Raw genomic sequence first — 65,626 nt, 5'->3', positions numbered from 1 at the left:
CTGAGGTGGACGTGTCCAGGTATGGGCAGCTCTGGGGGGCTCCAGAAACTGGGGGAGACTGGGCATGGCTTCTGGAGCCTTCAGAGAGGGTCTAATTCAGGTGAAATATTCAGAAGGATGGCACAGAATGACTTCAGAACTAGGGTTAGAAATCGACTTTACTTGGCCTGTCCAAATCTGCTGTCCCCTAGCCCCTACCCTGAACCCTTGGCCCAGGAATACAGGCCCCAAAGGAACAGCCAGAGCTCAGAGCTCAGCCTGTGGTTTCCAGCAGGTGTCCTGTTTGTGAGGGGCTGGACCAGAGATGCCTGCTCACCTCAGTCTCCTCTGACTTTCTCCGGATAACAGAAACCCACCCTGCGGGAAGCAGAGGCCTGCTTCCCAGGGGAGGGGAGACCAGCCCCTGGGCCAGGTCTAGGTGTGGCTGGTTAGAAGATAGCCTAGGGGTGGCTATAATTATTCACATGTGTGCATACCTGTAGCGTTTGCCAAGCACTTTCCCACCTGTTGTCTCATTCAAGGAGCTCCACAATAAACCTGTGAAGCAGGAAACAGCGTGCCCCTCCAACCTGTGATGCATTGGTTCAAATCCAGGTTCTGTTACTCCCTGGCTGTGAAGGCTTGGAGCAATCACTTCACCTCTCTGAACCTCATTAACCTCACAGGGGGTGAATAGCTGCCCTGGCAGTTTTGCTGTGAGGCTTAAATGAAATCATGGATATAAAGAGCTCAACAGGGACTTCCCTGGTGGCACAGTGGTTAAGAATCCACCTGCCAACGCAGGAGACACGGGTTCGATCCCTGGTCCGGGAAGATCTCACATGCCTCAGAGCAACTAAACCCGTGCGCCACAACTACTGAGCCCATGCGCCACAACTACTGAAGCTCGCGCGCCTAGAGCCCATGCTCTGCAACAAGAGAAGCTACTGCAATGAGAAGCCTGCGCACCACAAGGAAGAGTAGCCCCCGCTCGCCGCAACTACAGAAAGCCCCCGCGCAGCAACAAAGACCCAACGCAGCCAAAAATAAATAAATAAAGAGCTCAACAGTGCCTGGCACGTGGTCAGCAAATCTGTAAGCCGCTCCCTCGAATTCCTCATTTTACAGAAGAGGAAAATGAGGCCCAGTGAGCTGTCAACTCTTAGTCTTCTAAATATTAAAAAAAAAAAAAAATTATTCTACAAATGCGTAGTGAGCCCCTGTGAAAGTTGTACTTCGCTCATTCATGAGGAGACTCTCAGGATGACAAAGCTGGTTCAGAGGACTCATTGATAATAGTCAGCAAAGCACAGAGAAGGCTGAAATAAGACTGCTAGTCAGATTCCCAACTGGCAAATGCCCCATAGTGCATGCCTGTAATCTTCAGGGTGATCTCTACTGGTCAGAAATCATTTGTATCACTATTGGACAAAAATCCTTTGTATCTTATCTGTTTTCTACAAGTTAGCATCTTCGTTCTCAGGCTTATAAAATACCTGGATCCTAATACATAGGGAGTCACATGACCCCCAGGGGCTTGCCAAAAGATGCCCCAATGGACAGACGAAGGTCAAGCAGTTGCCCCATTGCCTCACTTCCAAGTTCGTATACTTTTCCTTAACAAAGTCAAGTCTTGACAGGATGGGAAAGGGAAGGATTGACCTGCAACCTATATCAGGATTACTTCTGAGTAAGAATTCCAGACCTTTTTGCTCTGGAAAGCCTAGTCCTGCTACCATGTTAGGTTGAGAGTGAGAAATGGAAGGCCCAGAAAAAAGGATGTGACTTGTCCAAGGTCACAAGCTGTGCCTGGGGGAGAAGCAGAGGCCAGACCTGCTTTCCCCAACTCCCCTCCCCGGGTCCCCTGGGCTGCTCCTCTGGCCCTCCCCCAGGTGCGGTCCAGGTGTGAGTTGGCGCTGTGGGCAGACAACTGCATCCTGCATCTGTCCGCTCTGCATGCTGGTGGTGCCTAGAGGGGCAGACTCACTTTAGCTGGAGCTGGACCGATATTGCAGGGCCCTGTGGGGATTCACCACAGTTTGGGGTTATCTGTGCTCCAGCAAGTGAGAGCTGAAACCCCAGAGTCTCCCGCAGCCTCCAGCCCCCACTCTTGCTAATTCTGTAGTGAGACACCCAGATGGCTCAGAGAGGGAGGAAAAAACAGCAGCAGATAAGACGAAGCAGATGGGTTTCCATGGTGATTGCGTCCTGGAGCTCCGAGTGTGTTCTTTCTTCCAGAACAGAGATGGGGATGCAGCAGGAAGAACACAGGCACAGCAAGGAAAACCCAAGTCCTGGTCCCAATCTACCCAGATGGACAGCTTGATGCCCCTTGTGCAAGTCATCTCACTGCCCTGGGGCCTGAGGGGGGAGAAAGGACATCATTTGTTAGGTGTCTGAGGGTCAGGCATGGTGTTTTTTGTTTGTTAGTGTGTTTTTTAATTTATCTTATTTATTTTTGGCTGCACTGGGTCTTCGTTGCTGTGCACAGGCTTTCTCTAGTTGCAGCGTGCGGGGGCTACTCTTCGTTGAGGTGCACAGGCTTCTCATTGCGGTGGCTTCTCTTGTTGCAGAGCACGGGCTCTAGGCACGCGGGCTTCAGTAGTTGTGGCTCGCGGGCTCTAGGCACGCCGGCTCAGTAGCTGTGACAAAGGGGCTTAGTTGCTCCGCGGCATGTGGGATCTTCCCGGACCAGGGCTCGAACCCATGTCCCCTGCATTGGCAGGTGGATTCTCAACCACTGCGCCACCAGGGAAGTCACCCAGGCATGGTGTTTTGAATGCCAAACATTCACCATCTCACGTAATCCTCTTCCCAGCGAGCCTTTGAGGAAGGAGCTATTACCACCATTTACAGATGAAGAAGCAGAAGCACAGAGAGGTAAAGTCGCTTGCACGGGAACACAAGCTTGCTAAGTGCTCCTAACCACAGCACTATACAGGGCTCCAGGCCCCTTCCTCCTGGGAGACTAGATATAGTCCTTCTGGAGACTTCAGGCCCAGCCCAGAGGAGGAAGGCCAGGAGGGAGGCAGACTCAGGGTGCAAAGAGGGAACACTTCAGATCAAACAGTGATGCTAGCGCCCATTTTCTACCTGGGCACCTTGGCCTGCATGACACCTGGCACTTCAGGCAGGAAGAAACCCCACGCTCAGGCAGCCCCCAGGCAGCGTGACGCCACCATGGCAATGAAACAAACACCGTAGTGCTCAGAGCTCCGGGATGCAGTCCAGAGCACCTCCTTATCCTCAAATCCACATAAAGGCCTTCTTCAACCTTGCCCTGCAGGAAGCAAGGCTTCTGCCTCATCCCAGAAGCCTCTGAACCCGGCGCCAGGCCTTCTCTTCCTCCTCCTCCTATTCACGGCTGTCCTCTCCTTCCTGCCCTTCCCGCTCCCCTCTCCCCAAAGTGTTGGCTTCTGTCCCATTGATCAGAGCCCAAGTATGGGACGGGAACTCCTGGAGGCTTTGATGAGCCCTAAAGAGCCCGATGGAGGCCTTGGAGCCCTTGGCAGAGCCCAGAGATGTACTTTTAGGATGAGCCCAGTGCAGTCCTGCCTGCCAGGATGCCCTGCCTCCTATTCCTCCATCCAAGGCCCAGGGCAACTCTGTGACTCACTTTTGGACAAGCCTAGGCCCCGGCTGGCCCCCTGCAGACATGAAAGTAGGAGAGGCCTTGTGTAGAGATGCAAGTGTGGGTGTGCGCACGAGCCAGCCAGAGTGTTCAGGGCCGGCGGTGGGAGAGCTGGAACAGTACCAGGGTCCCCGCAAGCCCCTCACCAGCTGGTCTTAGCCTCCTACCCTCCCAACTTTGTCCATCATCCATTTATTCACTCATTCAACAAGCATTTCTTGGCCATTTATTATATGAATGCTGGAATTAAAAGTATGAATGGGGGCTTCCCTGGTGGCACAGTGGTTAAGAATCCGCCTGCCAATGCAGGGGACACGGGTTCAAGCCCTGGTCCGTGAAGATCCCACATGCCGCGGAGCAACTAAGCCCGTGCGCCACAACAACTGAGCCCGCGCTCTAGAGCCCGTGAGCCACATCTACTGAAGCCTGCGTGCCGAGAGCCTGTGCTCCACAACAAGAAGCCACCACAGTGAGAAGCCGCGCACCGCAGCAGAGTAACCCCTGCTCGCCGCAGCTAGAGAAAGCCCGTGTGCAGCAACGAAGACCCAATGCAGCCAAAAATTAATTAATTAATTAATTAATTTTAAAAAAGGAAAAGATGAATGGAACACAACTCCTAGCCTAGAACCGAAGTCCTGACCTTCCTCCCCAAATTGGCTCCCCGCTCAGTTCATCTCAGTTGACGGGAGCTCCATCTTGCCTGTGGCTCACGCCCAACCTCACATCCAACCCGTCAGCAAATCTGTTGTTTTTCCCTGGCTCAAAATATATGCAGAAAATAATTATTTCTCACCCCTTTCACCCATGGTCCAAACCACCATCAGGGCTCACCTGCATGACTCACCTGGTCCAATGGGGCTCTCTGCTTCCGTCTCTGCTGCTGTATCAGCCTCTCAGCTGGAGTCCGAGCGGTGCTATGGAAACAAGGTTAGATCAGGCTTTGCGCAGGGCAGGCAGACTCCCCACCCAGAGCCTGTGCCCTGGCGGAATGACCTTCCCCTAGAAACATCCTCCGCTCACTCCCTCACCTCAAAGGTCAACTTTTCAGGGAGGCCTGCCTCTAACAGTTAACATTGCATTTAACATTGCAGGCCCTCCCCTCCTCCAGAGCATCATTGCCAAATATCAAGTGAGATATTTTACTTATCTGTTACGTTCATTGCTGATTTTCTCTCTCAGGAAAGGAAGTGCCACCAGATCACTCCCTGAGGACCCGGCTGGCCCACAGCAGTGGCACATTAAGTAGCTGTGGAATGAGTGAAAGAGTGACTTGTGGGGTGACCCGTAGGAAAAGCTGACCCTGCCTCCACTTCTGCCATTTCCTGTCTGTCCCCACACAGGCAGCTGCAGTGATGTCATTGCCTCAGACGCCTTTTATGGCCCCCTGGGTTAGCCAGCCCCTCTGAGCACTCCCACAGTCCCCCTTCCCTCGTCCTGTAATTGCTTGGTTACTGGTCTCTCTTTCCCTGGGACAGTGAGCCTGGGAGGGTGGGACTGTGCTTCTAGCTCAGGAGGTGGAATGGCGCAGAAGTTAAAGGAACGGATGGCCTGGGTCTAAATCCAGGCTGAGGTGTGGGGGGAATGAATCAAGTTACCTAAGCTCCCTGGGCCTCCATTTCCTCATCTGGAAAATGGGGATAATAATAGTATCTCCCTCAAAGCCCTCACAAGAGAGGATTGAATAAGCTAATGCACTGGCACTCAGAGCCATGCGTGGCACATACTAAGTATAACATGAATGTTAGCTATTATTGTTCTTCAATACTGCATCCGCAGTGCCTGGCACAAAACCTGACCCACATTTAGTGCTCATTAAGTATTTGCTGGATAAATGAATGCATGAGTACAGGCACAGAGGATGAAGAAATGGCATGAGAACCTAGAGAAGCTCCGTAACACAGCCGGAGGATAGTTAGGGAAACTTCCTACAGGAAGGGAGCCCTGGCTGATCCCCGTAGGGTGAGGAGGAGTTAGCAGAGGAAGGTGAAAGGCAGGAGCAGCACATGCAACGGCCCCTCTTCACGGGAGAGAACCCGATGTGCGCAGGAAAGTCGGCTCCTCACCTAGTGACTGACCCTGTAGAGCAAGGAGGTCAGATTCCCCCTCTGTTGGCCATTCTGAGGACTTTCTTGGGTGTATGAACTGTGCCCCACCCCAGACTGGCTGCCCACTGAGAGGATAACATTCCCATGGTAGCTCCCTCATCAGATCAGCGGCCCTCTGAGATCAGAGGAAGGCAAGAAGGCAGGAGGCTGCCACTTGTTGAGGGACACCCACAGGGTAGGCCTAGCTTTGACCAGGCTACTGTCTCATGGCAGATATTATTATTGCCTTCCTGGAGAGGAGGGGGCAGAGGCCCAACATCATCCAGCCAGTAAGAGGTGGAAGCAGAGTCCACTCCGGGTCTGCCGGGCTCCCTGTGGCTGCCTTCGTCAGACTGGGGCTTCCGGCAGGCAGAGTCTCTCTCTCTCATCATTTCAGCGATTCCTCAGTGGGTGACATCACCCATTCCTGACTTCCCTCATAGAGCACAGACCCAAGAACTGAGCAGGGGGGGAAACCCTCAGTGGGGTGTGGACTAATGGAGAGTCCGTTCACCCTCAGAAGGAACTCCCCATATGAACTGGAGTAAGCATCCGGTCCTACAGACCCTTCCCACAGAGCTCCAGGCAAGGGCTGACCTGTGCGCCTGAGTGTAAGGTGCCACGAACGGGCCTGAAAAAGCTGGAGCTGGAGCTGGATAGGACTGGTGGAGGGTGAGGGCGGGGCAGCTGAAGGAAGAGGGACCAATCCTGGGAATAGCTGGGAGCACCTTGCCCAGTACCAGCCCCCCAGCCCCTTGACACCTCACTTATCTCATCTGTTGATGGAAGGGGTTAAGTGGAGAGCCTGCCTACCAGCCAGGAGCGAATCCCGCATCTGTGGTGACCAGTGGCAAGCTCTAAGGACTCAGGTCAGGAGTTCCGGGTTCAAATCCCCACCCTGCCACTCCTTAGCTGGGTCACCTTATGAGATACCATCCCCTCTCTGAGCTTCACTTTCCTCATCCATAGGAAACACAACAGTGATAAACTTTGGCCTTGGAAGGTTGATGTGAGAATTCAGAGACAGAGGTTGTGAGAGCTCAAGGCCAACTGTGAGGTGTGGGCCCTGGGGGTTATTATTAATAGCAATCCAGAAAACGGGTTTGGAAGGGGTTAAGTGGAGACCTTGCCTCCCAGCCAGGAGCGAATCAGGGCTGGCAGGGGAGGAGCCAGGCTGCCGCTAGGAAAGAGATCTAGACTGGCCAGATGCTGCCCTGAGAGGGGACGCAAGACACCAGCGGGGCTTGGGGACCATGGGGCAGGGGCTTGGCACGGGGTCCCTGGCCTCTGCACCCTGATAGCTCCAAGCCAGAGGGTGCAGGACCAGCTACTAGCGTTGGAGGGAGGAGGGGCCGAGCCGCCTGAGCCAGGACAGTGGGAGGGTGGGAGAGGACCAGGACCCAGAGCCCTCCCAGTCCCCCAGGTAGGGGCCACTGGCTGCACTCAGGCCTTGACCTCAGCTGACTCTGAGAGCCCACATGGGATGCAGGGTCTAATTTAAGCACCAGCTGCAGGGCCTACAGCCCAGGAGTGCCTGCCAGTGGGCACAGGTGTGGCCAGGCTGCTCTGGGGCTGCTCAGGCAGGGGGAGGATAGGGGAGACCAGCCCTGCTTCCACCCAGCCCTGCACCCCAGCCAAGCCGCCTCCTGTGGGAACCCTCATGGGTCCCCCATGGCCTGGCAGACGGCCCTCCTCTCCGTTGAGGCCAAGGTCAGGGGGTGCAGCCAGGAGGGCAGAAGGACACTGCCTTGCAGTCTGGACAGGGGTTGCATCAGCCTGAGCAGCGCCAGGGGAAGGGGGCCCTGCTGGGAGGGCAAAGGCTGGCTTGGTTGTCCAAAGGCCGAGGAAGCAGAGTCCTGACCGCAGGAAGGCAGGGCCAGAGAGCTGGGTCCTACCTGGCCTCCCGGTGCCTGGCCTGTGACTTGCTGTTTGATCTTACACAGGCAGCCTGCCCTCGATGGGCCTCAGTCTTCCCATCTGTATGATGAGGGTGCTGACCTAGAAGGTGGATCCCAGTCCCAGAGGCCTACACTCAGGCCCCCGCTCCTCCTGCTTCCTGCAGCCCTGGCTGTGGGTGGCCACATGCAGTCGTGGAGACGGAAGTCCCTCTGGCTGGCACTGTTGGCCTCCTGGCTCCTCGTCCTGCTGGGACTCTTCCCCCTTCTCCGCCTGGCAGTGCCCACCAGCCCCCGGGCAGGAGCCCCCCGAGGCTGGCCCCGCTGGCTGGACGCAGAGCTCCTGCAGAGTTTCGCCAAGCCTGGGGAGCTCCTGGAAGATGGCCCTCGACCTCCTCAAGCCCTCCGTGGCGGCAGCTGCAACTGGGGAGCTTGCTTTGACACCTCGAAATGCAGAGGCGGTGGCCTCAAGGTATTCGTGTACCCAGCGGCTGGACCCGTCTCTGAGACTCGCCGCAGGATCCTGGCTTCCGTCGAGGGCTCCCGCTACCACACGCTCAGCGCTGCTGAGGCCTGCCTCCTCCTCCTCCTCAGCCCGGACACCTCCACTGGAGAGTGCGACCCGGTGCCCCCGCAGTGGGATGGGGGCAGGAACCACCTGGTCCTCAGTCTCCACCCAGCCCCTTGCCCCCGGACCTTCCAGCTGGGACAGGCGATGGTGGCCGAGGCCAGTCCCACAGTGGACACCTTTCGGCCCGGCTTTGACGTGGCCCTCCCGCTTCTCCCTGAAGCCCACCCGTTGCGAGGTGGAGCACCTGGCCAGCTGCGGCAACACAGCCCCCGGCCCGGGGTGGCCCTGCTAGCCCTGGCAGAGGACGGGGGCAGGTGGCACGTGGCAGGCACCGACTTCTCTGCCTGCCCCTGGGATGGGCGCTGTGAACAGGACCGTGGACCCAAGCAGTAAGTGGAGCTTCGCCCCTTGGGGGCTGGATGGGAAGGGTATGTGATGGGAGCGAGCCCAGGGGCCAGGGTAGAGGGCAGGATTGAGATGGGCAAACTTAGGGTTCAGCTGCAGCAGGAGGGAATCAGGCTAGACAGCAGAGAACACGACCACCGAGATGGTGATTTGCTGCAAGAGGTGTCCAAGGAAGGTTGTGGAATTCTTCCTTGGGGATCTTTAAAAGCATAAAACATGACTCACTCCTATTCTTCTTTTATTCCAATCCTTCCTTCCCTAATATTTTATTTAACATACAACTCTATAGTGTTTACTATGTGCTAAGCACTTTTTATAAATGATTATAATAAAATAATACTAATCTTTATCTTTGAAGCGTTGGTGTACCAGACACTAAAGCTCAGAGAGGTTGAGTAACTTGTCTGAGGCCACCCAGCCAGAAAGAGCACAGCCAGTATTTTAATCCAGGATTGGCTGGCTCCAAAGCCTTCAGCCTCAGAATTCTGGGGTTTAAGCAAGAGTTTATGATCAGTCCTGTCAAATGCCTCAGAGCCATGGTCACAGATGGAAGCTGCTCCTATGTCTAGTTTCCGGGATTAACCTCTCAAGGTAACAGGCTTTGGTTACAGCGAATATGAATTAAGTCAGACCTACAGAAGAATTCCTACCAGTGAGAGTGCCTGAATATATACAAGAGGCATGGGGACCCATGGGGACATGGAGAGCTCACTTAGAAACTTCTCTCTGCCTGGGCTAGTGGTGGTGACACATCTCAGGTGGTAAAGCAGTTAACTCCTAAGCACCCCAACCCCTGTGCAGCCCCCAGGAGGCCAGCAGTATCCAAAGTCTGGCTGGGCAGACTGGAGGTGGAACCTGTCACTCTAGAATCCTTCCCTTGTCCCCTGTCTCACGTATCTCCCTATTCTTTGCTAGAACAACATGGCTTATTCTGAGTTCCACTTCCCTCCCAGGAATTCTTCACGTGGCCAAGCTCCGTTTTTGTCTCTGTTTGGGGGCTTCTGGGGCTTTTCTCAGCCACAGGGCTCTTGTGGGAATGGAATCTCTCTACCTCCTGAAGGCACATGGCCTCCAGGGAGCCCCGCAGCCAGGGGTAAGAGCAGAAAGGCCCCTCAGTCCCCATGGCCCTTCTGCTAAGACCCATCCCTAGCAGGCATCCTCGACAATCACCCAAAAAGCTGCGGATCCCGTCAGGTACCTCAAACTCCAAACTCAGACAGAGCTCACCTTTGGTGACAGGGTTCTCCGCTCACCTTGCCTGGCCTTACTTCTGATTAGGCACTTAGCCATTCTTGGTTTCAGGAAGTTCTTCTTTCAGCTGACTTTAGTTACAGCTAAATGCAGTCGGTTACTGCTGAATATGAAAGTTATTTCAGTCTGAACTTCTCTGAGAAACTGAAACTTGGGGAGTGCACACAATAGGCAGGCGCTCACTAAATGTTTACTGATTGAATCCAAATTGGCCAGAACTGGCCAACGTTTTCTAATAGGCGTGGGCCACCCTCTGAGTAGCAGTTTTGATAAGTGTATTTCCAAGGTGTGATGCCTGACAGCCTCTAACCGTCCTCTGAATTTCTAGCTTTTCTGTCTTTGGCCTCAACCCACCTGCAGGCGACAGGACTTGTAATCTCTGGAGTAGCTGGAGCCTCAGTTTCCCTGACGTGCCAGGCAGCTGCCTGAGCAGCTAGTCAAGTATAGGGACAGAGACAGCGGGAGGCCCACAGCCACAGGCCAGCGCCCGCAAGGTGGCCTGAATAAACAAGTGTCGGCCAGAGAAAGAGACGATTCAGGTCGCTGCCACCGTCCCACATTCACTCTGCTGGGGGAAGGGAGGAGGGGAGAAAGTGGGCATCTGGGGAGACCCTGCTCCGCCGCTTTACATACTTCATGGCTAATCCTCTCGAGCACCCTTCAAGGGAAGTGTTATGATCCCCATTTCAGGGAACAGGAAACTGAGGCTCAGAAACGTGGAGGCAGCCAGCCAAGGGCCTTGGTGACGAGCTCCGCGGTTCACCCCAGCCTCCCTCACTGCTCCGATCAGGCGCTCAGAAGCAGCAGAGCTGGGATTAAACCCCGCTTCTGGCTCCAAAGCCCGTATTTTTCCACCTTCACTGAACAGTCTCATATTGCTTTAGAATAAGCCTCCACCCGTTTAAATTGTTATTTATTTATTTTTATGAATAGGGAATTCATTCACATGGTACAAAATTCCAAAGGCACAAAAGAGTATACAGTAAAAACTCCCTCCCACCCCTGTCTCCAGCCACCCAGTTTTCCCTCCTGGAGACAAATACCCTTTCTAGTTTCTCTTGTGTCTTTTCTGAAGTACTCTGGGTGTATATAAACGGGTGTATATGCTCTCCCCTGCTTTGGGGGGGTTTTTTTACATAAATTTAATGCATGTTTTAAGGTCCCCTGGCCTGTCGCCACTGGGCACACGAGGCGCAGTGCCTAGGGCCCATGATACTTCAGGGGCCCATGAAAATGTTCTCATTTCTTTGAAAACCAGAAGAAAAAAGTGAACTTCTAAATAGAAGAAAATGCTTTCATATATAATATTAGTATGTTCATTCTTATACCAACACAGTTATCGAATATAATTTTTATATTTTTATGGCTGAGGGACTGCAAAGGCCAAAGTATGCAGGGCACTGGAAGTCGCAATGCAGCCCTGCCTGTGGCCATGGGTGGAGTCACCTTGATAGCAGCCTTGGACACTGAGGCCCCAAGTCCATGCCAAGCACTTTACAGGGTCACAGATCATCAGCAATCACGACGAGATCCATCCCTTCTACAACACACACACACACACACACACACACACACACACACACACACACACGGAGGTGCTCGTCTAGCCTCTGATGGGGAACTCACCACCTCCCAAGGCCACCCACTGGCTATTCTCAGCCAGCTCCATTACTAGAATTTGTGCCGAAACTGACCTTTCAAACATTTAGTCCATTGGTCCTGGGTCTCTCCTCTGTTGCACACTGAGTATTCATTCACTTAGCCCCCACTGAGTGCCCATACTCCGCCAGGTGCCCTGCTACGCCCTGGGGATACTGGATGAGGGAGGCACAGCCCCAGCCCTCAAGTAGCTTAGTCTTATTAGAGAGACAGACAAGTCACTGGTGTGACACACATTGTTAAACAGAGAGAGGGTGGGCAAGCTGCCTGCCCGGCTCCTCTACTTCAGAGCTGTGTGACCACTTTAGGCCTCAGTTTCCTCATCTGTAAAATGGAATATTAACAGCACATACCTCCCATCTCATGGGGTTGCTGTGAGAATGAAGTGAGTCAATGCATGTAAAGCACCTAGAACAAAGGACATGCTCAGTAAAGGTTAGCCCGGCTCGTTACTACTGCAGTGCACAGAAGGGCTGTGGGAGCAGAGAGGAGGGAGCCATCTCTGGAGAGACCAAGGAAAGCTTCCCAGAGGAGGCGATATTTGAACTTTATACATTAAGATCGAGTAGGAGGAATTCTTCGGGCTGCAAGGCAGGAAGGGGTGCTCCAGGCTGAGAGAGAAGGAGGTACAAAGACACAGAGGGAACAGTAGACGTTAACGAGGACTGACTGATACAGTGTATTCAGCAGGCTCTCTGGCTCTGGGTTCTCTGAAGCCTTAAACTTAAGGGTTTTCAGTCCCTTAGGGCTTTACTGGGGGAGGAGGAGAGGGCTGTGGCTGGCTGGTGCCGTGGCTCTCAATGAGGTGGAGGGTGTCCTGTTTTTAACTTGTAGCTTTTTCCAGAAGAAGCCTGGAGGGACACCTGAGCATCGGGCAAACGAGGCTGGGTCCTCGGGGAGACCCCTGGGCAGCAGGTCTGGGGTGGTTCAGATAACCTGGGGCCAGGAGTTAGCACACGTTTGTTCCAGTTCCAGCTCTGCCCCAGCCCTTTCTGAGAACCTGAGCCAGTCCTCGGGTCTCTCTGAGACTCAGTCTCCCCATCTGTGCAATGAGGGTTGGTCCAGAGGCTAAGTACTCCTAGGATTGCTTCTTGAAGGTTCAGACTCAGGACCAGATAGACTGTAGCTGAGGAGGGTCCTGGAACCCTCTAGGCCCTATTCAACAGTCCCACTCTGAGCAGGCCTGTGAGCCCTGGAGTCCTGCACACACACACACACACACACACACACACACACACACACACACACCCCGTAGCCAGGTCATGGGCACTCCTTCCCTGACTGGGCAGCTCCCGGGTGGTGGCTCTGAGGAGGCTGTGACTCCTACCCCTCCCCCCAACAGGCACACACAGCCTGAGTGTGGCCCTGGGGCTGGTGGGGGGAGGTGGGAGGAACAGAAGAGGCCTGTCCTCTGGGCGAGGGGGCCTCTGGGCAGCGGCTTCCTGTGTGGTTCCAGGCTGGGGGCCCAGCCCACCTCCTGACAGAAGAGCTTTTCACGGGCCTGGGCTCTGAGGACGGGGAGAGGGCAGGGCATGGAGGCCACTCAGGTGAGGGCCGCCCAGAAGTCTGCATGAGGCCAAGAGGTGGGAGGGCAAACGCGTGCTTGCCCAAGTCAGACCAGCCTTGGAAACGTCAGCTCCCACCACCTCCCATTTTGCAAACGAGGGAACCAAGGTCCTAAGAAGAGAAGGGAGGTGTCTAATACCACCAAGGGCAGCGGCAGAGCTAGAGCTGCTACCCCAGCTGTGGGCGAGGGGCTGGGCGTGTGCAAGAGTGTCTGTTAACATATGAGAACATGGTGGTGGGTTTGTACATTGTGAATTTGGGATTGTTAGTGTGGAGGGCTGGGGGGCCATCAGGGGAGTCAGGGGGTTGAGGGGCAGCTGTCTCAGGTCTCCTGGGTGCAGGGCCCCCTCCTGTGCTCCTTAGGACCCACCCTGGGGCAACGCTACCTAACGCCACCTTCTGCCTCATCCCTGGCCGCAGTCCTGATGTCTTACACTTCCTTCAAGCCCTGCAGGTACAACCCCGACTTGGGCATCCCCCATCCCTGTCCCCCTACACTCCTGAGCTGGAAGGGCAGTCTGGGCCCAGGCCAATGGGAAGGGCTGGTGAGCTGCCCACTCCTTTACTCTGGGACTCAGATGTGCCTACAGCCATATTCACTGCACCCTCTGCAGAACACCCCCCCAAAACCCCCCAATTTTCTCTCCTCTGTATCCCTTGCCCCCAATGCAGAAGTTGCTGACTTGGAAAAGGGAGGAGGGGTGAGTGTGTGCAGGGTGGGACTGGGCTCCCCAGTGACCTCCCTACCCCCCAGGCTGGCTGCATCCCTGTGCTTCTCAGCCCTCGCTGGGAGCTGCCCTTCTCTGAGGTCATCGATTGGACCAAGGCGGCCATTGTAGCTGACGAGAGGCTCCCACTTCAGGTAGCTCAGGGCCCTACCAATGGGGTGGGGACTAGACCCGGGACATGGGAGGACCCCGGGATCCCGGCCCCCAGGCTGGTCTCGGTCCTCATTCTTACCCCCCACCTGTGTATATTGATGATTTTGCGCCCAGCTCCAAGCCTCTAGGGTTCTGAGAGCAAGAACTCAGCCTCTTTCAGCCTCAGTTTCCCCATCTGTACAGTGGGATAAGTTAGACCAGATGATCTCCATGGGCTCAACCCCACTGGTCCATGACTGATTAAATACCTAGTTTAAAGGAAAGCCACAAAAAATCCAAAATCTGAGTGCCTACATGGAGCCTGGGATGGGGACTTTTCCATCTGATGAAACTCATTTTGCCCAGCTCTGAAAAACATATGCATGGGCCTTGAATCCCCTGAGAGGTGAGAATGGTTTAAGAAGTTAACAGGAATAGCCTCCACTCACTGAGCCTCTACGATGTGCTAAGCCCTTAATATGTATCATCTAATCTAATCCTCACAGCCACCCTACGAGGCAAGCACCATTATTGTTCCCACTTTACAGATGAGGAAACAGACTCAGACGGATTAAGTGGCTCATCCACAGTCACACGGTTACTAAGTGGCATTTAAACTCAGCTCTGTGTGACCCTTGAGCTCTTAACTGCTAAGTTACCTAGGATTTTGCCAAGGCTGGCAGCTGCCAACCCACCTGGAGAAATGTGGGGAGCGGGCTTCTGCTTCCCAGACCTCCAACCTAGGTTGTCCCCACCCCAGGGTGAGTCAGGGCCTGCCAGGGCCCCATGCCTTCTCCTTTGCTCCCTCTGTGCCCCAGGTCCTGACTGCCCTCCAGGAGATGCCCCTCACACGGGTCCTTGCCCTGCGTCAGCAGACCCAGTTTCTATGGGATGCCTACTTCTCCTCGGTGGAGAAGGTCGTCCATACCACTCTGGAGGTGAGGGGGATACACCTGATGGGGGCTCTGGGGTTCGGGTCTGCCTCATCCCTGCCCCTCTCCATGCCCCTCTCTTCCGACACCTCCTCTGCCCTGGTGTTTGGGCTTCCCCCTTGAAGATGCTTCTGGGATGAATCAGAGACCTGGCTCGGAGCTCTTGGATGAGTTCCTTCTCCAGTCTTGGCCTCAGTTTCCCCATCTGTAGCAGACAGATTTCAAAGCATGTGCCAACTCCAGCTGATGGGCATTGGTTGCCTGGGGCATATGTTGGGAGGGATTCTGGGTCCGGAAAAAATGTCATGACCTGTTAGTGGTATCTGCCATGAGTGAAGACAGCATCACTGAGTGACCCCCTACCCTGGACTTCTGAACCTTTCTGTCCCCAGCCATCTGGTGTTGCAGATGCTACCCTCCCCAGATTCCTGAAGGGCGAGGTGTGGGGCGGCACCAGGTCCTCACTTCCTCAGACCCCGCCCATGGCCACACTGGCCGCTCCCTCTGCACAGCCTTCTCTCATTTCACAGATTATTCAGGACCGGATCTTTGGACCCTCTGCTCACCCCTCGCTACTATGGAACAGGCCCCCAGGGGCAATCCTGGCCCTGCCCACTTTCTCCCCAAGCCCCTCGGACTTCCCCTTCTACCACCTACAACAGGGTATGCCCTAGAGATGGGACAACTTGAAGTCCCCTCATCAACTCTCCCCAAGTCTCTGCCCCAGCCTCAACCACAGAGCCCCAGCAAGCCCCTCCCCAAATCTCCCACATCTTTTCTGGCTCCCCAAGTCCCCAACTCAGGTCATTCTCGGGGGGTTCTGTCCCCTCCCGCCCTAATAGCCTGTGTCTCATTCCTCCAGGCTCTCGTCCTCTGGGCAGGTTCAGCGCCCTGATTTGGGGGGGGGCTCCAGGCCAGCCCCCCCTGAAGCTCATCCAGGCTGTGGCAGGCTCCCAGCACTGTGCCCAGGTCTGCCCCCTTGCCAGCTGGGGTGCCGGGATCCAGGATGGGGGCGAGACAGGGCAGAGCCCTTGAAGACATCTGGATGCCAAGGATAACCACACATTTTGGGGGGAGGCACGGGAAGGATTTTCAAGTACCGTTGCTGCCTTCCTCTTTCAGTCCCAAGTTTCTAGTTCCTTTCCCCCACCTCTGTCCCCTCTTCCCTCATGGAAACTGACAAAGCCACCTGAAAAACAGGTGCCTCTTGTGGAGGTTGAAGTAAACATACACGCATTGTTTTTATTCATCCAGCCTTTTCTGAGCACCCTGGGCTTGACGCTGAGGATGCAGAGAAAAAGTAGGAAAGGATTCTGCCCCAGATTCATATTCAGTTAGCACTTCCCAGCACACAGACTGTCAAATATCATTTCCAGAGAAGCCAGATAGGCTCTTGAGAGTACTTGGAAAGCAGACAAGCAGTTAGCTCAGCCAGGGTGCAGATGGATCAGCTTCAAAGATGGGACATTTGAACTGGGCTGGGAATGACAAAGGAGCAGGAGGAAGAGAATGAAAACCTTTGAGAGAAGACGGGGATGGAGCATGAGGTCAGGGACCAGGCTAGGTGCGACTTGAGTTCTAATGCTACAGGTAGCTACCTTCGTGTCACTGGAATTCATGCCTTCCAGAAGCTCAGAGGCAAAAACAGGGCAGTCATGAAAGGACCTTGGCTCTAACTAAACTCCTCCCAAACTCACATATACAGCTGCTCTCCCAAACTGCTTCCACCCTGAGAAAGATTACTCCTGGGACACCCCACACACACACCCTGGCCTTCTGACCCAGACTTCAGGAACATCCCCCTTTCCTTCCAGATCTTGGTTCTCTGGAGCAGTGAGAAGCCACCCCCAACCAGGTGGCCCAAGACAGCAGTGCCCTTGACAGTCATTGATGGGCACAGGAAGGTGAGAGATGGGGAGGGATGTGGAAGGGTGGGCTCACCCCCAGAAACCTGAGATCTGGGGAGGACATACACGGTGTGATTTACTTGGGCCTGAGCCAAAGCTGGACTTCAAGTTGGGCCTGGAGAAATCAGACCATGGGTTTCAGCTGCAGGCCTAATAGAGATGATTCTCTTCCATCCCTGGCCCTTGTGAATTGTGCTTCCAGAGAACTGGGGTTTTGTGTGATGAGGGAAGGCAGAGAGAGTACATTGCTGTCTCAGGTAAGGGATAGAGGGGAAACCTGGGCAGGTGGCAGCATTTTGGGCGGGAGAGAAGGGGTGGCTTCCAAGAACCTGGGTTGGTGTGACACACCTGCCTTCCTGTGCCGTTCTGGGAAAGTCCCTTCATCTCTCCGGACCTGTTTCTTTCAAACGAAGGATGTTCACCAGGGTCGAGGTGAACATCTAATGTGACAATAGAGGAATCCTGAAATGTCAAAACTGGAAGGGCCCTAGATACCAATTTGCCCATTTTACCAAAGGGCAAATTGAAGTCCAGAGAGGGAAAATGAGGTCCTCAGGTCCGAGTTCCGGGCAGACTTGCTGTTTTCACTGCTCTTCCTTCTACACCATGTCTGCAGGGGCTCCTGCTTAGCAGATATGCAGATACTCATCATGGGAGCCTGGGGAGGGGGTCCTACGGCTGAGTTGCCCTCCGCTCCCTCCCCTTGCAGGTCAGTGACCGCTTCTTCCCATACAGTGCCATCAGCACCGATGCCATCCTCAGCCTGGATGCCCATAGCAGTCTTTCCACAAGTGAGGTGAGGACTCCCAAGAGGAGCCCTGGCAGCCCTCAGACCCCGGGAGCTGGGATGACCAGAGATCAAGAAGTCGAGCCTCCTGCTTTAGGACTTTTCAGCTCCTAGCTGCAAAAGCACTGTTTCTAGCTCCCAGTGGGGAAAGTTCCCCTAAGCATCCCCTGGAAATTTTCTAGCTCCCTTCTCCTCTCCCCTGAGTCCCCTCAGCTAGGCTGGCCTTGCCTCCACGTCTCGGGAGGCTCCTGACTGGGCAGGACGTCCTTCCTCACACCTTACTTAAATGTCTCCCCAGGTGGACTTCGCTTTTGTGGTGTGGCAGAGCTTCCCAGAGAGGATGGTCGGCTTTCTGACGTGGAGCCACTTCTGGGATGAAGCCCGTGGTGGCTGGGGCTACACTGCCAAGAGGACCAACGAATTCTCCATGGTTCTCACCTCGGCTGCCTTCTACCATAGGTACAGACGCCAGCCCCGGCGCTGGGCTCACAGGGCCAGAGAACCCTCCTTTGAACCAAGAGCAGGGTGGCGTGGGAGCGGACACAGCAGTCAGCCGAGAGCTCAGAGACCCAGGTTCAAGGCCACTTCCCGGTGCTGTGATGGGCAAGTCTCCTCACCTCTCTTGAGGTTCAGTTTCCTTGTCTGTAAAGTGTATTCACCTCACAGGGCTGGTATGATCATCAAATAACAAAAATACATGAAGGGCTTCCCTGGTGGCGCAGTGGTTGAGAGTCTGCCTGCTGATGCTAGGGCACGCGGGTTCATGCCCCGGTCCGGGAAGATCCCACATGCCGTGGAGCGACTGGGCCCGTGAGCCATGGCCGCTGAGCCTGCGCGTCCGGAGCCTGTGCTCCGCAACGGCAAAGGCTACAACAGTGAGAGGCCCGCGTACCGCAAAAAACAATAAACCAAAATACATGAAGTCCTTGGCACACAGATAGTCAACAAATGGCAGCTTGTTGTTTTGTTTTTGTTTTTGTTTTTTGCGGCATGTGGGCCCCTCACCGTCGTGGCCTCTCCCGCCGCAGAGCACAGGCTCCGGACGCGCAGGCCCAACGTCCACGGCCCACGGGCCCAGCCGCTCCGCGGCACGCTGGATCCTCCCAGACCGGGGCACAAACCCGCATCCCCCGTCTCAGCAGGCGGACCCCCAACCACTGCGCCACCAGGGAAGCCCAGCAGCTAGTTGTATTTTAAGTAGAGCCATGCAGAGGATATGGACAGTGTTTGGATTTGGGGGTGGGTGAATCCACAGCCTTCCTGAAGCTGATCTTTGGCCTGCCATGTTTGATGGCCTTGGAACTAGCTGATCCTCCCCTCATTCTGGCTCTGAGTTCAGACTTCAGAGCCCAGGGAAGGGGGCCCCAAGGAGGAGTGAGGGAGGTGGCAGGGAGTTCACCGTTGGCTGCAGACAAGCCATAGAGCACAGAGTAGTGGAGAGTGGTGCATACTTGGGGTGGGAGCTCTCTGAGGCAGCCAGAGCTCAGTTGAAAAGGGAGCAGGACTTTCACAAGAAGCTTAGGAATTGGGTCAAAGGGAGAGTAAGGTCAGGAGGGAGAAGAATGGGGCCTGGGGGGGGCGTTGAATTCGGCTACAGCCTCTCCCGCTCTTCCCTCCTTACCCAGGTATTACCACACCCTCTTCACCCACTCCCTGCCCAAGGCTCTGAGGACCCTGGCAGATGAGGCACCCACCTGTGTGGATGTCCTGATGAACTTCCTAGTAGCATCCGTCACCAAGTTGCCCCCTATCAAGGTGCCCTATGGGATGTGGCATCAGGAGGCCAGACCGCCTCCACTGGTGAGGATCTAGGGGGGTGGTCGGCACTGGGAGGGCCCCGGCTGGGGAAGGGATTCCCGTTCTAACCCTAACCCTTTTTGCTGCACGAGGCGGGGGTAGGGTGGGGTTCCGAGGACAGAGAAGCCCTCCAACGCATTTCTCCCCGCCCCGCTTAGGAGCCTGGGGGTCCGGGGCTCAGGCAGGAGCCGCAGCCCGCAGCCCAGAACTGCATCAACCAGATGGCGGCAGGGTTCGGCCACATGCCCCTGGTATCTTCTCGCCTCCGTCTGGACCCCGTGCTCTTCAAGGACCCGGTGTCCGTGCTGCGTAAGAAGTATCGCAGCCTGGAGAAGCCCTAGGAGGGACTAGCTGAGACCCCGGCCCGGCTCCCAGCGGTCGCTGCAAACTGCCTCAGGGGAGGGGGGAGGCTCCGCCTCCTCCCTTGCGGTATCTGGAGACCCAATCAAGGCTGCCATTTAGCCAGCACGGCAGTACCCGATTGGCCAACCACCGCTTCGCCCCCCACCCCCCAGCCTAGGCGCTAGTGGCAGTTCCCACGTCGCTGTCTCTGGGGCCCTTCCTCTGCCTTCGCAGACCCCTTGCCTGGAATGCCTTTCTTGGCTTCTCTGCCGAGCTGACATCTACTTCTCTTTCAGATCCTCGCCTCCTCCACGAAGCTGCCTGACCCCCACCCCCGCCCTGGATCCTCTGCGCTTTCACAGCCGGGTGTGTCCCTTAGTCCCGACGCTATTCATGCTGCCTCGCAAGGTACATCGTCAGGCCCCAGGACTGACCCGGGAGTCCCGGGAGGGCAGGGCCGTGTCCTCGTCTCTCTGGCCTGGCAGGTGCGCCACAAATATTTGACGAACAGGTAGACGGAAGTGACATCAACTACATGCCTGGCTCTGTGGCGACAGTGGCGGGGGTGTGGACAGGGTGTGCGGAGTGAGACACAAAACTGCACCTCCCACCCCCCACCCCCGGGTTTTTAGTCCGGCCGGAAAGCAGCTTCTCGCAGAATCCTGGGCGCAGCCCTCGCGCCCCAATAATAGAGCAGAGAAGTGCCAGGGAGCCAGTTTCGGGGCTCCCTTCCCTACCTGGCGGAGCACAGTTGGGGGAGGTATGGGAACGCCGGTGGCCCTGCCGGGCCCGGGCCCGGGCCCCTCGGCTCAGGCACTGCCGTCGTTCTGCATTACCAGCCTGGACCACTAGTGGTCAGCACCGCGCCGCCCTCCCTCCCCCCGGAAAGGGAAGGAAGCTCGAAACGCCCATTGGGTGGGATTAGGGGGAGTGGGGACGTCGGGATTGGTGGTGCGCAGCTTGAAGTCGGAAAACTGGTTGGCCCACACACTTAGGACTAAGAAGGGGCCATTTCTAGGTGGGCTGTGTGGGAGCAAGGGAGGTCCTGAGCGACCAGGTGGTGAGAGTGGAGAGGGGGAGGGGACGCTGGGTTCTCCTGGGTTCACCCACCTGGAACTGGAATGATCACTTCCGAAATAAAGCGCGTGTCTTTGCCCCTTTGCTCAGGCTATAAATACCTCTACAGCAGCTGCGCGGGGGGAGGGGGACTCAGGTCTTGCCTGGGAGCTGGGGCCACTCTAGAGGAATGGGGATGTGGGTCCAAACCAGCTCCAGGGTATCCGGTGTTTTTCTGCTTTGATGGCCTCGCAGCTTTGGAAACTCCCGTGACTAGTGATTAGCTCTCTGGCCAGAACATGGTGTCCCCAAGGCCTCCCACATCCATCCTCCTGTTTGACCTCTGGCCCCTGGATGACTCAGGTCATCCCCAGAGCCAGTCACAGCGTGGGATGCAGAGAAGGCTCTTTGGGGAGGCGTGGGGCTGCTATATTCTTGAGATGGAGGGGGGACTGGGAGTTTAAGGAGAGGGAAGACAGTCTGGCACTGAGTCAAGGACAGTTGTTGAGGAAGCACACAGCTGCAACCCAGGCAGCCTTCCCAGAGTGGGGAGGACTCCAAGTGCCAGGCCCAACTGAGGGAAAGAGACACCTTTTCCCTCCCCACTCACAGCTGCAGCACCCAGAATACTGAACTACCTTGGCATGGCCTTGCCTGTGGGCTGCCAGGCCCAAGGCCTCATACTGTACCAATATGCAGCCCAGAGCAGGTCCCCAGCCCCTGCTGTAGGGGGAGGCCTAGGGCTGTGGGACTTTGGGCAAGTGATTCAACCTCTCTGAGCCTCAGTTTTCTCATCTGTAAAAATGGAGGACAGCAATGACTGTCTCTTGAGAGGTGTGTAAGGACTTGGAATATAGCAAAGCCCAGGATCCAGGTTCCTGCGGCCTGCCATGGCTGGGGGGAGGGAGGAATTTGATTCCTAAGATTGGGGTGGAGTGGCGCTCCACCAGCAGTCACACACGCACACACACACACACACACACACTTCCAAGCCAGCACAACTTCCCACAGACTTGAAGGGGCCGAAGAACCCTCAAACCTAGATCACAGCCAACCCTGGATGACAGTACTGGAAAGGCACAAACAGGTCATTTCACAGATGGGAAGAGAGAGGCTCAGAGTGACCAACCCCTCCTCCTCCTGCTGTGGGTCAGGACAGAGTCAAGACAAACCCAGTGCTGCCCCCCGAGGCTGGGAAGCCCACCTGGCCCCTCAGGCCATCCTTCCAGAATGATGATAAAAGCACCCACTCTCCCACAACCACCATATGCTCAGCTGACTTTAGTTCCAGTCCTCACAACAACCCTGTGAGGTAGGTGTCAACATTCTTTGTCCGCAGACGAGAGGGGCGCTGACCTGCCTAAGGGCAGAGACAGACCACTACTAGATCAGAGCCACCTGATGACTGGGCATGCTGCCTCCTCTGTGAGACTGGGGACAGGTCCCCCGGCTTCATCTTGGAAATACAAGCCACCTCCTAATTCAGGAATCTTCACACAGACCTCAGGAAGCCAGGGGTTCCTGTTCAGGTTGTACCCTCTGTGTCCTCCATCCCCAAGTTTTGAGCAGGCCAGGCCATACCGACAACAGAGCTGGCCCAACCATACCCAGTGTCAGGCTCCCCGACCCCGGGACACAATCAGGGCAAGAGGAGTGGCCCGGGGCCTGTGGGGCTGTTTGCGGGGGACCCAAGCTGAAACCTGTGCCCACCTCCACCTCTCCCGCCAGCACACCTTTGTGTTGGCACAGCTTCCTGGGCGTTGGCGAGGTGGGGGGAATAAAGAAAGAGGAAACCAGCAGGTCCTTACCTAGTCAGAAGCCCCCTACCTCCACGAAAAGGAAACATTTGGCTCTCAGTGAAATGACTCAGGCACAGATCAGCCTCAGGTGCCCCCTGGCTCCCCATCTCAGGGGAGACCCGTATGAGTGTGCAGAGTCCTCACAATTCCCCAACTCCCCATGGCCTCCTTGTAGCATATTGTTAGAGGCAGAGGAAGGGGGCTCTGTCCCAGGGCTTCTTTATGGATTCATAAGGCAAAGGCCAGACAGACTGAAAATGGGAAATGAGGCAGGCAGGTGAGGGGACAATGAGTCTCCCCTCTGTCACCCCTCACTATGCCCCACTGCCTTTCCAGAGGCTAGTGGTAGGGCGGCATTAGCTGAGGATGAGGCCCAAACCCTGCCCCACCGGGAACTGGAAGAGTGGGGTCACACCAGCTTTACACCTGCAGAGTTCCCATCCCGGGGCTGGCGGGAGTCAGATGGGGGAGACGGGGAAGAGCCCGTTCCTGGAGTGGGACGAGCCTCCTCCACACTGAACATGGAGCAGCAGTCAGGAGAGTGACCTGGTTTATAACCCACCTGGGGTAGGCAGAGTCCTGGCTGGGCCTGGGGGACACTCAGTCCAGCCGTCGGCAGGCCTGTCCATGCCCCAGTTGGTGCCTGGCCAGGCAGTCAGTCCGAGGGACCCTGGCATGACTGACAGTCCTTCATGTCCTCAGAATAGTCCTCTATCTGGATGGTCACGGTGTGGAAGTGGAACCTACCCTGCAGGCAGGTCCTGGCTGCCTTCAGCACAGCCTGGGCGTCTGCATTCCCAGCTGGGGGCAGAGAGGACACATGAGGGGAGGCACCAGAGAGCCGATGACTCACTCCCGGGCCCTTAGGAATGATGAGGAGCCTCAGTCTCATATCCTACGCCCAGCAGAACAAGATAGGGGACGATGAACATCAAGAAACCCCCAGACTCACTCCTGTACCAGGCAACCCTCTGGTTCCCATACCTGGCACAACCCTGAAAGAGCAGGAAAAGCACTGGCTTTAAGGCTAGGAATCTTCCCTCTGCCACTGATTAGTTGTAAGAGCCTGGGCGAGTGACCTTATAACCCCCCACCCCCCAACCTCAGTTTCTTCATCTATAAATGGAACTGTGATGACCAAATGAAATAATGTATGTCAAGTACTCAGCATGGGGTCAGGTCCAATGCATGGGCACTGCAAGCATCTGGGGTCATCTGGACCCATCAGGGATGGCCCCGGGCCTCCCGCTGCCTCTCTCTCACCCACCCCAAGTGTTCCCACTACTCACCGATGGCGACATGGACAGACAGGATAGGCTGGGCCACAGTCAGCGCCCAGATATGCAGGCTGTGCAGGGCTTCCACCCCCTCCACCGACAGCAGCAGATCCCGCACAGCCATGAAGTCCATGCCCCTGGGGGTCCCTGAGGATGGCAGGGACGGGGGCTGAAGGAAAGGGCGCCCTCCCACCCACGCTTGTTCCTGCTCCTCAAATGTCCCCTCACTCACACCTCCTTGGCCTGACGTTGCCCCCACCTCCCAAATGACCCCCATCATCTCACCCTATTGTATTTTCCTCTTCACACTTAACACTGTCAGAAATGATCTTATTTGTTAGTTTCTTGCTGTCTCTCCCTCTGAAGTGGAAACTATGCGAGCAGGACAATTGTTTGGTTTACCACCCTATCCTCAGTGCCTAGAACAGTGCCTAGTCCCACAGTATATGCTCTATTAAAAAAATTTTTTTTTGTCTTCAGCAAGTGGTGCTGGGAAAGTTGGACAGCTGCATGTAAGTCAATGAAGTTAGAACACACCCTTACACCATGCACAAAAATAAACTCAAAATGGCTTAAAGACTTAAACATAAGACGTTGACACCATAAAACTAATAGAAGACAGCATAGGCAAGACATATTCTGACATAAATCGTACCAATGTTTTCTCAGGTCAGTCTCCCAAGGCAACAGAAATAAAAACAAAAATAAACAAATGAGGGCTTCCCTGTGGCACAGTGGTTGAGAATCCGCCTGCCAGTGCAGAGGACACAGGTTTGAGCCCTGGTCTGGGAAGATCCCACATGCCACGGAGCAACTAAGCCCGTGCGCCACAACTACTGAGCCTGCACTCTAGAGCCCACGAGCCACAACTACTGAGCCCACGTGCCACAACTACTGAAGCCCGCGCGCCTAGAGCCCGTGCTCCACAACAAGAGAAGCCACCGCAATGAGAAGCTCACACACTGCAAGGAAGAGTAGCCCCCGCTCGCCACAACTAGAGAAAGCCCGCGTGCAGCAACAAAGACCCAGCGCAGCCAAAAATAAATTAATTAAAACACAGAACAAAACAAAAAAAACCTACTTTAAAATAAATAAATAAATAAAATAAAATATGGCACAAATGAACCTATCTACAAAACAGAAACAGACTCACAGACATAGAGATCAGACTTGTGGTTGCCAAGGTGGCAGGGAGGGAGAGGAATGGACTGAGAGTTTGGGGTTGGTAGGTGCAAACTATCACATGTAGAATGGATAAACAAGGTCCTACTGTATAGCACAGGGAACTATATCTAATCTCCTGGGATAAACCATAATGGAAAAGAATATTAAAAAAGAATGTACACATGTGTATAACTGAGTCACTTTGCTGTACAGCAGAGACTGGCACAACACTGTAAATCAACTATACTGCAAATAAAAAACTTTTTTTTTTAAAGAAGGGAACCTGGGGATCCCTGCACCCACATAGGGAATCCTGATCATCACTTTCATCTGGGTCAGTCACATTCTTGGAGAAAAAGCTCTGACCTGCAGCCAAGCACTCCTGTTGACCCCAAATCAGGATCTAGACCAACCCTGACCACACAGAGACCTATGACCCAAGATCCTGAGCACAAGCAAGCTGGGTGAATGCGTGCGGTACCTCAGGGCAGACCATCTGCCACCAATCAAAGCCCTGCCACGTCCTCTGGAGGTGGGGTCCTCAGAAAGGAAGGCCTGAGCTGCAGTGGATTCCGCAGTCTTGTCCAACACCAACTGTCTTTTTCTGATCCTCAGTCTGCCCCGCCCCGACCCCACTGTGCAATGAGAAACATAAACCTCACCCCCCAAGGGATGGCAAGTGGAGACTCAGGAAACATGAGGAAGGACTGGAGGGCCAGGTGCTACAGACACCAGCCGGAAGTCCCCTGCCTAGGCAGGGAGGACACATCCCAGCGGGGAGGAGGCACCCTTGGGGGTAAGAGGAAGGAAAGGACGATCCAGAGAACATTTCCAGGGAGCCCCAAGCCCAGGTTACCTTCCATCAGCACCAGGATCACATCTCTCAGGATGGTCAAGGTTGTCCCCAGGACGAGGATGGAGAAGAGGAAGGTGCAGATGGGGTCTATAAACTTGTACTCTGGCTACAGGAAAAGGGCAAGGCAGAGCTGGGGCTCACCACCCAACACCTTAGCGTCCCTTCTCTGCTCCCACCCAGCATTAAGTCACGGAGAGGGGCTCTCTCTGCAGGGTGGGCATGAACCTCACCCTGACCCTGCCTCCCAGTTCTCTACCTTTTATTCTGTGTCCAAAAGGACAGGCAGGACAGACCACAGTTTAGGATAAGGCACTGCACCTTCCCACCCCTCCTTGCCCAAGGGGCTGAGACACGGACGGAGCTAAATGGAATCTTAGGCACCATCTGGTCCAACATCCCCATTTTATAGATGGGGAAACAGAGGCTCAATTAGAGCAAGGGACCCACTCCACATCATGCGGCTGGCAAGGGGTGAACCAGGCTTCAAACCCAACCCTTGGCTCTTTCCTCTACACCACACTGCCTCTATATGATGGGCAATGCCCAGGCAGCACACAGTCCTGGGTTTTAATCTGGCTTCACAACTTACCAGCTGGGTGACGCTGTGCAAGTCCCTGAGCCTTTCTGAGCTGCAGAAAACACCACCACCTCCCCTTCAGGGTTGTTATCAAGATCAGAAGTGCTAACACTTATTGGGTGTTGGATAAATGTTCCTTCCCTCTCCTACCCTTTTGCCCAGAGCTGGGAGGGAGCTAGAATCTGGAAATGATTCTAGCTCCAGATGATCTAGCCTCCCTTCCCCACCCGGCCCACTTCCCTGTGTCCCCAGCTCTAACCTTGAAGTATAAAATAAAGGCTGCCACTAAAACGCCCAAGCTCTGCAGAAAGTCTCCAACCACATGGATAAAGGCAGCTCGGACACTGGGGTTCTCCTGCTGCTGGCTGGTGTCGTGGCTGTGCTCATGGCCATGGCTGTGTCCGTGGCCAGACTGGTGAAGAATCAATCCCATTCTACAGAAGTGGAGACAAGGCCAAGGGGCTCATTGAGGTAGCAGATAGAGGCTTCAAATCAGCCAGGTAGAGGCCCCCATCAGGACTGGCCTCCCCAGACTGCATGATCCCTTTGGCCACGTGAGGAGCCCAACCCACGTGGCCTTGGTTCAGAGTACCAACAGGAGAAGGGGCTCACTCCATCCAATGCCAGGCTGAATCTGGGCACAAAGATGCCCCAGTGCCAAGTCTCAGAGCAGGAAAGCCCCATAGAGGGGCCTTCACCATGTCACAGATGGTGAAGCTGAGGCCCAGAGAAGGAAGTGGCTTGCCCAAGGCCACTGAGCAAAGGTGAGAGAACCCAAAAGAGACCTCGGTGCTCTACACACCCTGCCTCTCACTGAGACCAATTTCAGGCACATCACCTTGAAAAAGGACTTGGATTCTGCCCCTAGGGACACCTGCTCCTGCAAGAACTAAACTCACCCCTCCCCATGACAGGTAAGAAGCCTCTCTGGTTATTCACTGACTTGTATGGGGTGGGAACTTGATGCTGCCCCAGGTTTACAGCTCCCGATGGCCTTGCCCTAGGCCTCAGGCAGGACCCAGGTGTTCCAGGTGCCAGAGCTCAGACCACTAGGGAAATTCTGACCCTGCGACCTATCCTGGAGTGCAGCACCTCCTCCTTCTAGCGAGGGCAGGCATGTAGGTATGCATGTGAGAAGTGGGAGGGGGAAAGACTCACAGGGAACCCAGGCCACACTCACATGATGTTCACGACCACAGCACAGCCCGACGTGATCAGCATGGTCCCCTTCTCGAGCTCATAGTCCCCAGAGATCAGCCGTTCCACCGCCAGGTACACCAGCACCCCGGTCACGACCCAGATGGACAGCACAGAGATCAGGGCGCCCAGGATCTCTGAGGAAGAACCCGGCCCCCAATACCAATCTTAGCATGTGGCCCTAAGGCTAAGGAGCCCCCTCCTCGTCCCCACAAAGTCTGGGCCTGGGTCCGACTGGGCTCTGCTGGAGCTATGGCTGGTGTGGTTGCACCTTACCCCACCACTCATACATCTGGGAACATCTGAGCTAGAAGAAACTCAAGAAATCATCTGGGTCAACCCTTTCTGTTGAAGCTGACTCATTAAAATATATACCCATTGCTCAGCTGGCAAACTAAGGCTTCTGAGGAACAGAGGCTGGGCCATCTGCCACCAAGAGGAAAATGACAGTGCAGCGCAGAGATGAACTTCAAAAGGCTTCGCTGAACTTCCCCTCCCCCTAGAGCTGATCCATGGAGTTATGTGCAGAGTTAATGCACAGTCATTTATTCTTGAAGTCTGGCCACTTCATTTCTTAGGAAGGTGGACTCTCCTCCCCTGCAGGGTGGGAATTCCCAGAGGAACAGGGGACCAGGGCTAGCCCATCAGACTGGGAGCTCCCAAAGGACAGAAGCCAAGGTTAACATCCTCTTCCCCCACCCAAATCACCCTCCTGGCCTTACTCAGGGACCCAGTGCACCCACCTAAGAACCTGATCTTGACCTACCCCCTCTCCCAACTCCAACCCCATCCCAACCAGGGCCCTTACCAGCTCGATGCCAAACCCCATCCCAACCAGGGCCCTTACCAGCTCGATGCCAGCCGAAGTTCATGGTCTTGGTGGCTGGCCGGGAAGACATCCACAGGGAGAAGAGGCTGATGAGCATGCTGGCAAAGTCAGTGAGCAGGTGGGCTGCGTCTGTCATGATCGCCAAACTATGTGCCAGGTACCCACCTGCAGGGGCAGGGCCAAGAGGGTGGAGGGTTCTTATCAGTTCCCCAAGGAGCCAACTTCCCACAGTGTGTGTGCAGCAGGAAAACCATGAGCTCTGGAGAAAGACAATGGATTCCAGACCTCTGCACCATTAGCTGTGTCACCACGGGCAAGTGACTTACTTTCTCTGAGCCTCAACTTCTACCATCTGTGAAATGGGATTAGCAAAATCTACGTAGAGGGTGAACGTGAAAATTGAGTTCAAATTGGGCCTGTAGGGGAATTCCCTGGCGGTGCAGTAGTTAGGACTCCCCGCTTTCACTGCGTCCTCGGAATGGATTCAATCCCTGGTCGGGGAACTAAGATCCCACAAGCCGCATGGCATGGCCAAAAACAAAAAACAAAAACAAAAAACAAAAATGGGCCTGGAAAGCATAGCAGGCACTCAGTAAATGCTCCTTCCTTCTAGGCACTCAGGTCTTCCCTGACCTACTAGTTGTGTGTGATCTTGGGCAAGCTCCTAAACCTTATGGTGCCTCAGTTTCATCATCTGTAAAATAAGGAGACTAACAGCACCCATATGCCAGTGCAAGGTTGTTGTGAGGATTACATGAGACAGTGTGCATATAAAATATGGAGCTCTTAGTATTAATACTACAGGAACATCCAGGAGAAAAGCCTTTTGGATCATACAAACTACCCATGTGCCAATTTCATTTAATTAGCAAAAAAGTCCTTACCAACGACTTCCCCAATCATGAACAACAGGCAGAAGGCACAGGCCACACAGAGCTGGCGCCACGCCCTCTTCTTCTTGAGGTCGCAGTCACTGCCAGGACCCGTCTGGGCATGACAGTAATGGTTGCTCTTGGTAGCCAGCTCAACGGTCTGCAAGTCCAGGCCAGGTGAAGACAGAGGAATCCTGCCAGCCCCATCCTGCCACAGAGATCTGTAAGACCTGTCCAAGGAGGAAGGGTGAGGGGAGGCTCAGCTCTGAGACGGGAGCAAAGAAGGCTGACTCCAGTCTTACCTCTCTGCGGGGCCTGGTTGTTCCCATGTGCCCATTTGGAAGAAGAGCTTAAGGATACTCCAAGCTCGACAGATTCTGCGGAGTGACCAGAAGCCCCTCTTTGCAGGGGGTGCTGGGGAACAACCAGTTCAGGAGTCTTGGCTCGGCGTGTTCCCTCCTCCCCCATCCCTCCCAGGGCCTGGAGGAGGCAAAGACCTTGGGAACTGGCCAAAGGGCTGGGCCGGTCCAGCCGAGCTCGGAGAAGGAAGAGAGTTTACACTCAGGGAGAAGAGCAGATCTCCCCTTCTCACGGTCTGGGGACACCGGGCCTCCCAGGGCGGGGCTGCCCCCGGGCAAAGTGCTGGCCCCGGGGCAAGGCTCCAGGCACGCACTCCCCACTAACCCGTCAGGATCTGTGCTCAGCCACAAGAGGGGAGGGATGATCCCCGTGCCCAGGCTCCATTTCCCCTTTCCTTCCTTCACCTCATCCCACCCCTCCCGTGTGGTCCCAGTTCAAGCCGCCGTCCAAACCAACCACTGGCAGGATAGCAAATGAGGAGGTGGGTCTGATGCCACTCAAATTCCCGCCCCTCCCCAGGCTCTCGCCTTACCCGGCTCCAAGCCTGGCGTCTAACAGATGCTTCCTCTCGGTGGCCTCCATGCGGTCTCGCGCGCCCTGCCGTGTACTCCCTGGAAGTTGCGCGCGGGACGCTCTGCGGCGCGCACTCACCTGCCGGGAGGGCACTGCGCGCCTTTCCCGCCGCCCCGGCGCGTGAGCCCCTCGCCCGCCCGCTCTGCCGCGAGTTCGCTCCCGCCTGGCCGTGCCGAGACTGCCGAGGGGTCGTCCCGCTGTTGCTACCGCTGCTGCCCCCACTACGTCAGCCGTGGCGCCCCGCTCCCGCTGGCTTTACCCGGTCCCCGCTACCCCGTGTGAAGCGCGCGCGTCGTGTGCAAAAGCCCGCAGGGAAGGGGGAGGGGCAGCTGGCGGTAAAGGGCCCCAGCATTGACCCCTAGAACCCCGTCCCCTGCGCCCCCGGGGCCCAAGGAGCCCACCTGCCCTGCGACACAAAGCCTAACCGCTCCCCTCCGCCCCCGCTTTGCTGCTTGGTGTTTCCGAGTTGGGACTAGTCTGCGCCGCCTTCCCCGGCTCGGCGCGGGGTGTGTCCCACCGAGAAGTTCTCGGGCCCCGCCTTGTAGAAATCCGCTGTGGGTCCCCTGAGAGCAGAAGTGTGGCTCCTAAACTCAGAATAAGGGCTCCGAGGCTGGGGTTGTGGCTTGCCCTCAGGAAACCACTGATCGGTTTCCACTCTCAGGCTGCAGACGCCCGAGACCCCCATGTTCTTCCGCTCAGGCCAGGGGGCTCCTGCGGGCGGGGTATGCCTGCCCTCAGGCTGGGGCGGCAGCCCTCCTTAAGACTGGTTGGCACTGACTAATGCATCCTCGCCACTGAAGCAGCGCCTGTTCCTCCCGTCTTGCGCGCTCGGATTAGATCTGGGGTGGCCGTCTTTATCTCCACCGCTGCACAGAGCAGGGTCGCGCTTCAGCAGCAGTCGCCATCTAGACAGAGCTGACACCACTACCCACACCATCCTTTCTCCACTGCCCCGCAGCAGTTCCCAGGAGCCCCAGGACGGTGCCATGCGTAGTGTTCCGCCGGTGGAAGCCGGCCGGCCCTTCCTGCCGGCTTGATGCCCCCATCCAGTTGAAGCTTCGCCGTCCCCCGGCGGTTGGGTGGGAGGAGGGGCAGGGGCCTCTGATAGGCCCTCTACCTAAAAAGAGCTTTGGGCTGGGGACCTCCCTGGCCAGTCACCCCATCATCAAGGGCCCTGGGGACCTTAGCTTGGCTATGGCCCTTCACAGAGACAAGAGACTAGGATGTGAGCCCCTATCCCACACCCCTGGGGACAAGGAGGGGCTCCTTCAGTGTCTCCCCGACAGGAGTCATCTTGTTAGGAAACTAAGTGCAAGGAGCGAGGATGGCAGCGGCATGCCTGCCTAGATTGGGTCCCCACTGAGTACCTTTCCACCTGCTCTGGACTGAGTGTGGACAACTTTTACCGCAGGCTTCCTGGTTTTCCTGTATACTCTTAGAACCAGCAAGCTCAGCGCTACCTGGAGAAGGTGTTAGAGTGCAGGCTCCAGGTCCCCGCATCAGACCAACTGAATCAGAATCTCTGGATGTAGACCCTAGGAATCGACATAGTTACAAATTCTCAGGGGATTTTCTGCACAGTAAAGTCTGAGGACCTCTACATAAGCTTTTATCATCTCAGACATATACTCACCTGATCTCCCCACTAGATTTTAAGCTCCTTGAGAGCCGGGATGTATTTTATACTTCTATTACAATTTAGTTTAGCTCTGAGCACCTACTGAGCACTTAGTTAAAAGCCTGTGAATTGGATTGAAATAAAGAAGTACATAAATATAGAGCTGGTCACTTAGTCAGATGAGAGTAAGTGAGGCAGGTGCAGCTCACAGGGGTTTCTTGCTGGGCCATCTCAGTCGTGTTGTAGTTTCAAGCTGCCCTGTGCTCAGATTAATCTTATAATTTATTTGAAGGCAAAACATTTATGCTTTAAAAAAGTGTGTCATCTATGTCCCTCTCGTTCCCTTTAATGCAAAGCACATTGTAAATTCTCAATATGTGGAGATTTGAAAATTGGATCCAGACACATATATTCATTTTATAAAAACTTTTATGCCAAATTTCCCTTAAATTAATACTTTTCTAGGATGCATTTTAATTGATTTGCAAGAGTTTGACTAATTAGTTAAGACTTTGATATACTGAAAAACTGCTCCACTTGTATTCTATTCACAGATCCCCAGAAGGTCCTCTGCTCATGACCTAGCAAGTTGCAGACCTCAACAATTTTATTCTAAAGATGTAGATTCCCCTATAAAGAAAAAAAATGTTTCCTGCCATTCCAGTTCTACAAGGATCAAGCCATTAGCTACTACAGTCGGCCACTGAGGAGAATTCAGGATGGAGAAAAAATAAGAAGTATTCTGGGCTTTGGATATACTGGCCCCTAGGTAGTTAAGGTGCACATGTAATGAAAATTTTTAATGATGCCGGATTCTTGCATCTTCCCTTACATAGGAAAGCACTAAAATCATTAACTTGAGATGTCTGTTTTTTGTGATTAGCAGACTACATATTTTTCTCAGCAAAAAAAAATTCATATATATCCTGGTTCCTCCCTTACCTCTTCGGAGCAGCTGCTTAGTAAGGACCCCAAATAAAACATAACTCACAACTTTTGTGTTGTGCATTTTTATCTTGGTCAACACCTACATTCCACAATGAATCTGATTCTGTAGGTCTGGGGAGGGGGTCTGGGAACCTATATTGTTTAAACTTCTGAGTTGAATGCTATTGTGAAATTATTGTTCATTTTTTATGGTATAAATGCTTATGATTTTGAAAAGAACCTTTATCTAAAGTATTGAAGGATAAAAGGGCATGATATCTGGGATTTGCCTTAAAATAATCCCAGTGTGGGGAGGGAGTAATGATGGAGAAGAAACAAGTGTCTGTAACTGTTGAAACTGAGTGATGAGTATGGAGGGTATGTTCTAATATTCCCTCTACTTTTCCATAAGTTTGAAATTTCCCAGAATTAAAGGTTTAAGGGAAAATAACCCTCTGGTGATTCTAAAGCAGCAGCCTATGGAACCATATTCAAGGTTCATGGACTAACCCTCTGCAACCAGTTTCCTTACAGCATGATCTTAAAAGAAACTTGTTGATCAAGAACCCTTCATACCACCCGTAAGTGTTCTGGTTTGTGTGGCAAAGTAGAGATTCCCTTATCTGCAAAGAACGGGTATCTCCCTGGAATTCAAATTTCTGACTACAGAGCCTTGACTGCCCTCCCTCCTCCCTCTGATAAGTGACAAGATAGTGGATGGACATGCCTATCTCACATGTGATCAGTAACCCGGAGAAGAAATCTGGAGCCAGAATGTGGACAGGTTGTAATCCTGATTCTTGTGATTTCAAGGTGATGAAAGCTTCTAACTTTCCGGCCTCAAATTCCTTCAGTCTTCTATAGGAGGATAATTTAGGACTATGAAGAAAAGCAAGTGTGCAATTGTTAAAAAAAGGATAGTGGTGGGACTCCCCTGGTGGTCCAGTAGAAAAACAGAAAAAAGGACAGTGGCTACCTCCAAGCAGGAGGAGGGAGACACGTGATGCGTTTCTTGGGTTTGATAAAGTTCTTTTCCTTTTCCTTTTTCTTTTTTGGCTGCACTGTGCAGCATGAGGGATATTAGTTCCCCAACCAGGGATCAAACCCGTGTCCCCTGCAGTGGAAGCGCGGAGTCATAACCACTGGACTGCCAGGGAAGTCCCTATTATTATTATTATTTTTTTAGTTGAAGTATAATTGGTTTACAGTGTTTAGGATGTACAGCAAAGTGATTCAGTTAAACATATAATGTTCCTTTTCTTGACCTGCTAAGTAACAGCACAGGATTTCACTATACAGTAGTTTATTTAACTCTAAAATTAGTTCTGTGCACTTGTGTGTATGTAATATGTTACACAATTTTTTTTTAAAAAATTTAAGCTTCAGAATTTAAGGACTAGAAATGAAAACAAAATCTAATTACCTAAAATTCAAAGTTAAGGACTGAGTTAGCCTTGGAAAAACTCCCAGAAGTGAAAATGGACAGAGGTGTGAGGGTTTAAAACATTTTTGTAAAGTGAATTCCATAGAATGCTAGTTCTGGAGGATGTCATGTGAATGAATGAGTTGGGAAATGCTGGGTTATATAGTCAATCCACCAAGAAATATTAAGAGCTTTGAAGATCAGATGGTATTCCAAATACCGTGAACTCGATGGACCAGTAATTTGGCTAAAGTTAAACAGCTTTCATTATGGCAGGACTGCTCAGAGCCCTTAAGTTGCTACTGAGTTCTGAATGTCGAAAAGTTGGGACAGACTCTGCAGTGTTCCTCAGATTTCTAAATCCGAGGTGTCTCAGACCCAATTAACGCACCACCTCAGGTTCGCTCAGCTGCACCTCTCTCCTAGCCCCTTGGCCCCTTGTTCATGGAGAGCCTGGATGCTACTTCAGCCGCGGTCATCGCCTCATCCGCTAGCACGGGTGGCTGTCTTGGCCTTCCCTGGAGTAAATCTGGGCTCCAGCAGAGCCTCCATGGCGACCACTGCGGCGGGGGCAGCAGTAGCTCTAGCACCCCTGCCGTTAGCCCTGACAGGTTTTTGTTTTGGTTTTTTTTCTTTTTTGTAATGTGAGTGTCCGACTTGAGCTTTGACTGCCATCCATTTCAAAAGAGGCAACCACTTCAGGGCTATCTCTAATAAACACCTCGCCAGCCACAGCACTAGATAGAGAGCCAGGCCGTATCTCCCCACTGAGGCTCCTTTGTTTTGGAGATCTTAGTTGATTTTGCTAACTGACCATTTGAGCCATTCGCTTTTTTTCCACTTCCCACGCTTTAAATTCCCTCTCTTATGTTCTAAATTCACCAATAAAGAGTGAGCTTTTGACACCCTAGGCCCCTACCCTAGACCCCAATAAAAGCGGAACCCAGGCTCTTGCTCTCTCCCTCCCTCTCTCCACCCGTGAACACACTGCGTGGCCCCAGGATGCTATGTAATTTGCAGATCTTGTAAGTAATAAACCTTTATTTTTTCAGAATTTCCTGATGGTTAGTACTTAAGGGCATCTTGAAATCATAATAAGAACTACAAGGGCCAGTCTAACCACGACATTGGTTGCTGATAGGCTGAGACTGACACAAAACACGCACCCAACCCCACTGGCCCCTCGAGGCTCTGCTCCACCCACCACCTGCAGGGTCAGCTGACAGGTGCCTTCTAGCTTCCCCGGCAGCTGCCCAAAGGGCCAAGTGATGCAGTGGAAGAGCAAGGGCATTAACTCTCCGGGAGGCAAACTCCAGTCCTGGGAGATGGGAGGTGGAAGAAGCCAGCAGACATGTCTCTCTTCTTCCCTCTGATGAACTGTTTGAGGCGGGTTGTTCTTTGTAACCTGCTAGAAGCATCTCCCTTGGCTGAGCAAGCAGCCAGGGGTCTCCTGGTGGAGCTGTGGCCAGCTGGGTAACACGATACTTTGTATTTGCTTCCCTCCTTTCCTGACTTGCTTCCACTTCCCTTCACTCTGGCTGCCCTAGGAACGTAGCTGAACTAAAGTGTTTACTCTTTGCCTCAGGCTCTGTTTTCTGGAGAGCCAGGAAATAAGGCATTGAACCCTTTTCTGGAGGGTCCTCTCAGGGCCAGTTTTCCACACAGTTCTCACTGGGACATGCGGGTTTAAAGGACAACTTCTTCGGTGGGATAGAAACCTTGGCTTGCCGTCACTGTCTTCTTCCTGCTGCACTCTTCCTATCGGGCCTTCTGTCCGTCTACCCTGAACTGTCCTCTGAAAAAAGGCTGAATGAAACCCCAGCTCTTTTGGTAATAAAGGGAAGAAAGCGTTGTGCATTTATTGAAACAACATGGAACACGAACTCAGTCGCTGTCCCTTATGTCAGGAATAGACACTGAAATACAGCACCTTATCCTTTCCTGGGTCTGTGAGTGCTACGGAGCCCCTCCCACCAAGGAGAGGAAGTGGGTGGCTGTATCAACCTGGCTTCTTTCGCTTCTTTACAACAATCATCCATCACACGATGACCAGGCATTATCATACAAAAGTTCCTTTACAAAAAGCACCAAATTGGCATACGTATACAAGTATATACAAAAATCACATTTTAAAAATGTACAAAATATTCCATTTTGCACCAACGTAGAAAAGTATCCAGTGTGGTTGTTTCAAGCACGTTTCCAACTCTGGTTCATGACGCTGGACACAGCGGTGAGGTCCCGCTCCTGGTTCCTGCTCTCTGAGCAGAGAGAAGACACACCTCCCCATTGCCCCTCCGGGGGCCCTGACCCCTCCCACCCTGGGCCTGTCACCAAGGTAGCTGGGCCCATCCCCACCCTCCCCAGTCTCTCTGCATCTAGACGGTCTCTCCCTCATCCATCTCCTTACTGGTGTCCTGAAAAAAAAGACGAAGAAACACAAGGTGAGATAGGGCCTCAGGAGGATCCAGGGCTTACCAGGATGCAGTGACAAAATTATCAGACTCCAATTCCTGCCTGGCCTCTTCCGTTTAAAATTGCAATAGAATTTAGCTGCCTAAATGCTATGGATTTCAGATCCAATGCAAAAGACTCTAGAAGGCTACTCTGTGTTTTTTAGCTGGATTGGAATTTAGTTCCAATAATAACTTGAATTGAAAAATAATAACATTAGCAAACATGACGTTTCTATGTGCCAGACACTGTGTTAAATGATTACCTAATTTAGTCCTGATTACAGTCTAATCTTTTGAGGTCAGTACTGGTATACCGCCTTGCAAAGATGAGTACGTCAAGATTCAGAAAAGTCGTGAACTGCCCAAGAACACACCGCTAGTCCATGGTAAAGCTGTGATTCAGAACCCAGGCCCTTAACTGTACTCTGTCAGGTTGGGAAACTCAGATACCTATGGGGCCAGGTGACATGAATGGGTCAAGCAGGCAGGCTGACAGTGGTGGGGCTGGGCAAACTAGCAAATGGATGTCCCATCCAAAGGAGGCAACTGCTTCCCAGAGCCAGCTCTCTGAGACTAGGGAGAAGGGCAAGCCCAGCGTTGTTAGCTCTTTCCAAATTTTGACAGGGTGAAAATCCAAAGTCTTAGTTGAACTCTTCTTTTAAAAGAAAACAAAAACAAAACATCCTTTTAAAAAAATCTACTAATTTTAAAAATGTTGACAACTAATTTTTAAAATTTTGAACATTGGGCCAAGCCTGCCTTGTGGGTGCTCTCTTTTGCCTCTGTTTTGCTGTGTCACTTCGTGTTTAGGAAGGTCATTTAGATGTAAAATGGGAGCTTTTTATTATGAATAGTTTGGGGGAGTTCTCTAAGAGTAAAGGGAACACGACTTTACCTTAACAGGTTTAAAAGCCCTACAGGGAACAAGAAACATCACCCCACCGTCAAGCACAGCACTTTGCACTCAGTAGGGATCTCATGTTGTCACTGAATGAACGAACGAATGAAAGGAGGGAGACAGATTTCTCACCTTCTTCCCTCCCCTCTGTGGACTCTTCCTCTTCCTGATTTTCTTCTTCAATAAACTCCTCCTCTTCCTCACCTGTGTGTGACAAAGAACAATTGCATTAGGTTGGGGCTGGTGTCTCAGAGGAGAGGCTCAAAGGAGATCCAGGCTGGAGACAGCAGCCGTTCCATAACCAGTCGGGGTCCAGCGGCCACGCGGTGACATCACTGGCCGAGGAGGTGATGGGCTTGTGTCCTCCTTCCCCAACCTCCTCCTTTCTTCCCACACCCTTCCAAGCGAGGGAGGCTCAAGACCTCCTTTTTCCAGTCGCAGCAGCAGCAGCAGCACCTGTCACTTGATCTGCCTGCGACTGGAGGGACCTTCGGGGAAGCACACTGTGTACCGCTGCACATTTCTCAGACAGATCAACTTTACCTGGGGAAAATGGGACAAAAACGCCTTGATTCTCAGGGAGCAGAATCCTTATTCTGAAGGAATCTGCTCAGCCTTTGAAATCTGCTTGCCTAGCGCTCCTTCTTCAGTTTTCCGCATTCCTTAGCCTACAGAGGCGAGGAAGTGGGGCGTGAAGCCCTTCTGGGGCCATCTGCTCCTTAGGTGTCTGAAACTGAGCTTCAGACAGTGACTGTGCCGCAAGCTTTGTGCTCACTCTCCCATCCTGGGGTATCGCCTTCAAGCTCTACTCACAGGGAACGTGTCCCTTCCCCACCCCCTCTCTCAAGCCACTTCCTTAAGCCTTTGGGGGCCCTGAGGGGTCACTACAGACTCAGAGCATTTGTCAAGAGTATCTGGGGAGAGGCTTGAAAGAGTTAATTCCTCCAAACTGACAATTGGGATCTGTGCATAACCCAGGGAACGGTTTTGTGGTGGTTTAACCATTATCACAATTAACTACTCATAGCAGCATTTGCTGAGAACTTACTATGTGCCAAGTGCTTCCTTGTGCTAAGGACTGTACACGCACTGCCTCATAAAATCCCCAGAAGGCCCTCGGTGGAATCTGCGCGGGGTTACTTACTGGTATGTGGCCTCTGCAAGTCTCTCACCTTTCCTTGGTTTTATTGCCTCAGTTACAAAATGGAGATGACAGGAGAACTACCTCTTAAAGTTGTTGTATTAAACAACAAAATTCACGTCCAGGGCTCAGTGCCCCAGATATAGAAAGTGCTCGATAAATGGTAGCTGTGGGTACTCTCCCCATTTATCCATGAGGGCACGGAGGCTCAGGGAGATTACTGAAGGCAGTGAAGATAGTCACAATGTCGGACTGTTCACATAGTATGATCCACTCTTGAATATCTTAGCTTAGGGAGGGTGACGGTGGAGCAGATGCTCTACAGCAGTGGATACACCCGAGTCCGTCGACATCTCAGCTTTGGGATGCATTTTGTCCTTACCCAAGAATAGAGTATATTTGGGCTTCTGGGAACAGATTTAACACATCAGAGTCTGAAAGCTTGCAGGAGAGCAGATGCAGGAGGTGCCAAGAAGCTTTTCTCTTTCTCTTGCCAGCCCACTCACAGTTCTTCCCTGTTCCTGAACAACCTCTACCCCTCTTTCTTTCTCTCAGCAGATCATTGGAGCATCACCTCTCAGACAAATGCAACATTCAGCAGAATTGGATCCGCCCTCTCTTTCTTCATCGCTAACTAGCTATCTTTCAACTGTGTAACCTTGAGCAAACTATCAAAATCTTTGTTCTCCATCTGGTTGCCTCATTTTCTCTTATAATTTTTCCTTTATTATTGTTATGGTTATATTGTTACAATTATTATATGCATGTTATGGAAGAGTAATCACAAACAGAAGCAAGGACAGAATATAGATGAATTAAGGTACCTGAGCGTCCGCGATTATAGCAAGAAGCTAAAGCCAAGACTAGCTTTAGGCAATAACTAGTGTATGTCCAGCATCTTACAAAGGCTTCTGAAGCAATATCTTATTTCTTGCAACAGCATCATTCGGTGGTCATTGTCAGGAGGCCCATTTGTTACCTAAGTTTTTTTTTTTTTAACATCTTTATTGGGGTATAATTGCTTTACAATGGTGTGTTAGTTTCTGCTTTATAACAAAGTGAATCAGTCATACATAAACATATGTTCCCATATGTCTTCCCTCTTGCGTCTCCCTCCCTCCCACCCTCCCTATCCCTGTTACCTAAGTTTAAAGTTAGGAAATGAAGCTCCTAACTTCAGAGGCGGAGGGAGCCTCCAAAAGGCCACACGGATGAGAAGTGGTAGAATCGGATTTGACCTTAGGTCTGCCCGACTCCAGTTGCCAAGCTCTTTCTATTGCCCCAGGTTCCTCCCTAACACAGAGCCATACATAATTAATTGAGCAACAATTATGTACCAGGCACTGTGGTGGGCTCTGGGCTCATCCAGAAGTTGGCTGTATGAATTTAACTGATATCTGGGCGTCTTTGCTAGTGTATCTGCCTCTATGTGGGGCTCAGTGGGAGGGAAGCTGATTTTGGGGGAAAATAGTCCCTTACCTGTCTCAAAGTCGATGGCCCTCAGGGTGTCTGCTATGTGCTCTAAGTCCAAAGTAAAGTAGTCCATGTTTTCAAAGCCCTGCTCTATCTTCCCCAGTTGGCAACCCTTGGACGCTTCCACAATGCTGTAGGGGAGAGAGAAAAAGGGGTGGGGTGGGAGCACAGTGAGATCTCTGGCCTCAGAGAAGGAAGGAGTTGTTTTAGCCCTAACTTATACCAGTGTGCCTGCTTGTGCCCACACGACTCCCCCTGGAGGATGGAGTATTTCCTCTCCAGTCACAAGCAGAATGGATGGTCCAAGAAAGCAGGGGTGCAAAGGCCAGGAAAGCTATCCTGGGTTGAGACCCTCCCAGCAGACCTAATGCAAAGGAGGAGGCCCTCTGGACAGAAGTCAGAGGCCCTGAAGGGAGCTGGGGCCTTGGATCATAGCCCCGGAGAGACACTGACCTTCTGATGAGTTGCTTGGCACTCTGTGGGGGAAAAGAAAGAGCAAAGGGTTAGGACTGCAGAAAGGGTAGCCCCAGGAAATCAGCAAAACCAGTGACTGGGCTCTGCAAATGGGCACTTGGTGCCGTTCCCTAGCCCAGCTGTGACCCGCTCCTGAGTTTCAGCAGAACACAACTTGGATTTTCCCTCTGTCCATCGTCTGCACACATCTTGCTCATCATCCTAGGACCCTCCCGTTGTCCTGGCAGGAAGCTTGGATTCTAGGAGTATCAGTCTAAACCCTCCTAAACCCTGAAATCTTCAAGATGAGAATGATACCTAATCACCTTTTTATACCCAATGGATAGCACGAAGCCTGGCCCACAGTACGTGCTTAGGAAATTTGTATTGAACTTTACTCTTCCTTCACAAAATCTTATAGCTGATCTTTTTATGTCTCCCCCAAGAAGCTCTTCTAGGGTAGGGCTGTGTCTCGTTCATCTGTGTCTCCACCTCAGTGGCTGGCCTCTGGCAGGTGCTCAATTAATCGTCTCCACGTGGACACTGTATTTTGCCGCTTGCAAAGCCATTTCACAAACATCCTTTTATATGATCCTCATAAAATCAGTTAAGAGGAAAGAAGGTAGGAACTGTTACATGCTCATTTACAGATGAGAGACTGAGGCTTGGAGAGCATTAAATGACTTGCCCAAGGGCACATTCTTTGGTGATCAGGGATGAAGCACGACTTGACCCTCAGACAGGGCTGTGGAGCTGAAGTGCCCACACCCTCCCGGTCCTGCTCACCGAGAGGAAGATGGCCCCGCCAGGCTCGTCCAGGGACTGGATGGCTGTCTCCACCAGCTTGCTGGACTTCTCCAGTTGCTGCCGGTATTGCTGGATGAGGGCCTCGTGGAAGCTGAGCTTCTCCTCCTGCTCTCGCGTGACCCGCTGCAGCAGCTCACTCTTCTTCTCGTCCAGGATGGCGTACAGCACGTCGAACTTCCGGCTCAGCTCTTCCTTCACCTGGTGACTGTTCTCCTGGGGACAGAGATCTTGGAGTCACATCCTGCAGGCCCTCCATCCTATCCCCAATGCTTCTTTCTTGGGATGGGTGTGCTAGGAATAAAAAGTCTGAAGCTGGGGAGATTGACTGCACCCCCATTTCACAGAACACGAAATGAAGCCTTAGCAAGAAGACAGCTTTTGCTAAGGTTCCCCAGCCACTTAGCACACCAGTAACATTTGGAGGCTGGGGTCATGGAGAAAGCTACACCTTCCGTCAAAAGTAGAGACTCTGGGCTTCCCTGGTGGCGCAGTGGTTGAGAGTCCGCCTGCCGATGCAGGGGACGCAAGTTCGTGCCCCGGTCCGGGAAGATCCCACATGCCGCGGAGCGGCTGGGCCCGTGAGCCATGGCCGCTGAGCCTGCGCATCCGGAGCCTGTGCTCCACAACGGGAGAGGCCACAACAGTGAGAGGCCCGCGTACCGCAAAAAAAAAAAAAAAAAAAAAAAGTAGAGACTCTAAGGTCAGATGGGATGATGTATGTGGGCCTCCCCAAGTCACAATCTTCCTCCCATTTTAGGACCAAGACCAGATTTGGGAAGCTCTGCATCATTTGGTCATCTGAGAGGTGGAGAAGCTGCTCCTCCCCTAGTGGCCTCCACATTGAGGCTTCCTTCTGTCCAACACTGATGCTAATCTTCGTTTCCTTACCTATAAAGAAGGTATAATAATAGCATCTCATCAGACTGGGGGCTCTACTATCCTCTGTCAGACCGGGAGCCCCTCCCAGTTATTACGTTGTTATGTTATTATGTTGTTATGGGTAATAACAACATCCCTCTTCCTTCCTTTAAACCTATCCTTCACACAACTCTTTTGTCCACCAGAAACGTAATGATCCCTTTCCCCCATCTCATTTCCAGGTCTCCACAAGGGGAGATGGAAAATCATGGGTGCTTTTGCAGGGATAGAAAAGTTGCCTTCTGCCTCTACAGTCTTGCTACTCAAAGTGTAGTCCATGGACTAGCAACTTGGGCAAATCCTGGGAGCTTGTTAGAAAAGCAGAATCTCATGCCTCATTCTAGACCTACTGAATCAGAACTTGAATTTGAACAAGATCCCAGGGTGGTTTGCGTGCACATTCAAGTTTGAGAAGCTTTAGTCTACAGCACACTGGAGAACAATGTTCTAAAAGCTACTAGTGCTGAACAAATGCTGGGAATTATTGGTGGGACACTGCCTGAAGTCAGGGACCTGGTCTGTCTTGCTCACCGCCACATCCTCAGCACCTCTGGCTGAGCCTGACACACAGCTGTCCTCAGGAAGCGTTTGTTGAATGGGTGGATGAATTGATTAGTCAGTCCCTCCCCCACCATCCCTGCTTGAACACCCCAGAGACCAAGCTGCACTGGGAGGCTTCGAACCCCCAGGCAGAGCTAGTCTTCCCCTCACCTTGGTCACTCGACAGGAGTCCTCCAGCTGAGTGATGATGGTCTGAACACGGTCATTCCCTGCTACCAGCATGGAGATACAGTTACTCAGCTCAGTCTAGACGGGAGGAAGGGGTGGGGGATCAGGAGAAGAGAGACAAAAATATTCTCAGGGCCTGCCCTCTGGGGCGTGGCAGCAAAACGGCACCCTCACTCCCCTCTCTGCTAGAAAGAGCCTCTTTCTGAGGTACAGCTCAGCTCCAGAGCAGAAAATATCAGAGAGATACTGCATCCCTCATTTTACAGATGAGGCCCAGAGAGGGGAAATGAGCTGCCCAAAATACACAGCAATGTGCTGGCAGAGGAGGGGCTTGTTTCTAGGAATGGAGGGATCCATAAAAGAAAGAGGTTGGAGAGTTCTAGAAGAGAGAGATCAAGAGAAGAGTAGGAGGCGGGGAGGAAAGAGTATAGAAAGGGCAGCCATTGCTTACTGCATGTACAGCATGGCGGGGCTCCCACAGGCCCAGAGGCCCGGGGAGAGGACTCTCAGCTGCCTCCTGCTGCAGAGGGATCCAGGGAGAGGTGACCAGCACAGGAAGGGGTATCTGGGACCCAAACCACACTGGGTGGTAGAAGTCGTGGCCAGAGAGGGCCCTGGTGGCCTGGCCCTGGGACCTGCCCTCTCTCTTGGGGCCACACCCAGATGCTCTCAAGTGGCTCTAAGTATAACTCATGAGTTCAGCCACCTCCCCAGGGAAGGCAAGGGCTGCTGGCCCTGCGGGCAGGAAGTCCCTCCAGGGTGACTATTCCCGAAAGGCCAGCTCAGCAGATCTATAGGGATCAAATCCACATCCTGAATCATATGTCCAGCAGGCTCGGGCTGGGGGTGGAAGTAGCTCAGGTCAGCACCTTTTGTCCCTGGAAGACACTCTGCAGTGGGGCCACCTCGCAGGCCTTGTGGACCCCAAACACCTTGCACATGGAGCACGTGGGCACCTCACACGTGAGGCAGTAGATGTTGATTTTCTCATCTTCGTGCTCCTTGCACATGGGGTGGTTGCCTTTCTGCAGGGGCCGACTGAAGTGGAGAAGAGTCATAAGTCACGAGGTGGGAGTCTCGAGTCCCTGTCTCCTCCCCCAGCCCCAGGAGGCCACCCCAGATCCATGACCCAAGCTCTCAGTGGTGGGCTGTCCCAAACCCTTTTCTTTCCATCCTCTGAGGACCCAGGACCAGGGAAGCCAATGACACCAAGACTAGGATTCAAAGTCCAGTGATGGAGTTGGCCCTAGGCCTTGCCAGTACAGGACATGGGAAGGATTGCAGAATCCCAGAGTCATTTTGAGACATTTTCAAGAAGAGGAAACTGGGCCCCAGAAAGGTGAATTGACTTGCCCAAGGTCACCCAGCAAGTCAGGGCATGGGAGGCTAGAGTTCATTTGCTCTAATTATAGTCCCCATGCTCTTGGGTACAGCAGGCTGGGCTCTGAGCAAAGCAATTTATATTCATGGCCTCATTGAATTCTATATTTAATCCACCAGACTGTAGTCTCCATCAAAGCCGGGAAACTTGCCTAGTCCCTTCACCCCCTGAATCTGCAGTGTACAGTGCCTGGAATGGAGAAGGTGGTAATTAAATACAGGTAGAAAGAATAAATCAGTAAGCATGCCAGGAAGGCGCCCCGAGGCTCTGAGACAGAGGCACTATGTGTGCCCCAAGTCACACAACTAGAACATGGGCAACGCAGGGCCATCCAATGGCCCAGCACAAGCCTTGATTTCCAGTCCGAGATTCTTTCCAGGATCCAGAATCGCTTCTTTCTGTTTCCCCCCCAAACACACACTCTTAGGATGACTTTCTCCCTTTGTCTCTCTCTCCTTTTAGGGCCTCTGGCATGTTTTCTGTGTTTCTCTCAGGGTCACTTCCTCCCCGAGATTCCATTTTTTGGGTCTAGGTCTTACTGCCCCAGCTAACTATACACTCATTTAGAGCCAAGAGCACATCTACACACCTCTGCTTTCCCAGCCCCTAACACAGCAGGCAGCTCAGAATGACTGTCCCCCATCATGTCGGTGCCTCCCCTCCAAAGAACCTTGCATGGCCGATCACACCCTGGGCATTTTTGTCCCCTCAGGGTCTTAAATAGGCCCCTTTCCAGACTTACCTTTTGCATCTTTTAGCCCAGGGTCCCCCCATGCTGGCAGGGCTCTCCCTTTGCCACCTGTCTCTATCCCCTGGGAAGGGAGCTCTGGGGTGGCAGTAGGTGCAGAGGTGAGGCAAGATCCTGAGGGTCTGGTACTTGTGTCCTCTGTCATCCCAGTTGCCTATCCTCCCAGCCCCAGGCGCCAACATCGGGGTTCAAATCCAGATTGTTCTGCCACTTACTCATTGTGACCTTGGACAAATGATTTCACCTCTCTGAGCCTTGGTTTCATCCCAGAGCTACTGGGGTCATGGCAGGAATTGTCTGTGCTGAATGTGCAGTGCCTGGCACAGAGCAGACCCTCAATAACTATCATCATCATTCAACTCTGTGGAAAGGCCTTGACAACATGCTCTTCCTAGGTCGACACTGGGTGGGCTACTATTCTGGTGCAATATTGATTTTATTATTATTATTGTCATGATCAACGATATCCTTGCATTTTTGTAGTGTTGAACTCTAGCTACATAAGAGGCAGTAGCGGTTAAGAATGTTCACTGGGCAGTCAGTCAGACAGGCTCCCTCTCAGCTTCACCACTTGCTAGCTGAGTGGCCTAGGACAAACCTCTGATCCTTTCAGAGCCTCCATTTCCTCATCAGAAAATGAGGGTAAGAATGGTTTACAGGATTACTGTGAGAATTAAACAGGGATAATGCACGGAAAATACTTAGTGCAGTGCCTGCACACAGTAGCTGCTCAATAAATATTTGATATCTTTAACATTTCCCATCAAAATCCTACATGACAGTCACAATAACAAATCTTACTGTCCCTTTCTGGACACAGGGGAAACGGAGGCCCAAAGACTTACCCAGTATTCTACACTGCATGAGTAACAGAGAGTAGCAAACACAGTTCTCAGGTCAGAGCTTTCTCAGGCGAGGACTGGTCTGTCACCTTTTTGGGGGGCCAGACACTGCCTGTAGGCAGGCACTTGGTGAAGGTTTGGGACCACAAGGGCCATGAGGTCAGCAGCCTGGAAGTCTTGTCAGGATGTCCTGATTTGTAGAGATCTCCCTGGTAGCTGTGTCTCTCCCCAGTTTGAGGCCCAACACTGTACAACTTCGACCACGCACAAATTCTGCCTGAGAATGAGTGGCTATTTCACAAATAGGGAGACTTGGAGCTAGATGGACTGGGCCCAGTCCCAGCAATTCTACTTGTCAGCTGGGAAACCTTGGGTAATTGACTTCACCTCTTTGAGCCTAAACTTCCTCATCCATGAAACAGGGATGATGAAAGCCGTGCTGATCCATGGGATTGTCATGAAGCAGCAGCAGGAAGCATTCCCAGTGTCTCGCGCTGGTGTTATCACTATAGAGAAACTGGCTATGTTCTCACTGGGTGACTTCTCTGCTTATCAGGGCCACTTAGCTGGCTCCAGTGCCTCTCTCTCCCTCTTACATCTCATCTTTCCCCTGGTTTCTGTCTCAGTATCTTCCAGGAGGACAGCCTAACGTCTGGATCCCCTCCCATTCACTGGGTGACACCAAAAGCCAGGGCTGCGGGATAAGGTGAGCCTCCGTTCCTGCCTGGGGAAGAGGGAGCTGGCTCTCTGGATTGGCTAGCATAGCTCTTCCAGCTAGGGGACTGGATCCTGAGCAGATGAAGGAGAATGGGGCCTTGGAGAGCTGGGCTCAGAGGATGAGCTGGGGAGAGGGGATGGCCTCCCAGCTGCAGGGTGAACTGACCTGCAGCACTCCTGCTTGTAGATATCAATGATGTTCTCCACCAGCAGATTCCTCTGCAGGCCGTACACTCCATGACGGTCCATGATCACTTCATGGCGGCAGGAGGGGCATCGGAAACGGCTTCCAGACATGGACACTGAGCCACCCCGGTTGGCCCAGTAGGGATTTGCAGCCTGCTGGTGACAAGGGCAGAGGTGAGGCCTGGGCTCCCTCCTCAACTCCTTCCCTTTCTGACCTCCGACTATCCTTCCCCCTGCTCACCCCAAGATAACTTAAAGCCCCCTATCCTGAAATGAGAGAACCAGCCTCCTTACACAGGGAGCACCTGAGAAGTAACCAAGCAATCAACAGGTTTGGAGGTCAGCAGACCTAGGCTCAAGTCACAGTAATTCTCTGAATGACTTCAGGCGAGCAACATTTTCTCTCCAAGCCTCAGTTTGCCTATTTATGAAGTGGGCATATAATTAGAGCCAGCTCCTAGGGCTGCTACTTTAAAGAAAAAACAGTGAGAGATCATTCTGTAAAGTGCTTCTGGGGAACTTTGAGGCCTGCCTCCCAACCAGGATGCACATCGCTCCCATTCTTTTCTTAGAGAGATGAAGTCCCTCCTGCACCACATTATAGAGGGAACAGCATCAAAGGGGAAGATGCCTCTATGGCTCAGTGCCTCTCGGCCACCCTCCTCCTAAAACTCTGGGCACCCTGCCACTTTGGAGCTGGCTCCAGCCCCCAGGGTCTGGTTTCTCTCCCCTCTCCGCCTGTCTCTCCCACTTATCACTTGCGGCTTTTGGAATCCTGATTGGAGAGTCAACTGCGGTGCTCAGGACAGGCGTGGAGTAGCTACAGGCAGGGTGGGGAGGGGAAATGTACGTCATGGAGAAGGAATGGGGCAGCCAGAGCTGCTTCCCTACCCGCCTCGGCCCCTTCCAGAGGCCTCTGCAGGGGTTCACTTCAGAGGGGGGTAAAACAGCCCCAGTTTGGAAGGGTCCTGGGCTAAGAGAGAAGTTTTCTTTTAGTTTTCACTGCAGGAAAACTGAGTAGCTGCCTGAGGCCCCAGTTCTAGGCCATGCCCAGCACTGACCTGGAAGATGTCACAGGCACACTTCCGGCAGAGGTTGTGTTGACATGGCAAGATGACCACTGGCTTGGTAAACATCTCCAGGCAGATGGGGCAGATCAGCTGCTTCTCCAGGTTCTCCATGGGGTTCCCATCCTGGATCAGGCTTGACTTATAATCCATACTGTCAGGAGACGTGGGGACCCACCTGGCTGTCTCCTTCACCTGCCTCGCTCTAAGCAGATCTGGGGTCTTGCCTTTGTCACAGAATACCCGCCTGGAGCCTCTTTGCCTTCTTCTCCTGGAGCCCAAATTCTGCCTTGGTCTGTGGCCCCTCTGATATTTATAGCTGGACCCTGGTCACATGAGCCCCAGGAAAGGACCAGCTGAGAATTCCAACGCCAAGCGGCTGGCGAGGCTTGAGTTTCCTCCAGGCCCGAAAGACCAGCCTCTCAAATCACATGTAAGGATGAGCAATCGCTGTTCCCTTGGGACGGGGGTCGTAAACAAGAACAGCTTGTTCGTGGACAGGCTTGGGGCAGGACTGGGTACCCAGAGTTTCCTCCAAAAATTAGTCTCCTCCCACGGTAGGCTGGTAAGGAGGGAGTGGGCCACTGGGATTTGTGGGATTAATAGCGGGTGCCCTCTCACTGACCTAAATCAGGTCTGTCCCCAGATGAGGCCCATCCCCAGCACAGCATGTTGCTAAAGACCTTGGTCCCGCCCCATCCCCGCCCCCCACCCCCACCCCCACCCCCAGCCCCACACACTCAGGCTAGCCCATCCCTCCATCCTTCCACCACTAATTCCACTTTTTTCTTTTTGGCCATACCGCATGCGAGATCTTAGTTCCCAAACCAGGGATTGAACCCGTACCCCCTGCAGTGGAAGCATGAAGTCTTAACCACTGGACCACCAGGAAAGTCCCTAATTCCACTTTAATACTGAAAGGGCTCCCTTGAGACAGAGCCTAGTTCCCTCATTTTATAGATTTTGACACTGAGGTCTAAGAAAGAAAGGACCTTATTCAAAGTCATTTGGAAAGTAAGTGGCAAAGCCAGGAATCTTATTCATTCATCAGACATTTTCTGAGTACTAACTATACATCAGGTACCAAGGTGATAGATAAATGAGTAATCCTTTTCCCTGCCCTGAGATACTCACAGCCTAGGGAGGGAGACAGACAGAAATAAATACCACGTAGTGCCACGAAGCCCTACCTAACCACTTAGACATTATCCAGATGTTCCTGTCTGCTCTCTGCACAAATTTAAATTTTTCTCCACGTCCTTCTTGACCGTCGTCCATGTCAGCAGGTAGAAGTCATTAGAGCAGTTCCAACGGCTGTCTTTAAGGTAGAATGTCATGCAAAGGGACATTGGTATAAGGTGCTGGGGCAAGAGTGGGAGCAGTAACATCAGGCCTCAGGATGAGCCTAACAGGCTGTAGAACCTACAGGAGGAGTGTCCATGATCTCACGAAAGAGGGGCAGCAGGAGAGTGGGTTTGATGGCCTCAGCCTGGAGAGGAGTTGATGGTTGGAGCCCTGAGATGAGAGCTAGTGAGTAGTGAAGGCGTAAGAGCCAAACTTAGGAAGGGGAACGGGGAGGAGAAGAAGAAGGGCAATCAGTCACAGAAAGAGGAGGGGGCCTAGAGGACAAGGAGTGGGCAATTTCAAGGAGAGGGTAGTCCTCCCAAAATGTCAATGGCTGGTCTTAGCTGAGCACCTACTATATGCTGGGCACTGGGCTAAGCAATTCATACACATTATTTCATTTCATCATCTCAATAGCCAGCAACGTAAGTAAAATAACTTGTATGAAGTCACGCAGGTTGTAAGAAGGGGCCCTAGGACAAAACCCAGATATGCTTGACTCAGGAGTCCAAGCTCTTCAAGTCTCTACTGAACTGTAGGTCAACACTGCCAGGCCAGCCAGGGGCTGGAGGAGGATGAGAGTTGAAAAGAGGCCATCTTTTCCTCCTTGCTCAGTTTTGTTCAGGCGTAAGGTAGCACCGTTCTCCAGGAAGGAGGACTTTTCACTGCCACAGGAGACGAAGGCTTCAGCCTATCGTGGAATCCCATTCTCTTTTGCCTAAGTGGCATAGTTATGGTCAAGGAGATCCAAGGGCTAGTGTAGGTGGGCTAAAGATAAAGGATTTCCTCCCTGATAAAAAGTAAAGTGCAAGAAGAAAGCTTCGTTCTTGCCTTTGAATGAGGTTATGAGAGGGTGAGGCAGCGATCTTGCAATCAAGAAGGGGCAAGTCTGAAAAGGAAATCAACTCCCTAGAATGGCAAAGACGAACTACAGAAAGCACTGGGGTCATTGATGCCGTCATTGTGCTGCCAGTCTACCCACCCCCAGAAGTGCCCTCTAAAATGTGAGATAACAAATGTCAGGACAGTGTAATTAAATCTGTTACTTGCAGCAGAGAGCACTCTATATCCATTCATGATTCCAACTCTTCTATGCCAATGATTCTCAAATCTCTAATTCCAGTTCAGACCCCTCTCTTCCTTAAGCTGAAGACGTGTTGGAGATCTCCACTGGGATGTCCCCATAGCACCTCAAACTCATCATACCCCAAACAGAACACACCATCTCCTCCCCGCCTCCCCCCCAACCAAGCTCCTGCTTCCGTTTTCCTTGTCTCATGTCTCAGTGGACAGCACTCCCATCCAGCCATTTGCACAGACCAGAAAGCTGAGAGCCATCCTGGGGCTCCTCCTTCCTCCTTCCTGCACATCCAGTCAATCTCTGCATCAAACTTGGGTCCACCTTTACATCTCACTTGTCATCTTGCCAGCTGTGAGTCTGGCTCTCCCTCTGGGCTTAGAAGACTGAGGGCAAAGACCATCTCTATTTGTCTCTGTACCTCCAGCACCTGGCACGTAGTAGGCACAAAGAAATGTTTCTTAAATGGGTGGATGAGTGAATGAGCAAATTAAACATAGAAGCAGCAGGGTTACTGTCAGACTTGGGGGAGATTGAGGTAGTTGAGCGAGTTTTTTTCTTAGCTGAGATGGTACAGACAGTGCAGCTGGGTGTTGGGGTTGATGGCATAAATCCTAAAGCCTTGGGAAGGAGAGGGACACTCCTACCTTTGAGTTGGGAGGATGAGAGAGAGGAAAGGATGGAGGTTAGAATTAGCGGTGTTGGGAGATGGAGAGAAATGTGCTCATGTTGATAACCTCCGTCAGTCAAGAGAGAGTTGAGGTCACCTTCTGAGGCTGAGGCTGGGAGAAGAGGAGCCTGAGTGTGTGAAGCATAGGAGGAAGTGCCCTAGAGAGGGGTGGAAGAACTGTCTGTGGGCAGAAGAGCCTCACTGATGTCTGTCAACACGGATTTGCCATTTCAGAGGAGCCATTCACGTGGCTCTGTTGACTTTCTCTAGCCACACTTGGCAGTTCAGGTGCAAAAGCCATGCAAATAGACAGTGGGATCGACTCCAGCCTGGGAGCTGGCAAGGCCAGCACTGTTGAAAGTCAAGGGGTGAGAAAAGGAAATTCTCACATAGGCCATGCTGGGCAGCAAAACATGTCTTGTCATTTAATCTTCACAACAGCCCTGCAAGAGAGATATTTTGATCTTTGTTTTTCCCAGGAAGAAATGAGATTCAGAGAGTTAATTGGCTTGGCCAGAGTCACACAGCCGCAAGTAGGAGAGCTGAGCTGGGGTTCACATCCAAGGTAGCCTGACTCCTACACCTGTGCTCCTCACACTGAAACATTTATTTAGTGCTTATTGCACGCCAGGCACTGTACTAAGCCCTTTCCATCCATCCCGCTCTCTTTTTTTTTTTTTTTTTTTTTTTTTTACTTTTTGGCCAGGCCGTTCGGCATGCAGGGATCTTAGTTCCCCGACCAGGGATCGAACCCGTGCCCCCTGCAGTGAAAGTGTCCAGTCTTAACTGCTGGACTGCCAGGGAAGTCCTTCCATCCTTCCCTCTTGTTCAGTCTTCAAAATAACTCAGTGAGGCAGGGATCATGATTTTCCCTGTTTTGCAGCTGAGTTATAGAGGCTCAGGGCAGTTAAGTCACTTGGCCAAAGTCCCCCAGCCAGTGAGTGGCAGAGCCAGCATCAGAAGCAGGAAGTTATAAAACGGTATCCTTACCGGTTCTTAGAACATGCTGTGAAGCTATGGACTGACAGACGAAGACAAACGTGGACTATCAGTGGCGCATCTGAGCCCAGAGCGCTTAACTACCACATTTTACTGCTTCGCTCTTTGCAAGTCCCCACGCATCTTCATTTTTACTGTTTATTAATGAGAATCCCAAACATAGAAAAGTAGAGAGAATGCTATCATGAACTCATGGGACCAAACCCAGATTCAATTCTTTTCAACATGTCCCCAGTCTTACTTCATCTATACCCCAACAAACTTCTATTTTCTAGAATATTTTAAAGCCAATCTTAGTCATCGAGTCATGTCATCCATAAGTACTTTGGTAAGCATTTCTAACTGATAAGGATTTTTTTTACATAATCACATGCCATTATCATAGCAAAAATAACAAAACTGTCTTAATATTATCTAAATCCCAGACCACTCTCAGAGGCTGCTGATTGTCTCGAATGTCTTTTTTTAAAATAAATTTTATTTATTTTTGGCTGCATTGGGTCTTCGCTGCTGCACGCGGGCTTTCTCTAGTTGCAGCGAGCGGAGGCTACTCTTCGTTGCAGTGTGTGGGCTTCTCATGGCAGTGTCTTGTTGCGGAGCACGGGCTCTAGGCTCACAGGCTTCAGCAGTTGTAGTACGCAGGCTCAGTAGTTGTGGTTCACAGTCTCTAGAGAGCAGGCCCAATAGTTGTGGCGCACGGGCTTAATTGCTCCGCGGCATTTGGGATCTTCCCGGACGCGGCATTTGGGATCTTCCCTCAAACCTGTGTCCCCTGCACTGGCAGGCAGATTCTTAACCACTGCGCCACGAGGGAAGCCCTCAAGTGTCTTTTTAGTTAATTTGTCAAATCAGATCCAAATAAGGTCTTACACGTAGCATTTTGCTGGGGTTTTTTCTCATTAATCTCTTTTAATCTATAACAATCCCCTTCCCTACCATTCTTTATGCCACTGATTTGTCCGAGAATGATCATGGCTATTATGATTCTCTTTTTGACATATCAGGAACTGAAGTTCAGAGAGGTTAAGTGATTTATGGAAAGTCACCCAGCTAAGAGACAGACTTCTCATTTGGGACTGCCCCCAAAGTCTGTTACTAGTAGGAGGAGATTTAGTGCCAGAGGGGGGTCCCAGCTGAGTAGCCATCAGGCAAAGCAGCAGGGAGAATGGTTTGGGCCTGACAAGGAGAAGGTAAAGATGGAAGGTGATAGCAATTCTAACACTATTTTTGACTGATTCAGTTCTCCCAAGGGGCTGGGCATCTACTCAGAGCTCCATGGCACTATTTCATTCAGTCCTAGTCACAACCACGAGTAGGTCATACTTATCGCCATTTTACAGATGAGGAAACTGAGGCACAGCTTGGCATATGGAGTTGCCCCAAGTCCCACAGCTAGTGTTGGCAGATCTGGAATAGGCCAATTTAACCCCAAAGTCTGTGCTCTTTTTGATTGTCACTGGAGAGGGGACTTTTCAGAAACCTGAGATTTTGAGGCCTCTTGGTTGGGGCAGAGAACCCTGGCCTGGGGCCCAGACACCTGGGCTCCATGTCCAGCTTTGTCAGAGACAAGCAATGTGATGCCCAGTAAGCCACACCCACCTCCAGTGTCTTCATCTGCCAAGTGGAGCGAGCATAAGAGATGATCCCTGAAGGTCTTTGCCCCTCCCCAGTGGCAGGGTTCTCAGAGGAACTCTTCCCAGGATGGAAGGCCCGGGGGCAGTGATGCTGGGAAGGAACCACCCTCCACCTCCCCTTTCATGTCCACATAGCTCCAGCTTGCTTAGATGTTTTCTTGGTGCGTCATAGAGCAGATCCTTTCCACGGGTGTGGTGTGTGCTGTTCTCCCTGCAGCCCCCATGACCTTCCCTGGAGGGCTGGGCCTGCTCCCCCTGTTCCTCTGGATTTCCCCTTGAGCCTCCTTCATTCCTGGAGTACCCTCAGAAAGGGTGTGGGATGGGCACTGTTTTTCTTATGGTTTGAGATCCCTGTCACATGCTTTGATGTCATCCTCATTGAAGAATCATCCCAAATCACAGGATCAAACAGATAGGTCACTGGATACAAAGACTAAAGCCAGAGCAGTTGCCAGAGGCAGGTCCATGGGGTCTAGCTCATGATGCAGTGCCCCGGGTGCCAGGGCAAAGCCCACTGGGCCTGGAAGGGCAGCAGAGCATCTCAGGATCTCACCACTCAGGGCTGGAAGCCCTATAGGCCTCTTCCCCCTATGCCCAGATCCAGATGACCACTGGGGGCAGCTACAAGGGCTCTGGGGAGTGGATGGCGTTTAGAGAAAGGGACTACCCCAGCGACAGGGAACATGAGTTGCGAATAAGGTCTGGAGGGGGCGCTACATAAATGATCCTGAACTAAAGTATCAAAAGTGCTTTATAAACAATGAGATGCAATAAACCCTTACTATAAGGCCCCGAGAGTGCAGAGCAACAAGGAAGAGGCTGCCAGGCACTAATGGATCTGGGTTCAAGTTTAGGCTCCTCTACGTTTCAGTTCTGTTACTTTGAGCGGATTATTTAACTCTGTGCCTCAGTTTTCTCATCTGTAAAATGAGAGCTAGGTAGAGTAAAGATATCTCTGGGTCTTTCCAGCCTGGAAAGTCTAGGGTTCTGGGTGACTGCTGCCAACACTCTACCCCTTGCTGAAAATTCATGGTGCAGAGGAGGGACTCAATTTGCCCAGGCACATGGCACATATCTGGCAAGTGACAGACACTCAGCAAACGTTGTTGCCAATGTTTTCTGTCAGGAGACTGGTACTGGTTGGCACTCACTGAACAGTTACTACAGATGACCCCATGCGTGGTCTGTGTGTTACCTGTTGCTGCACAACTTACTTTCACAAAACTTAGCAACTTAAAACAATAATAAACATTTATTATCTCACACAGTTTCTGTGGGTCAGGAATTCCAGAGCAGCTCTTTATTAACTTCTGAGGTCAGTACTATCGTCATGTGGTTCCAGCTCGTTGTCTCTAATGAGGTTGTAGTGAAGATGTTGGCTGGGGGTACAGTTCAGTTTATCTTAAGGCTTGACTGGAGCTGGAGGATCCACTTCCAAGATGGCTTATTCACATGGTTGGCAAGTTTGTGGGAGGTGTCAGTTCCCCAGCAATTGTATCTCTCCCCAGGGCTGCTTGAGCATCCTCGTAGCATGGTGTCTGGCTTCCCCCGCAGAGAGATTGACCTAAAAGAGCAAGACAGAAGTTTCCCCCAGCAAAGCCCGTTAACAATTCCCAGGAAATACAAATTGAATCTGGGTAATAAAATAGTGTCTAACCTTTTTCTTCCCCCTTTGTGTTTAGTCTAGTTTCACTTGCTCATACGGTACCGCACGCAGACGCCTTGCACCTGGCACTTCAGACCAAAGCTCCTAGTGCAAAATGGCTGCGCTCAACACTTCAGCTCGATGGGCTCGAAGCGCTGCACACGACACTGCAATTCAAGATGGTAGTGGTGGGCCATGTGCAGGGGTGCTGCGCCCAGCACTGTGATCTGGACCTGTGAGCAGCACAGCTGCGCCTCTTCCACAAGAGCTCTGCCCCTACTCCCTGCGGACAAGAACCCTGTAAAGCAGCCCTGCTAATGGCCTTTTGAGGAGAGCGTGTGCTCTAGAACATGAGCTCACACCTCTCTATTCCTCAATTAAAGAATAAAGCTTTCATTTGCTTCTGAACCAAACTCGTTCTATTGGCTTGAACTACATTGGGGCTGAACGAACCTTGTTAGGGACCAACTTGGGATGGTCAGTAACAAAATTTTGGCATCCAGGATGGGGCACTCCGTGCCCTTTTAACCTACACCTATCCACAAGGCTCTGAATTTGCCCTGGCTCCAGCAAGAGGATGGCGGAGGCTTTGGGAGGTTCACCTGAGAATGATTGACTCTGATCTTTGAGTTCACTCTGACAGGGTAGAACTGCAGCAGGCTTCAGTCAAATTCGGTGTAACTCTGCCCAGCACACTGATACCGGGTGTGGTGCACACACAGCACAGCACTGAGTCATCTGGACTGCGCCCCCTTGAGGGGATCACACTGTGGCATCACTGGGGATTGGAGACTGAAACTCGTGCATGTCTGCCCACTGCCTCTGACTGGTTTTTTCTCCGTACCAGACACCCGGGGAATGTTGGGGACCTGTGGACCAGGGGGAGCTACAGCAGTCTTCCCACTGTCTCGCCAGTAGTGCTCCTCTTGGCCCCTGTACAAGGCAGTGTGGCCACACCAGGGCTTTTTGTTCTCCTCGTCGGCCTCCAGCGGTCAACAGTAGCATTCTCCATAGTCATTTCAGTTTGGTAAAGGAAAGTGGCCAGCCCTGTGAGCCAAGAGGTGAGACTGGGAAAAGGCCCAGGTAATGAGGATGCCTGACAAAATGGAACAAGGACACTCAATCCAAGTTCAGGAAAAGGCTCCAGGGACACCTGAGTGCAAAAGGATCCCAAAGTAGGTACGTGAGCGGTAACTTGGCCTCTTATGGTCAGTGCTATTTTCTCTGAAGTGGGCTGGGGAGCCCTATGAACCACTCGCCAAAGATAGCAGAGCTATAGAGGAAGACAAGTCAGAGGATAAAAAGGCCCAGAGTCAAGCCCACCTACTGGTTATTACCCTCCAATGTCAACTGGTCAGTACAGGAATCTGGACTAACTGCCCACAGAGACTCTCAACTCCAGTAAGTGACCCCTGGCCCCTACCAAGGGGGCTATCTCAAGCCAAGGAAACTAGGACCCAATCAGCGCGCCATATGTAAAAAAGAGGGACCCTGGAAGAGAGAATGTCCTTGCCACCCCTGATAGGGGGCAGAAATGGCAGATTCTGGCCACTACCCTCAAAGGCAGATGGTCCAAATAGATGAAGAAAGACAGGCCAGGGGGCTCCTAAGCTGGCGTTCCAATTGACCCCCGAGGAGCCCCGCTGACACTGCACATAGCAGGGAAAGCCTATTGAAGTCTTAGTTGACACTTACTCGGTTCTGAACCCCAGATCAGGCAAAACTGGTCACAAGACTTGTAAAATGATGGGGGTAAAATGTAAAATGGTTCAGGGAAGCCCCAAGAATGGGCATTCATAAAGCCATTAGAATGTAAATTGGACGAACACATGCTCACCCACCATTCTTTCCCGTATGTCCCCAAATGCCCTATACCCTTGCTAGGAAGAGATATTTTACACAAATCATGGGCTACTATCCACCTAATGGGAGGCAAATTGGAGACTGGTATTGCCTTAGACAAAGGGCACAAGATGATAATGTTAATGGCTGAGGACAAACGTCCCTGGACAAAACAATAACGGTCCAGCATTCGCGCCTCAAGTGATGAAGGGGATAATGGGTGACTTGGGCATAAAATGGACCTTGCACTCAGCCTGGAGGCCCTAATCACTAGGGAAAGTAGAGAGATCAATCAAAGTTTGAAATGGGCCCTAGTCAAGCTATGTCAGGAAACCTAAGAAAATTGGGTTAAGTTGCTATTGATCGCCCTGCTCTGCATTCAGTTTGCCCCAAGAGATAAGTTTAAAGTTAAGTGCATTTGAATTCATGTCTGGTAGACCCATTCCCAAGCCCGAGAGAAGGGACACCTTAGCCCCCATGAAATGGAACAACTCAAGTATGCCCTCCAGGTAGGAGAAACCATGAAAGTTGTCAACGAATAAGGTAACCAGGTGCTTCCTGCATCCACTGACCTGGCCCTACACTCCTTCCAGCCAGGAGACTGGGTGAACCTAAAAACCTGGAAAAGCGGCAGCACACAAGATACCCTGGTGATTGCTGCCATCGTGCTGAGTCTTCTTTGCCCCTCCCTCCGCAGACACACTTACCCCAGTGCTTGCAAAATGAGGGCCCTATACTTCCAATTTATACTTCCCATTTTGGGAATTAAAATGTCCTCCCCACTGTCACTCCATGGCAAAAAACTTCCTTCTATAACATGATCAGAGATATTCAGGAAGGATGGAACTTCACTGATTGTTGGATCTGTCACGCCCAACCTGAAACAGGAAAGGACCGTCAGACATATTTAAGAGGAACCCCAATAACCAAGGAGGAAGCATTAAATAGCACCCTCTTCCCAGCAGGCGGTAAACTGTTAACAGGTTGAAGTCGCAGCTGGTCCCAGCTGTGACACTTAGGGGTCAATAGCACCAACAATTACGTGACTCAGGCAGTCCAACGAGGGAAACGTGTCGAGTTTGGTACCTGGGTGCCCTAATAGGACCCTGGATATACTTACATGGATGAAAAACCAGAGCACTGACCCTTCAAAGATCCAAACCGATGACACAGGGCTGGTGCACTTACGAAGAGGATACATGTTCTTGGGCAAGCCCCCCAACTCAACGTGGGGCTGGGCATCTCAATGCTTAGAGGGGGTATGTCAACCTAAGAACTGTGGGACCAGATCCAAACTTTAATTAAGTTTACAGTCAGGGGACTTCCCTGGCGGTCTGGTGGTTAAGACTTTGCATTCCAATACGGGGGGTGGGGGGTTCAATCCCTGGTCGGGGAGCTAAGATCCCACATGCCTCGTGGCCAAAAAAACAAAACATAAAAAAACAGAAGCAGGGTTTCCCTGGTGGCGCAGTGGTTGAGAGTCTACCTGCTGATGCAGGAGACACGGGTTCATGTCCCGGTCCGGGAAAATCCCACGTGCCGCGGAGCAGCTGGGCCCGTGAGTCATGGACGCTGAGGCTGTGCGTCCGGAGCCTGGGCTCTGCAACAGGAGAGGCCACAACAGTGAGAGGCCCACACACTGCAAAAAAAAAAAAAAAAAACATAACAGCCACAGTACAACAGTGGCCAACAAGACTGGACTCGACTTCAACTTATTAGAAAAAATTTGACATGTGAAGCAGGACAAACCCTTAAACCCCATACAAAAATCTGTTGGCTCACTGGCTGGTATGGTCCTAGATAACCGAATTGCCCTAGATTATCTGTTAGCTGACCAGGGAGGGGTCTGTGCACTGGCCAATAGTTCAAGTTGCTTTCATGTTAATGCAAGTGGCCTGATTGAAGAAAGTGCACACAGGCTACTAGAAAAAGCAACTTGGCAGACAGGCCAGGCAGCCTCATCTGGCTGGATGCAAATATGCAGCGGGTGAAACAGGCCCTCCCTAGTGTCACTTGGTTTCTACCTTTCCTGGGCCCCTTAATAATAACCTTTGTCCTCTTGCTGATACTTGAACCATGCATCTCAAATTGTCTGGTGTCCTTTGTCTCCAAAAGGTCAGAATCTATAAAACTTCCAATGGTGGTCGCTCAGGGACATGAACAGCCGGGCTAAGCCCTGGTGACAATCTAAAGGCAGCTGAGGAGAAATTCTGCTCCTCTCCCAGGGTTATGATGACGCCCAAACTCAGCGGGAAGCAGTTGCAGAAGACGAACCTCTTTGCCCCTCAGCGCCCCTCAAGAAAGAGGAGCAGGACAGAAGACAGAGGAGGGATTTGTTGCCAGCAAAGCCCATGAACAATTCCTTCGAAATAAAAGTAGAATCTGGGTAATAAAAGTCTGTTTTTTTCCTTTGTGCTTAGTGTAGTTTCACTTGCTCACAGGGTGCCATGTGCAGAGGTCTTGCACTCGACATTGCAGACCAGAGTTCCTAGTGGGAAATGGCTGTGCTGACACATCAGCTCTGCAGGGCCATGTGCAGAAGTGCTGCGCACGACACCACAATTCAAGATGGTGGCGGCAGGCTGTGTGCAGAGACACTGTGCCCGGCACTGCGATCTGAAGCCTGAGCAGCACAGCTGCCCCGGACCACAAGAACTCCACCCCGACCCCTGCTGACAAGAACCCTATAGAGCAGCCCAGCCTACAGCCTTTGCGGGAGCTCGCACCTCTCCATTCTTTGATCAAAATGTAAAGCTTGGGTTTCCCTGGTGGCGCAGTGGTTGAGAATCCACCTGCCAATGCAAGGGGCACGGGTTCGAGCCCTGGTCCGGGAAGATCCCACAGGCTGCGGAGCAACTAAGCCTGTGCATCACAACTACTGAGCCTGCGCTGTAGAGCCCGCATGTCACAACTACTGAAGCCCGCATGCCTAGAGCCCGTGCTCGGCAACAAGAGAAGCCACCACAATGACAAGCCTGCGCACTGCAACGAAGACTAGCCCCCGCTCACCGCAACTAGAGAAAGCCCGCGTGCAGCAATGAAGACCCAATGCAGCCAAAAATAAATAAATAAAATAAATAAATTTATTTAAAAAAAAAAAAAAAGAGTAAAGCTTTCCATTGCTTCCGAACCGAACTCGGTCTCATTCTATTGGCTTGAACAACACCAGACAGAAGGACCCATGTTGGGGACCAACTCGGGAGGGTCCGTAAAAAGTAGCAATGTCTTTGATGACCTAGACTCACACATCTCACACTATCATTTCCGCTGTATTCTATTGGTCACACAAATCAACCCAGCACAGTGGTGGGGGGACCACACAAGGATAGGAGTACCAGGAGGCAAGAATTATCGAGGACCATCTTGGAGGCTGGTTATCACAGTCTGTTCTAAGTGTTTTATAGCTATTAATTAATCTATTAATTCATGAGGTCGATACTGTTATCATCCCCATTTTACAGATAAGGAAATTGAGTCACAGAGCGATTAGGCCTAAGGTTACACATCTAGGAAACAGTCTGGGGCAATTGCTATGAACTTAATGTTTGTGTCTCCCTGAAATTCATATGTTGAAGCTCTAACCCCCAATGTGATGGTATTTGGAGATGAAGCCTTTGGAAGGTAATTAGGGTTAGATAAGGTCATGAGTTGGGGTCCTAGTCCAATGGGACTAGTGCCCTCAGAGACAGGAGAGCCTGTTTCCCCTCTCCCTTCATGCACACACATGAGGAAAGGCCAGGTGAGCACACAGCAAGGTGGCAGCCATCTACAAGCCAAGGAAAGAGGCCTCGGAATGAAACCTCCCTTGCCAGCACCTTGATCTTGGACTTCCCAGCCTCCAGAACTATGAGATATAAATTTCTACTGTTTTAAGCCCCCCAGCCTGTGGTATTTTGTCATGGCACCTCGAGCAGACCAAGACAGGACTTGAACTCACAGAGTTCAGGATTTGAACTCAGATGGTTGGGGCTGCTTAGCCCTTGTTTTTAAAATTTCTCTCCCTCTACTGCCCACCCTGACCCCCACCTGGCCCCTGGGCTATGCGAGAGATTCTCTTCACTGATAGAGAGGCCAGGGCGGCACTGGGAAGGCCCAGAAAGGGGCTGGAGGAAGCTCACGGCAAACTCAAGGCCCAGGGCTCAGTGCTGACACTGATGTTCTGGTGCTTGTACCCCAGAGAGTCTTGGGGGCCAGCTCCCCACCCCACCCGGCCTGCTGCTCTCCACCCCCACCAGCTTGAACCTGGGGTTTGCCACACACACCCTCAGATGATCCAGGTCATAAACAGTAAGCAGGTGGAAAACAAACTATATTTAAACCTGCAGTTGCTCCATAAACAAAGATTAAGAGACAAGTGACGGTTGGGAGAAAACAGAAGAAACCCACGTGTCAATAGCCATAATACATTAACGTTCTAAAAACAAGCAAAGGCTATAAAAAGGCAACTTACAAAAGAATAAATGCCAATGCCCCTTCCCCAAAACCAAAACCAAACAAAACAAGGCACTGGTCCTCACTAATTTTAAAAATCTCATTAAAACCACAATAAAACCTGATTTTTCCTCTATGAGGTTGACAAAAATTAAAGATTAATAGTATCCAGGGTTGGTGAAGGCGTAGAGCAATGGACCCTGCCACTACTCTTGACCTTGGGGGAGGGGGTGCAATTTGACAAAATCAAAATGTGATATATTTATACATGTGACTCAGCAGTTGTATTCTGAGGAATCTATTTTATCAAAAAACCAGAAAGATGATGACAGAAAGATATACATAGTTAGCTAGATAGGTATAGATGATATTCAGATCTATAGATCTATGTACATACGAGGATGTTTCCTGCAGTATTGTTTGTAGTAGCAAAACCTTGGAAACAACCCCAATGTCCACCAACAGAACAAATAAACGGCTGTGTGGTCGCATAGTGAATAGTATACAGCAATGAGAATGAACAAATATTACCACATGTAAAGACATAGATGAATCTCATTAAGAATGGTGAACAGAAGAATACATACTGTCTGATTCCATCTTCACAAGGTTCAAAACAGCCCAAACTAATCTCAGCTTTTAAAAGTCAGGATAGGGGCTTCCCTGGTGGTGCAGCGGTTAAGAATCCGCCTGCCAACGCAGGGGACACGGGTTCGAGACCTGGCCCGGGAAAATCACACATGCCGCGGAGCAACTAAGCCCATGTGCCACAATTACTGAGCCTGTGCTCTAGAGCCCATGAGCCACAACTACTGAGCCCACGCACCACAACTACTGAAGCCCGCACACCTATAGCCCATGCTCTGCAACAAGAGAAGCCACCGCAATGAGAAGCCCTCGCACCGCGACGAAGGGTAGCCCCTGCTCACTGCAACTAGAGAAAGTCTGCACGCAGCAACGAAAACCCAACACAGCCAAAAATAAATAACTTAAATTTAAAAAAAAAAGTCAAGATAGTGTTATCCTCAGTGGGGGGGCTGGAAGGGGACAGAAACCAGGCTCCAGGAATACTGGTAGTGATCTTGTCTCTGACCTGAGTGTAGGTTACGCAGGTACACTATTTTATGAAAATGCCTTGAACTGTACACTTATGGATTGTGCCCTTTTCAGAATGTATATTTACTTAAAGAAAAAGTTTCCTAAAAAATAAAGCAAAAGCATACCCCAATAAACATTCCAACTGTCTATGGAATAAAAATACATATATACGTAAATATTCATCCAATTAAAAAAATGACATTGAGCTTTCTATGGAATACCAATATGAAAAGATGTCAGTGATATATTATTAGCACAAACAGAAAAATACATGCTAAATATATGTAATCTGATTTTTTCTATTAAAAATAATATGTATGTATGCGTAAATAAACTTATATATCAAAAATGTTGTACAGGCATAGAAAATGGCTGAACAGAAATCCCTACTGTTAAAAAGTTGCTGTTCCTATGAATTAAAACTCAAGGAGCTGGGGCTCCTTACTGAGGCCTCTAACGGGGTCCAGCAGGAAACCTGAGCTACAGCTCAGTGAGCTGGGCTCTCCCCTCTGTCAGAGCTCAGCCCTGGTCAGGAGGCCAGAGGGGACTTAGGATCAGGGTTTCTGGAAGCACTGTGAGACCCCAGAACAACAAGGTCAAGGCCTGAGGAGTGCATTTTAAGGCCCCTCTGGGCAGAAGGAGGGCAGGAGAACTAGCTCTGCCCACATGGGCCCCAGGGGTGGTAGGAAAGGGGGGAAATGGAAGGGGTCACAGCCCTACCCGGGGATTCCACTTAATCAACACAGCCCTGTGAGGTATGTATGACTGTCTTCATTTCTAGATCAGGATGCCAAGGTTAAGTATCTTGCCCAAGGTCACACAGGTAGTAAATAGAACAGCTGGGCCTTGAACCCAAACAAGTCTGAACCTCAAGAAGGGGCTCTGCACTAGACGGGGGAAGGAGGGCAGCAGGGAGGAGCTGGCTGCCCTTGGCGAAGACTCAACAACCCACCCTGTAGTTCTTTGCGGGGCTCAGAGCCTTGGGAGCCCCAGCTTACCAGGAACCACAAAAGTAGGTTCTGCCCAGTGTCTGCAGCCATGCCACCCCTCTGAGGTCAGGGCTCAACCACTAAATCTGGCCCCAGGGGCCACTCTGTTAACTCAGCACTGATACCTCTGCTGGCAGCCCCGAGGTTAGTACCATCCAACATAGATCCCAGGAGGGAGAGCCTAGTCAGTCCACTTCACCTCTGCACACAGCCACCCCCAACCCCCCAACTCCCTCTCCACCCCCTCACTTCCTCTTCTGCTGCCCCTGCCCCAGCCCTGGGTTCTGAGTCACTCAGGCTCTTAGAAAGAAACAAAGTGTTGGGCCATGGGGACGAGAATAGCCTGGGTCCTGGATTCAAGTCCCTGAAGTTTGAGCCAGATGTGACCTGGCTGATGGTCATAAACAGCTTAAGACAAGCTAATTTTCTCATTGTTGGGTACACGGTGGGGGTAGTCATAAGCGGTTGAGAGCCTACTATGTACCACTTTTATTCAGTCCTTACAACTGTAAGAAGTAGGTATTTAGTGCCTCCAATTTACAGATAAAGAAACTGAGGCTCAGAAGGGAGGTAACTTGCCCAAGGTCACCCATAGCTTGGACTGGAACCAAGGAAGACCTAGATTTTGAGCCTGGCCCTGCTACTTACTGGCTGTGTGGTCTTGGGCAAGTTACTTTACCTCTCTGAGCCTCAGTTCCCTCATCTATAAAGATGATATTAAATTAATATCCAACTTATTAAATTATTTGAGGATTAAAAAAGGTAATATTAAAACTCTTAGCATGATATCTGGTACAGAGAAGGTCCTCAGTCAATGTTATTATGACATCTGACCAATGAGAAGGTTCACTCCCTAGGAGCAGTAGGGCTAGGGAAGGTCTTTAAACTTCCCAGATCACTCCAAGAGGTCTTCCTGAGAGAAGCAGCATTCCTGTCCCATTTTTAATTTGAGACCATGAGTTCACTGTGTGTGCGTGTGCATGTGTGGTTGTGCAGGGGCGGGCGCAGGGGTTATTTGGGAGAAGGTGGCACAGCTGGGGTAGGGATCGTTGCCTCAGTCTTCTGTGGAGGGGTCAGGTCAAGTCTAAACATGGGCAGGACTCCAGGCCTTGTTCTTAGAGGATGTCTCAACAGCCTGCTATGACACCTTGGATAACAAACAGGTTGTCACCCTTCGAACCCCAAGTGAACTTGATAAATCCTGGCAAAGCTGAGAAGAGGCCCATCTATAAATACTCCATGACTCAGGTCCAGTGTCCTGTTGAAAGGGCCGCTTGTGTTTATGGTTCTGTTGCTCTGTGGAGACATTCCAGTTCAGGGAGGAAGGTCTGGGCCACCCCGAGGTCTCAGAGCACCCAGTTTGCTCTGCTGGGGCAAGTTTGCAGTCTGGGGCCAGGCCCACCAATGCCTGGCTTAGCATCCAGTCCATTATGAGACTCTGGGAAAATCTCTCATCTCACCAGGTTTCCTGTTATCCAGGAAATGAAACATGTTGGCTCCCCCTGCTTTTGCAGATAGGCTATGAGGCAGGATGGCCTAATGGTTGGGCACACAGGATTGTTTTCTTTTGGGGTTTTTGGTGCTGGAAAAACATGGGCTCAAGGTCCAATTTCACGCCTTAATTAGCGATGTGATTTTAAACCAGTCACTTCACTTTTCTGAATCTCAGTTTCCTGAACTATAAAATGGGGATAATAATGGAAATTCTTTTGCAGGATTGTCATGAGGATGAGAAGAGAGTATATAAGGCACTTAGCACAGCAACCAGCATGTAGTAAACCTCCAGTTAATGATAGGTATTAAGATTACAAATTAAGCAGTTTAAAATATTTTGATAAAGGAGTACTTCGGGATTTGGTTCTTCCAGAGAGAGACTTAGGGAGTCA

General features: G+C 51.8%; 3 protein-coding genes across 5 annotated transcripts; 1 reads left to right on the top strand and 2 right to left on the bottom strand.

Annotated features, from left to right (window-relative positions):
* Nucleotides 1–6,885: 6,885 nt before the first annotated feature.
* Nucleotides 6,886–20,827, top strand: EXTL1 (exostosin like glycosyltransferase 1). Of its 2 annotated transcripts, none has more exons than XM_030873850.2 (12): nucleotides 6,886–7,117; nucleotides 7,638–8,549; nucleotides 13,405–13,495; nucleotides 13,796–13,903; nucleotides 14,720–14,839; nucleotides 15,364–15,496; nucleotides 15,696–15,802; nucleotides 16,648–16,737; nucleotides 17,450–17,536; nucleotides 17,826–17,986; nucleotides 19,153–19,327; nucleotides 19,483–20,827. In XM_030873850.2, exons 2-12 carry the CDS (start codon nucleotides 7,777–7,779, stop codon nucleotides 19,663–19,665), a joined length of 2,028 nt encoding a protein of 675 aa, XP_030729710.1. In that variant the 5' UTR covers nucleotides 6,886–7,117; nucleotides 7,638–7,776; the 3' UTR covers nucleotides 19,666–20,827. The 2 variants fall into 2 exon arrangements, with proteins under 2 accessions (XP_030729710.1, XP_060165372.1); XM_060309389.1 differs by having other exon boundaries at nucleotides 6,886–8,549; nucleotides 19,483–19,633; nucleotides 19,963–20,827.
* A 2,349-nt stretch (nucleotides 20,828–23,176) lies between these two features.
* On the bottom strand, nucleotides 23,177–30,249 carry SLC30A2 (solute carrier family 30 member 2). 2 transcript variants are annotated; one of them, XM_060288965.1, is made up of 8 exons: nucleotides 30,186–30,249; nucleotides 29,306–29,523; nucleotides 28,440–28,586; nucleotides 27,576–27,729; nucleotides 26,655–26,829; nucleotides 25,819–25,924; nucleotides 23,811–23,945; nucleotides 23,177–23,322 (listed from the first exon to the last, which is right to left on the bottom strand). In XM_060288965.1, the coding sequence occupies exons 1-8, from the start codon at nucleotides 30,233–30,235 to the stop codon at nucleotides 23,177–23,179; spliced, it is 1,131 nt and encodes a 376-aa protein (XP_060144948.1). In that variant the 5' UTR covers nucleotides 30,236–30,249. The 2 variants fall into 2 exon arrangements, with proteins under 2 accessions (XP_060144948.1, XP_060144950.1); XM_060288967.1 differs by lacking the exon at nucleotides 28,440–28,586.
* Nucleotides 30,250–36,564: 6,315 nt separating this feature from the next.
* TRIM63 (tripartite motif containing 63) lies at nucleotides 36,565–48,226 on the bottom strand. Its single transcript, XM_060288958.1, has 9 exons — nucleotides 48,005–48,226; nucleotides 46,924–47,096; nucleotides 43,939–44,107; nucleotides 43,052–43,147; nucleotides 41,402–41,635; nucleotides 40,616–40,638; nucleotides 40,169–40,293; nucleotides 37,681–37,752; nucleotides 36,565–36,611 (listed from the first exon to the last, which is right to left on the bottom strand). Exons 1-9 carry the CDS (start codon nucleotides 48,161–48,163, stop codon nucleotides 36,601–36,603), a joined length of 1,062 nt encoding a protein of 353 aa, XP_060144941.1. The 5' UTR covers nucleotides 48,164–48,226; the 3' UTR covers nucleotides 36,565–36,600.
* Nucleotides 48,227–65,626: the final 17,400 nt, after the last annotated feature.

The sequence above is a fragment of the Globicephala melas genome, chromosome 1, assembly GCF_963455315.2.
Source record: "Globicephala melas chromosome 1, mGloMel1.2, whole genome shotgun sequence".
Classification (NCBI taxonomy): Eukaryota; Metazoa; Chordata; class Mammalia; order Artiodactyla; family Delphinidae; genus Globicephala; species Globicephala melas.
The sequence above is the reverse complement of the archived record's forward strand: the minus strand, read 5'-3'. Positions and strand labels throughout refer to the sequence as shown.

Excerpts from the sequence above, each read along its gene's own strand:
- EXTL1 (XM_030873850.2), top strand. The coding sequence starts at position 7,777 with ATGCAGTCGTGGAGACGGAAGTCCCTCTGGCTGGCACTGTTGGCCTCC. Across the intron at positions 14,840-15,363 it reads TCGTCCATACCACTCTGGAG|ATTATTCAGGACCGGATCTT; the intron begins GTGAGGGGGATA and ends CTCATTTCACAG. Across the intron at positions 17,537-17,825 it reads GCAGTCTTTCCACAAGTGAG|GTGGACTTCGCTTTTGTGGT; the intron begins GTGAGGACTCCC and ends ATGTCTCCCCAG.
- SLC30A2 (XM_060288965.1), bottom strand. The coding sequence starts at position 30,235 with ATGGAGGCCACCGAGAGGAAGCATCTGTTAGACGCCAGGCTTGGAGCC. Across the intron at positions 25,925-26,654 it reads CCTTTATTTTATACTTCAAG|CCAGAGTACAAGTTTATAGA; the intron begins GTTAGAGCTGGG and ends CTTTTCCTGTAG. Across the intron at positions 23,323-23,810 it reads GTCTGTCCATGTCGCCATCG|CTGGGAATGCAGACGCCCAG; the intron begins GTGAGTAGTGGG and ends CTCTGCCCCCAG.
- TRIM63 (XM_060288958.1), bottom strand. The coding sequence starts at position 48,163 with ATGGATTATAAGTCAAGCCTGATCCAGGATGGGAACCCCATGGAGAAC. Across the intron at positions 40,639-41,401 it reads GCGGGGCCATCTTCCTCTCG|AGTGCCAAGCAACTCATCAG; the intron begins GTGAGCAGGACC and ends TTTCCCCCACAG. Across the intron at positions 40,294-40,615 it reads GCCAAGCAACTCATCAGAAG|CATTGTGGAAGCGTCCAAGG; the intron begins GTCAGTGTCTCT and ends TCTCCCCTACAG.